We start from the raw sequence: 60,948 nt of genomic DNA on the forward strand, positions 1-60,948 counted from the left end.
TACATTGTTTAAATTATGTAGTCTACAGTTACATTTTTGAGCAGATGGTGAACAAACTGTAGCAGAAGTCTGTGAGCCAGGGGGTTAATCAGGCTGATGTTGTCTCACAGGGATTTTTTAAAGTCTTTGTCTCCAGAGTTTGAAAATGTGTAATAGCATTGCAACAGGGTCAGATGTAGGTCTGTTATCATTCTAACACCCCATGAACACATCACCATATGTCATTATGCAACAATGACTTGCTTACTTATACATTTTAATCATATTCATAGAAAGCTTAGATTCAAAGCTATCAGACAAATTTTAAAAGGTTTAGGTAAACAGAACTTTGACTTGTCATGGACAACATAGCTCTCTGTGTATCTTGCTTGACTAGCTTCCTGAAGCTTCCTAAAAAGTTAGATCCGCAGCCTCCCAGAAAGAAGGTCTTAACAACCGAGGCTCCTGTCAGGTGAATTCCCCTATCATGAGGGGTAGGGATAAAAAAAAGTGGTTTGAACTGTAGACAAGAAGGAATAGGCGTCCATATTTTAGAAGAAAATTGTTTTCATCAGGTGGTATAAAGAGAGGTCCACCCGCCAAGGTCGGAAACGAAGCTGGTCCAAGCCTCCGTGCCATCCAGGAGTGGAATGGCGGCTGAGTGCTGCTGCGCTGCGCTTCCTTGACAGTATAGCCATCTTAACCATTTTCCCCCCTTGTTTTATTTAGTACTTTGTTTAGTGTACTTCGCCGTACCCAAGTCAAATAACCCAAAAACATTGACTTAAGCAAAAACGTTTTTCTACTGAACATACAGAATTATACGTATAAGTGATCGTTTCACCGGGTGAACAATACATATATTTACCTAAAAATTGTTTTACAAGATGTCTTTTACGAATATTTAATTATTGTGATTTTATATTTTGTTTATTATTTTTACTTCTTTCACTTCAAAAAAAGATATTTGTATGTATTTTGCAGCGACCTTGGTAGGGCCGCTACTATATATTTTGTATGTATTTCTATTTTTATTGTGTGTAAAGCACTGTGTCACTACTAGAAAAGTGCTACACAAATATAGTTATATTATTTATTATTAACAACCAGCAGATGTCAGCAATTCACTGCTTCTGCTTTTTGCTAAAACCCATTCGCCAAAATAACGTTACTCGTTTGTCTGTCAATGACTTCCGTAGATCTGTGTTGAGCTTCCTAATTTGTAAATAAGAAAACAGGGTACTGTAAACCGTTTAAATCGTTCTCTATGTATTATGTTCATGCATTTATCGTAGTGTAGATAGGCTACATCGAATGACTTGTAAAGCTTTGTTTTGGCATAGGAATGCTAGCAAGGTATTAACTGCAACACATGCTAGCTAGTTAGTTAGCTACCTGTTAGCTAACAACAAACTCGCCGGCTACCTACATAGCTAGCTAAAGCCACCTAACCCAACCCCGGTTTTAAATGTTAGTCAGCAACACGACATCATCTGTCGCTATATCTTGTTCGGAGAAACACTGCCATACATAACTAGCTACCTACCATATTGAAGATGCAATAACAAACGAACTAGCTGAAGGTCGATCAACATAACATTTAGCTAACTGCTAATTACGGTAACTCGTTTGATTTCACCAATCTGCCACTTTTAAAAAGCTTGTTGTGTGTGATTCCAAGTCAAGCTAACGACGCTGGAGCTGATGTTGTATAATTGTCATTACTGCTTACTTTACCTACTGGAGTGTTTTAACAACGGTTTAACTTCGCATGCGGCAGCATGCACTTGTTTTGTTTATGTGTTACCTGCTGTGTACTACTAGCTTCCACAAGTCATTCAACATAATACGTTTATGGTCTATTAGGTTGACGGTGACCTAATCAATGAAAAATACTGGATACTGATAAAACCGAGATGATCGTTCTTATTCCAACCCTACTAGGACACCTCAGTTAACAGCTCAGTTTGGCGGTAAGTGATGGATAGTGTAGATATAGTGAGAAAACAAAAATGTGACGTGGATAATTATTTCTGACACATTATAACGTATTCCTACAGATCTCTCAAGGGGTAATCCATGCTTTCAGATGAGCTTGACTCCAAACCTGAGGTAAGAACTATTCACTTGCCAGCACTAATACAAGGTGGTCATGTAAATACCCATTAGTGACATAACTGCTTGATTCGCTATGTTTTTTGTAATCTGTTCCCCATTGGCTACTGCAGCTGCTGGTTCAGTTTGTCCAGAACGCGTCCATCCCTCTGGGGCAGGGTCTGGAGGACTCCGAGCCCAAACACACCTGCCTTCCCCTGCTGGCCCCGACAGACCGCTCCCTGTGCACACAGCTGGGCCTGACAGGTCAGACACCTCGCAGCAGACAGCTGTCATCAAAAACAAAGTCTGGAAGTCAGCCTAGACATCCTTCCATATCAGTACCTTATGTTTTCCAGCATATGCATTCAAATAAATCTCACAATAAATAGAAAGGGTTGTTGGACCCGTCAATAATAACAAAATAAAAATAATATTTGAGCTCACTAATTGATTGTTCAGGAAAGGTATATTTGGCATATGTATAGACTTCATGCTGACTGTGAGGAAGATGATAACATTCAATCTGGAAACCTCTGTGGTCCCACTCCCCCTTGCCTTGTACTGATCCTTGTGTACTTTGTGTCTTGGTAAGCCCTTTTCATTATGTGGGTTATGGTGTTGAGTACCCCTCATCGCTCTGTTGACGGAAACACTGCGGCCCACCTGAAACCCCTCCATGAGAGTGTCGGCTAAGTGACAGATGTTTTTCTGCTTCCCAGACACTGGTCTCAGCCATGCGTCAGCCAGGTCTCCGTCCCTGTTGGAGTTCGGGGGTGTAGATCGGAGCCCCATGGTGGTGCACCCCGATTCCCACCCCCCAAGCCCCCCTCCTGTCCTCCATGACCTGCAGCGGTCAGAGAGCACGTCCTATGTCCTCCTCAACCTCGCCAAAGGTACATGCAACCATAGAGAGATGTACAGTGAAGTCTAAAGGTACAGGCAACCATAGAGATGTACAGTGAGTTCTAAAGGTATAGGAAACCATAGAGATGTACAGTGAGGTCTAAAGGTACAGGCAACCATTGAGATGTACAGTGAGGTCTAAAGGTATAGGAAACCATAGAGATGTACAGTGAGGTCTAAAGGTACAGGCAACCATAGAGATGTACAGTGAGGTCTAAAGGTACAGGCAACCATAGAGATGTACAGTGAAGTCCAAAGGTATTTGGACCATTTCAGTAGTTGTTTTGTCTCTATGCTCCAGCATGTTATTATATAATGTCTTTGAGTTTGAAGTGCACACTGTCATCTTCAATTTCAAGGTATTTCCATCCATAATTATACAGTTAAAATAATTGGACACTGACACATGTTTTGTTATTTTGTCTGTTTACCAACATATATTCAAGTTTATGGTTAAGTAATGAATATGGGCTTAAAGTGCAGTCACTCAGCTTTAATTTGAGGGTATTCACATCCAAATTGGAGGAAAGGTTTAGGAATTACAGCTCTTTAATATGTAGTTGACTCAAAAGCTGGTTCATGAACAGGTGTGGGTTATTTCTTTATTTCTTCATCAATTAAGCAGGTAAAAAGTCTGGAGTTGATTCCAGTTGTGGCATTCACATTTGGAAGCTGTTGCTGTGAACCCACAACATGTGGTCAAAGGAGTTCTCAATGCAAGGGAAACAGACCATCCTTAGGCTGCAAAAAGAAAAATCAGTCAGAGTTAGCAGGAACATTAGGAGTGGCTAAATCATCAGTTTGGTACATTCTGAGAAAAAAAAGGAACACACTGGTGAGCTTTGCAACTCAAATAGGCCTGGACGTCCACGGAAAACAACAGTGGTGGGAGATCGTAGGATCCTTTCCATGGTAAAGAAAAACCCCTTCACAACATCCAGCCAAGTAAAGAACACTCTCCAGGAGATAGGCATATCATTATCCAAGTCTACCGTAAAGAGAAGACTTCACGAGAGCAAGTACAGAGGGTTCAACACAAGGTGCAAACCATTCATAAACCTCAAGAATAGAAAGGCCAGGTTAGACTTTGCCATCTCAAAACACCCGCCCAGTTCTGGAACAGAATTCTGAAACTAAGATCAACCTGTACCAGAATGATCGGAAAGAAGTATGGAGAAGGCTTGGAACGGCTCATGATCTGAAGTATACCACATCATCTGTAAAACACAGTGGAGGCAGTGTGATTGCATGGAAATGCATGGCTTCCAATGGCACTGGGTTACTAGTGTTTATTGATGATGTGACAGAAGACAGAAGCAGCCGGATGAATTCTGAAGTGTATAGGGATATATTGTCTCCTCAGATTCAACCAAATTGAGCAAAGTTGATTGGATGATGTGACCCAAAACATTCTGCGAAAGCTACCCAGGAGTTTTTTAAGGCAAAGAAGTGGAATATTCTGCAATGGCTTGATCTCAGTCCGATCGAGCATGCCTTTTACTTGCTGAAGACAACTTGAGGCAGAAAGACCCACAAACTCACAACTGAAGACAGCTGCAGTGAAGCACTGGAAAAAGCATCACAGAGTAAACCCAGCGTTTGGTGATGTCCATGTGTTCCAGACTTCAAGCAGTCATTGCCTGCACAAGATTCTCGACAAAGTATTACAAATTAAAGTTTTTTTAATGATTGTGTTAATTTGTCCAATTACATATGAGCTCCTGAAATAAGGGGACTGTGTATGAAAATGGTTGCTATTCCTAAATGTTTGAAACAATATTTTAGTTAATCCCCTTGAATTAAAGCTGAAAGTCTGCACTTCAATTGCATCTCAGTTGTTTCATTTCAAATCCATTGTGGTGGTGTACAGAGCCAATAATATGAAATTTGTCTGAGTATCCAAATATTTCCGGACGTAACTGTATATCCAATTTTAAATCAAAAACTTCATTTTAGGGAACTGTAAGCGTTTGGATACATTCTTTATGCTGTTTGCTGGCAGGGGGTAGGGACACTGTAAACCTTAACGGAATGGGGTTTTATATTTCAACTAGAAGATATCTCCAAGTGTAACATCAGTGGCACACAAAAAATTATTCCCAAGATGAGTTAGACATTCCCCCCAATAGTTTAGTTTCACTTAAGATTTCAATGTGCTTAAATCAGAGACACAATCTGAATATTTCTGTCTATCAATGATTCCCATCCAAGTTTACAAAGCTTGAGCAATCGTGACCAAATGTTGGTTGAGTGTTTTTCTATTTACTAGTCCCTGTATGTGAATGCAGTAAGTAAACAGTGCAGTTTTTGGTCCCTTATTCCCATCATAGAATGGCTACATCAAACCTCTTGAAGGCTTTTCAGTTGATTTTGGTTGTGTTTTAGATTGTGCATGTTACTTCCAGTGCTAGGGGTTGTTGGTTCAATTCCCAGAGAGGGGCCAGTTTGAAAATGGGTCCACTAAATACTGTTGCTTTGGGTAGGCGCATCTGACTATAATGGATAATCATGTAATTAAAAGTAATCATGAAATAATATTGTATTATGAGTGAGAAATTTACGGAGACATGAGTATCATATCCCCAAGACATGCTAACACCATTACACAGGGGAGGTAAGCGTTCCCTTTCTCACTCATCAGTTACCTCCTCATTTTCTGTATGAATTTAGATGTATTTTTTTAAATGGACGAAAAAACGAATTGCACATGCCTCCACACATTATTTAAATTTCTCAGGCATTTTGTGTTATTGGACGGGAACACAGTTAAAGGTGGCTTTTTGAAAAATGACCAGTTAGTCGGACTCAAACCCAACCTGTGGTTGTTGCAGTGGATTAAACCACAGGACAAGTCCACCAAACCAAGTTTGATGTAGTTATTGCATGCCACCACTGCTTAAATACACACACTGTACATGTTTTTATGTTCGTTCCTGAAAATCCATGGACAATGCACCGAAAGTGCTGTAATTTCTAACCAGTTCCCCCAATATGGATGAAAATAACCTGAAATTAAAGCTGGCAGGGTTTAATCTGGTAATCGTCGTACAACCTCTGAAGTGCTAGAGCACAGAGCCGGGGAAGCCAAGCATTTATCACTGTGCAGTATATAGAATTATCTGTTCTACATCTACACAGACAGCCTGGTTCCTGTATGTCACGGTTGGCAGCCAGATTACAGCGGCAGGCCAATTACTATTGGGAGCAAGAGGTTTTGAAGGGCCGGATAATTAGAACAAATTATTTGTACCCAACATGGTGACCACCGCCTAGCTCTTCTGTAATGTGAATAGATGTGTTTTGAAATGAGTGTCATTACTGTTATTTGCGGTGTGGTGGCAGCTTTGAAACGCCACCAAATGCTCCGTGTTATCTCATCTCCTCCGCGCGCTCAGTTTCTGTCAAGCAAATGACCGCATTTATTCTCTTATGACCTTGTTTTCTCTACTTTGTGGGGCTGAGATAACATGTGGTGAGGACACTTTATCATGCCCTTGTAAACTCTCCCTCTCTTCACCTCTCCCATTCTTCCCGCTGGGTTTCTCATCTCGCTGCCCCCTCCACTCCCTCTAGGCCTGGCAGCCTCCTCGGAGCCCTTAATCTTCTCGGCGGACGGGGCGGAAGAAGAGGACGAGGAGGTGATCTCTTCCGGGGACTGCGGGGTGGATGGCGCTGCTCCCTGGTACCTGCGGGTACAGGAGCTGGCACATGATAGCCTCATCGCGGCCACGCGGGCGCAGCTAGCTAAAGATGCCAAGGCTAGCCTGGACGCTAGGGCTGGGAATGGCCCCAACAGTAATGTCACTACTTTTTTTGATGGGTTTTTATGGTGGTGGGTAATATCAGTTAACCCTCTAGTGACTCCCTCAGGCAGGGAGTCACTATTGACCCGCTCTGGCCTTCGCTGCCCCCCGCATTGACCCAGTTGACTTCCTGGTTGAACAAGTAGTTTAGAAAAAAGCAGAATGACTTGACGTGTCATGACCGTAAACTCTTCAGAGTCATTTGAGAACCAGGGCCGTAAACAGTTGGCTTGGATGAAATTGGTGAAAGGGGAAAACCAATGATACCAGCAAGCAAGTCTATTGGCCAAATGTAAGGCCAGGCTTGACATTTTACTATCCACATAGAACAACACTACAGGAATACTCCTGTTGATGATGTCACATCCCATCCCTGCTGCCTAGGTGACCACCTGTCCAGCTTTCTGTCCGAGGGGCCCAAGAGAGAGCAGCCGGCGAGGGCTAGTCGTCCGCTGTCGTCTAAACAAATCCTCCGCTGCTCATTCGAGGGCTGCTACAGAACGTTCACCTGGCCTGCTCACCTTAAATACCACCTAAAAACACACAGGTACGTGTACACAAGCACAAGCACACACAGCTCTACACACAGGTACCTGTACACAAGCACACACAGCTCTACACACAGGTACCTGTACACAAGCACACACAGCTCTACACACAGGTACATGTACACAAGCACACACAGCTCTACACACAGGTACGTGTACACAAGCACACACAGCTCTACACACAGGTACGTGTACACAAGCACACACAGCCGTTGGTGCAAAGGTCTACGGTGATACTTAGTGTGTGTGTGTGTGTGTGTGTGTGTGTGCGTGTCAGGAACGACCGTACCTTCCGGTGCGGGGCAGAGGGCTGTGGAAAGAGCTTCTTCGTGCTGCAGCGTCTCCAGGTGCACATGAGGACTCACAATGGAGACAAGCCCTTTATCTGCAAAGAGAAGAACTGTGGCAAAAAGTTCACCACCGCGGGGAACCTCAAGAACCACAAACGTACACACACAGGTGAGAACACACACACACACGTTCATTTTGGTCTGCTCTGGATCCTGTAGAACAAGATTGTACTTTTGTGTCTATACATATTGATACTAAATGATCTCTCAGTAACTGAGAGAAAGGGGTTATTCAGATTTCCACTTTGGAGCGTTGGCTGTTCCTCGATGAATTTAGTTACATGAATGAGTTTGTTAAATAAAGTGTAAACGTGTCGTGTTCTCTCCACTCAGACTCGCATTATTTAACACAAAGATCTGTGAACGCCTCAGTGACCGAAATGTGCTAAAGCGTGAAGGTGCTATTGCTTTTTTCAAAGCACTGTAAAGGTGAACTGAATGTCTTCTGAATGTTTCCAGTGTTTTCAGTGCTGAGGGTGTACATGTGCTGGACATCGTTGTGTAGGAGTGAGTGGTATTATGCTCAGCCTGTGAGAAAGGACTGATCAATAGTGTGTGTGTGTGTGTGTGTGTGAGAGAGAAACTCGTTCATCCATGTGTGTGTGTGTTTGTGTTTTCCTGTAGGCGAGAAGCCCTTCTTGTGTGAAGCAGATGGCTGTGGACGGTCTTTCGCCGAGTACTCCAGTCTCCGCAAACACATGCTGGTACACTCAGGTGAGGACAACGCCCACAGAAGACCAACGCCTCCCGCCACCGCTAACCACGTTGCGCTTAAAACACGTCAGCACCTACGCGGTAAAGCGTCAGTCGGTCCGTCGCTTGGGAAACGGCGCCGACGAAACAGCCTGAGAGGTTTCTGCTTTTCAAAGAAGACTGTTCTGACGACTACGGTCGGACGACTTCCGCTCTGGCCTTCGCTGCGAGCGTCATCTCAGCACTACGCTGGAGAGAGACGAGGTTCGGGCCTCAGCCGGTGATTGTCTGGGTCTCTTTGTGTTCCAGGAGAGAAGCCACACCAGTGCCGGATCTGTGGGAAGATGTTCTCTCAGAGTGGCAGCAGGAACGTCCACATGAGGAAGAGGCACGGAGAGGAAGCTCTGGGGAACGAGGCCAGGGAAACGGGTAAAGAACACACTCCACACGCTTGTTAAAATGTACCGTGTAAGAAGGACTTGAAACGCCTGTGTGCGTGCGCGTGGACGCCTTCAAGGGTAGATAACGCCTTGATCTCGTGAGGTTGCCCGTGGCGGCTGACACAGCGCCGTACCTCGCCGGCCTCTCTCCGCTTATCTAGGGCTGCCATTTGAACACGGACAGGACGGCGAAATAATCGGCACCGCACGTTGGCACTGATAACCCAATACACACACACAGAAACCAGTTCGGCGGTCGACTAGGAATGTGCTAGCTTTTCCGTTTCTTCCAACCCAGATGTAACCCATAATTCAGGCACTGAGGTGTGGGTGGAACCAGCCCTGTTGTCTTCCGTCCATGTTCCGTATGCGACTCATTTGTAGTGAACGGTGTGTGTACCGTGTGTGTGATCGACAGGTGAGGCTCTGACACAAAGCAGTCTGCTGGAGGCCGATGGGTCGCCCGGCGACAACATGGTCACCATGGCGGCGGGGGTGGAGCCCATGAACATCCACCATGCCATGCTGCAGGCCCAAGGTATGACACTCACAGCGCACGTCGTACAACCTCTGTCCTACTCACACACTCAAATCCCCCCAGTCTTTAAACAGTTAAGTGCTCTTAGGGTCTCTTTCTGTTAGGGTCTTCTAATGTCTTGGCATGTTTCCATTGATATATCACTGCCACACCAATTTGGAGCATTTGACCGGATGTCATGTCAGCCTTGAGAAAGCCCTTCGATGCTGAAAACGACGCACTCGTTTGGTGTGACTCGCTGATGCTTTCGGGTGTCTGAATGAAAGTGTCACGGGAGAATGTCGAAACGCTAGTGGCGTGGGAGGAATGTTTTAACCTTTCTCTGTGACTTTTCAAAGTAAACAAGCCTTTAAGCAGACTGACAAACACTGTCCAAGCATCCCGGTACGCTGCGCATCAGTGTCAATTAAAGCATTTTGTGAGAAAATGAGCCTACACTTTCACAGAAAAGTTAAACTGCTGCTCATTATTTTTTGAATAAATAAGATCGATTCGGCCTCTAGCCCTTGAAGAAATTAAATGGGTAATGTCCTGCTTGACAATATTCTAGGAAAATATCTGTTGTCTTCTAAGCATTCTAGCATCTGTTAAGCCCATCACGTTTGTCTGAATGACTGACTGATTAATCGTGATATCACTACGGTTACGATAAGGCCTGCATGCTGCATTCTGCTGACAAAACAATATTGATGCATGCTGCCGTGCAGTCCCCTTACCAACAGCCAAACCGTCTGTTCTAAATGCATGTGCACATGTACTGCTGCAGCATGGATTCAAACTCTCCCCCTGCACTTTCTGCAGTCTCTACCTTTCCCCACTTTCCTTTCAAATAAAGCCGCATTAAAAAAAAAAGTCCAAAGCAAGTCCAAAGAAATTCAACACTACTGTTGTTTGCTCCTTGGGGTTAAAGGCCAGGTGTTTTGTAAAGGCACTTGGTGACATCTGCTGATGTAAAAAGGGCTTTATAAATACATTTGATTGAAATTTGAAATACCCACCAGTTTGGGGAAATGCGGCGCATGCAAAACATTTATCAGCTGGCTCACACCTTTGATAAATGAGGCCCTGGACTTCAGTGAAATCAAGGGTTTTGTCCAAAAGCCACAGGGGAACATATTTCCAGGCTAACTATGGCCATGTTAGGTTTTTAATTAGACCCCAGTGCCTTCCCTCCTTTTTAACCCATCTCTCTGTTCCTTTCCTCTGTCTAGGTTCTGCAGACACCGTGGTTGTTCTGTCTCAACCCCATGACCTAGTCACCATGACAACGGCAAGCCACACATACACAGAGGACGTAGTGGCTCTGTTGTAGTCAGTCTGACGTTTTCAGCAGTCAGTCGTCCACATCTCAGGCATTTGAGAGGCTGGTCTCTCTGTACATAGATGCATCCTTCACTTTGGGCCCTGTAGAAATCTGTAATTAGCTACTGAGGGCTTTATTTTGAGTAAAACACATTATTAAATGTTCTAGAACTTGTACAAACAGCTTTTTCAGTAGTTTATAAATATAAAGAATTATCAGGTGACTTTCCAAAGAAACAGACAGGTATACAAATTAGTTTTATTAACAATGTACAGGAAGTGTATAAAGACCTGGATTTGTGGTTGTGAAGCAACATACTAAATGAATTGTGTAAACTTGCCTGCGAGCAAATTAAGCTCAATTGCACCCCTCTTTCTTTTGTAAAACAATATTAAGGCTATATTGCTCTCAGCTTAACTCCACAATTGAATCAAGTCAACCGATAACGTATCTGAAAACAACAAAAGATGTGCTCCACAGAAATGTGCTCTGTCCCTGATCATTAATGGCAGTTCGATGCTGCATGTGGAGCATTGTGTGGAACTGAACACAGTGTTATTGCAAAGCACACCCCTGACACGCATACCAGTTTTTCTGTTATTAAAATAAAGAGCTGATTCCCATGGTTCATATCAGACCTGAAATTAAAAAGACTTCAATAATATCCATCTTTACATAGTATTTGCAGTAACACAACTAAGTTGAGTTTCAGTCAGCCCCCAGGGCTTTAATAGTGACATACCGTAAAACTTCAATTAATAGTATGGGTGTTTTTTTCTTGCTTCAATTACTGAACAGAACCGGTGCTCATTACAGACACGCTTCATTTCCTTAAAGTAGCGGTTTTAAAACTGGGGTACAAAGGCCAGGGGTTCAGAACATTACAGAACGTTTTCACACTACTATTAGATAACTGCAGAACCCCGCTGGTTTCCAACTGAATGTAACATTGTTTAAGTCTGGGACACTAATTTGAAAGTTACATTTAGAGTGGCCACTAGGAGCAGTATTGAGTGCTTTTAGATTTAAATAGACTGTCCGTTTGGTAGGGTGTTTTGGTTGGAGATGGGCGGTAAAGCCACAGACTTTGCCTCCAAAGGTTGTGAGTTCGAATCCATACTGTAAAACGTGGGATGTTTTTGCATTCTAACCTATTAGGTCACAAGTGGATTCCAACTCTAAAGCATTGGAGCCAGGGTCTGTGGCTCTCGCATTCAACCACCATCAATGACCAAACGGACAGTTATTTAAATCTAAAATCATTCACTAATGCCCCTAGCGGCCATTCTAAATGTAACAAGAATTAGTGTCACAGACCTACGTAAACCATATTACATCTATCCTCAAAGGTTAAGTTTGAAAACATGCTCTAATACATTAAAACAACTCTTGAAATTTGTAACATTACAAGTTTTGCAATGTAACATATTGGGTTACGAGTGGATTCAAACTCAAAACCACTAGAGCCAGTGTCTGTGGCTGTACTGCCCAACCACCATCACTGGCCAACACTACCAAAGCGACAGTCTATTTAAATCCAGGAGCACTCCAGTGGCCATTCTACGTGTAACATCATACCAAATGGTCTCACAGACCTACGAATACTATTTCACGTAAATCTATCTACACGAGACCACGTTGACAGAACATACTTTTGGTGAAATCTTGATCAAACTGCCTAACCGCCCCAAATAAAAAGAATGTTTTCTTCAATATGCAAATAGCACCTAAGGTAGTCAAGGCCTTATTACAGACAGACACATGCTCTGAGGCCCCAACCTCCAGGGGCCCCAACCCAATTATTATTATTACAGACGGCAGGTGGGCAGGCCCCCAACTAAAACATACTTCAGTGCCAAAAAACGTCAGACAGCTCTGTTCAATTAGCATACGAAACATGGCACAAGCCATGGCAAAGTGTGTAGAAGGAAATGTGCTTTTAAAGTGCAACACTTTCTCTCAGCCTGATTACTGAATGTGTAGAACAGCAGGAGCACCACTGACAGTCATTGTGTGGCTTGCCAGCTGCATGCAGCTCTTAGAGGCTTAATTGCCAGGCTTGCAAATGTAGAATTCCTTTTAGGTTACCCGCCCTGGGGCTTTTAATATTTTTGGGTCCATGACATGGAAATGTTTTTAAAAATTCAGTTTTAATGCACGTAATGTTCATTGAATGAAATGTTAAATAAACGGTTAGAAAGACTACCACACAGTTTACAGTGTGAGAAACAGAATAAGAACAAATCCATTACTAAGTGGACTGCCTATCATATATTTGGCGTTTTCCTTCTCGTATCCGACATGGTGTAGCCGACCATGTCAAACCAAAATGCTGTCTCATGCATGGCATCAATATTCTCTTTTTCCTCAGTCTTTACGGTACTCACTTTACTTGACGGTGAATTTAGGCTGGGTGTGTTTGCTGAAACGTGTACCAATGCCCAGCTATTAAAAGGGTATTTGAAAATCTGCATATAATTGAAGTTTTACGGTATATACTATTAGCAGCCAGTCAAAACAGGCCAACAGGAGACCTACAGAACTAGCCCTTGACTGATAGTATGAGTCATAATCCCCATAACACCTTGCAGAAAAACTCAAGAAGCAATTCTTTTTGTGCTATTAAACCATTCATTTCTTACATAGGGGACTTTTAGATCCATTTCAAATAGGGTCTGTGTTTTGTGTAGGCTTACTCCACTTCAGGGTTTTGATAACTGTAAGTATCTGTAAAACAAGGTTACTTTTCAATATTGGCTAAATATGAGCAAAGATATTTTGTGGTAGAGTTAATTGAAGCAAATATGTAAACAAATGTCACCTTGTCCTGATGCGATTTACACAGTTATTAAAACACAGACTGAAACTCCTTGTGGGATAAATGAATGGGGAAATGCAAAGAACCAATAAAACATTTTGCCACTAGGTTTTATGGGGAATATGACGAGTCGTTTGTTTTAGTCTATTTAGTTTGTTGTAACTTTTCAAACAGTAAGGCAAAGATGCATGTTTTACAAATTAGGGTCAAAAGGCATATTTTGAAGATATTACAGTCCACTCAGGCACAAAGGCAGTTCAGTTTAAAACAACAAGGATCCCTCAGTCCATCTCTTGTTGAGTCACCATCTGAACCAGTGGTTTTCCCTGCTGCCCATCCAAGCCAGCGTCCTCGTCTCTCAGTGGATCTTTAGGTTATGGAAGTGGTTGAACGTGGCACCCAAAGCCCAGCTCGTCTCTACGTTGTTCACTTTCTTAGTCAGCTTGAGAAGGGAGACAAACACACCAAATCACTCAACATGCCTTTTTGTATTTATTTAAATAAATGAAAAAGCCTAACTCATCCTGTGTATTGGTTTTTTTTGTCGCTACCATTGAAAATTGTGGTTTCACTTGCCGAAAGGACTATTCCTATGCATCAGTTTCACTGTCTTACCTGCAGTACAGTATTCTCCTTGAAGCCGAAGCCGTCTTTGAGCAGACATGTTATGTAGGTCATGTCCATACACAGGAAGGGGCTGACGCTCCGGTACTTAGACATCTTGTTACACACTGGAATGAGAAACCGGGAAATCAGTTTCCAAATCAGGGCAGCGAAAAGGAACAGAGGAGACAAGACTCTTTGAAGCCATTAGGAATTCGCATGCACGTCGAGCGGTAAGTCTGTGATATGGGAGTAATGCATTGCCACGCACGCTGTGTGTAAAGCGCGCAGCACTGAGCGGCAAGTCTTTGGCGCTACAGGGTAAAGATAAATCCTCTTGCTATGCGCATCGTGACTCGGGCTTATCTCGTTCTCACCCTCTTTAGCGCTCTTCTTAAAGTCCCTGACCTCCAGCGTTCCTCCTTGGGTCCCATCTGTAAGAGAGGAGCGTCGTAGGGGTCATTAGCCTTTCCATCAGATATGCTGTCATCCCGCCATCATTCATTATGAGAGCGCGGGGCTAGGCATTGCATCATACTAATAATTAGGGCCTGCAACCTTCCTTGCTCGCTGAGGAAGCAAAGCGCACGGACATGGCCACACGTAGAACTGTTCACACCTCTGAGTCAGGCAGTCAACTCCGTGAGTCATGGTTGGCTGTCCAGAGGGCAAAGGAATGAATCTCATTCTAGGTGTCGGTAATTAGACTAATTGTTTGCGTGTTCTCGCTGAGGAGTCCACAGCTCGGTTTAAGTGGGATGAATAATACAGAGCTCATGTCCTCACCGATGAGGCCTGCGTCCACAGCTCGGTCATAGTAGTAGGAGAAGGCGTAGAAAATGCTGGTGTCTTTCAACTCGTATGGCTGGTGAATTACTCCCTTCACCACCTTCAACATCTCCTGGTAACACAGCTTGTATCCCGCGTAACCTGGGATGGGGGCAGAGACGGATACTGTTAAGACAAGATTTTATCATTGCATTTCTGTTAAACGTCTTGCATGCATTTGGGACAGACTCCTTAAGAGACAAGTCAGACACCCGATTCCCCTGGTGAGCCTGCCCTGGGAAACCATAACAGCCAGTGCAGGGGAACCCTGAGAGGTGTCAGGTTCAGCATGCTATGTGAGGTTGTTGAGTCAAATAATTTCTATACTTTCAGTAGGCTGACATACCATCCACAATCCCACTGACTTTGTAGGTGAGTCCTCCAAAGCTCCAATCATCTTTGAACTTCTTGGGCAGGCAGGAGCTTCTGAACACTCTCCACTCCAATCCTAGTCAGTTAAGCAAACAAAGAAAGTACAGAGGTCTATGAAGGATGGCATAGTTCGGTGCCCTCTACAATTATTGGCGTCCTTGGTAAAGATGAGTGCAAAAAAAAAAGGATATGAAATCATTGTTTATCAGCTTGATCTTACACTCAGTATGTAAGAAATCTAAACTTTAGGCAAAACTGGTCAAAGAGAAAGAAATTGAATTCTCAAGAAACACGTTTTTTCTTACATTTCCCAAGGGTGCCAATAACTGAGGGCACAGTATGTGTTCTAATACCAACAGTATGGTCTTGTCTAACTGCTGATCTGTCACAGAGGTTCATCTGTACCTTCGGCTCCCAGGGCACCCAGGGCTGCTAGCCTAGCTGCCATCAGTCCATATCCCAAGTAGCTGTTGATCGAATCAATGGTCATTTGAATGCTTTCATAAACAACTGACAGGTATGATGATCAATGGTTAAGGCAGACTGTTAGGTACTTGAGGAGTCAGTGGATGTAGATTGCTCACCTGTGAGTGTACAGTTCATACGTTGAGTTGAATAGGTCAAATCTGGCAATGTAGTCAGCAGGTGAACTTTGAATGGTTTTCTGCACAGGTAAAAGACTTGCTTTAAGCAACTTAGTTATACTGAAATGTAGCAACAGGTGACATTAAAGGAAAAACCGGAATAAAAGGATGGAGGGACATAATGAATGCAGATGCTTCCATACACTGCATGACACAATTAATCAGTTAACATTCTTTCATGCTCTGGCATGTATACAAATTCTGAGCATGCCCAGTTGACCTCAATTTTGGATCAAGTTGCAAAGATGACTTTGAAAGAGGTTTTATTACTGTGCCTCTTCCAGGATGAAATAAGCCCCAACCACAAGGCACGAGGCATCACTGAATGGTTTGATGAGTATGAAAATCGGGTGAATCATATGCTATTGTCTTCGCAGTCAACCGATCTTAACCCAGTCGATTTTGGACCAACATGTTAGACAGCGCTCTCCACCATGATCAAAACACCAAATGAGGTAAAAGCTTGGTGTTCCATGCCCCCAGTAGCATTCCAGAGAATTATAGAATCTATTCCATGGTCAATTGAAGCTGTTCTGATGGCTCAAAATGGCCCAACACCTTACTGAGACACTTTGTTGGTTTTCCCTTAAATTGGTCACACGTCTGTATATATAAGCAATAAGGCATTAGGAGGTTTAATATTCGGCCAATACACCCCAGCTAAGAGTTGTTATTAGGCACAACAGAGAGTGCCTGGATATAGCTGTTAGTGGCAGTATACTGACCATATACCACAAACCCCAACTGGGCATTACTTTTATTAGAAATCAATACCTTAATTTGTACAGCAAATTTGACAAAGCCATGGTGCAATGTTATATACTGGATAAATATAAAACTAGACAAAATGGAAACAACATTTTAACTGAATCCAATAGAAACTAACCTTGGATTTAGGTAGAAAGGTGATTTGAGTCGATCCTCCCCCTAGATCCAGAATCCCCACTGTCTTCCCGGATTCAGCATGCAGATGACCTAAAAAAAATAAGCTTTACATTTTAACCAACTTTATCGACAAGTTTCCTCAGAAGATGGTGAGATATAAATCTGTCACACACTTGAGATGTTATCTTCAAAAGGCTGATTTGGTACAGCCCAGGTTCTGTATCTAGAGGTGTGAAACACGCTGTGGGGATCTGATAAAGATCACAGGAGTCCCTTTGAGGAATAAAAACCTCCTCAGTATTGACCCTGGCTGTACAAATTGAAATTGAGGTTATCTTCTCTTGAACCAGGGTTTTGGGAAATATCAGTGACATTTCAGCTCTCACCAAGTCGTGTACAACAATTGAAACTATGTCTCGATAATAGAATAGTCTAAATCGAGACAGTATGACTATGAAAATAATGCATGTACAATGACAAGAAAGTTACTAGCCTCACCTGTCAAAAAGTTCACAGTTACCCATGCCAAGATTCCTGCAAGAACAAAATAGAGTAAATTATAGCATGGTGATCTGACAGTCCAGTTTAGTGCAGTTAACTCATCACTTGTTAGTTAAGACATTACCCGCCAGAGGGCTATGATTTATGAGACACGGTCGAAACGCTGACAAATCCATTCCAGGATCACACCACACAAACAATATCCAGTCCCCACATAATTACACCCTTATGAGGAGTAACCAGTGCAGCCTCTGACAACAGCAAACCCCCTTTTTACACAGTGTCATCATAACAGACCAGGGTCATTTTCAGACGTTTAGTAAACACCTTCAGGTAACAATCACCAGGAAGTAGACAGCGCAGAGCCAGCCGTAGGCAGGGCACGGTGACTGCTGCCACCAGGAGAAGAGCACCGCTGAAGCCAGCCACCACAGAGCTGATGAATGGGCTTTGACTGGAGGTAGACTATGAGTTGCGGGTAGACGCAACGTTTACCTTCACTTGTGCCATTCATTATGCTGACGCTGTCGTCTGGGACGTAGAAGGGAGATTCATCAAACACGTCCTGGACCTGAGCGGTGTAGGAAGACGGAGTGAATGCGACGTCAACGCCTTCGGCAATGACCAACACCAGTCCCTAACTGCCTAGACGTTAGCCAAAGCATCTACATTCAGGTCATTTGGCAGACGCTCTTATCCCAAGCGACTTACAGCACTGAGGGTGGATGTTGTATATAATGGTGCCCTACCTCTTCCAGGAGAGCCTTGGCTTTCTCTGGGGGCAACAGCCGGAGACCTGCTGTGGCTTTCAGGACGAGCGGGGTTCTCTTCCACTCCAGCCGAGGAACTGTATTCTTAGCTACCTTCAGAAGCTCACTCACTGTGTAGCCACCCTGGGCAGAGGAGGTGATTGTGGTGATACAAAGATGATCATACTGGACATTGTAGGAACTATACTTCATTAAATCAATTTAAAGCATATATACATTACCAGTCAGAAGTTTGGATACACCAACTCATTCAAGGGTATTTCTTTAGTTGTACTATTTTCCACATTGTAGAATAATATTGAAGACATCAAAACAATGAAATAATGAATGCAGAGTGTGCGCAAAGTGTGTCTACACTATGAAATATATTTTGATCAGTTTAACACTTTTTTTTTGGTTACTACATGATTCCATGTGCTATTTCATAGTTTTGATGTCTTCACAATTATTCTACAATGTAGAAAATAGTACAACTAAAGAAATACCCTTGAATGAGTAGGTGTGTCCAAACATTTGACTGACATAGATAGATATATATATATATATATTTCTGCATCAACAATTCCAATTGCTGCTGTAGTCACCATTTCAGGCATGTCTGCATATGCTGATAGACCAGGCTTGATGGAATGGAACACCTCATTATCCAACACTGGTAATTCCTCTGTCAGACAAAAGACACAAGTGAACCTTCCACTAACAGAAAAAGATATCCACTAGGAGCAATAAATGAAAGGCTCTATTAAATCAGTGTCACAGAAGTTCAGCATTACAGACCGACTGACATTTAAAGGCAATGTCCTCATGCCAGAGACCATCTTCACAGTAAATGCTGCACGCGTGGGATGTTTTATAAAACCCACAGCGTATCGTTTATGGACGTCAACTCATACACTAATTCCTTTTACTCCTTTAATGTGTTTCCGATGTAATATCACAGCATTGCACCGAGTAGGCTTAAATGTACTGTATGGGAGAATCTAAAAACCTCTCTCCCCAGTAGTGGGTTAACATTACTCACCAGGGTTTTTCTGTATGAAGGTGTAGACATGGATGCGTGTTCCAGTGCTGCCGGCATCAAACATGACCCCGTAGAAGATGTGGCTGGAGTTGGCTGGCCGGGTGAGGCAGGGGAGGAGGTTACCCAGGCTGGCTGAGAAATCCACTGCTGTAGCCCTGTGCTGAGCATGAGTAACCCCTGCCAGAGCCAAGACAACCAGAACCAGAGACAGGAACATCGCAGGAAGTAGAGGAACCTGGAGAGACATCTTATGGGGGAAGGAAAGGGAGATTAACTTCCCTCTGATTTTTACAGCGCCTGAAGGAATAGGGTTGACCTGAAGGACAGATAGTGTCTACCTAGATAATAGACTGGACAGTGGGGGAAGAGCAAGCTAGATAAATTAAACTTCTAAGTTCTGACCTAACTGGATAGAAGACACAAGAGCCAACTACAGTAAAAGCAACAACCAACAGCACCCAAGGCATTAAGTTATGTGCCCTTCAACCACACCCTAACTAGCCGTTCACCAATAAGAAGGCAGCCTTCGGAAGGGTGAAGTTTAAATGTCTGGGGATTAAACATAATTATGACTTTGTGGAAACTAGTGACGAAACCTTGACACTGTTGGTATTCCTCTATGTATAATAGTCCCCCTACTTAAACTGTTACTAAAAACAAACTACAATACAGGTAAAATATCAGTGTCAAATACTGATGAGACTAGTGTGAGAAATTGAAATGCTCTCTCTCTACCTACCTTGTTTGAACATCTTGAAAAAGAATCTGGCCTTAATATTAAATGTACTCTTAAATCTACTCAGTACAGCCACTGGCCACCCAGTCCTCTAAGATTTTTCCAATGTTCCCGATTTCTGTCTGTAAAGTGCTGTGACAACTTAACAGCTGATGTAAAAAAATAAATGGCTTTACAAATATACATACTTTTAAAGATATATTTTTAGACATGTATTTTACGCTTCAAATGTCAGGAAAGTGGTAAAAAGTAAGAGATTTTGTTGAAAGAACAGTAGGTCGGACTCGAATCCACGCCGCACGAGCACCTCAGCGCATGAGGCAGCGGCTTAACCACCTAATGACAGTGATTTATTCACCTTGTTGAAATATTGGCAGTAATATAAAGACAGCCCACTGCTGACAACTTTATGCTGTAGTACTGCAGGTGTAACCACACAGGTTCTCTCTCAAGGTCTGGAAGATAAAAAGTTCTTCATTGATATGTTAAACAGCAAGGCTGTTTGAAGGCTATGTCAAAAGTACTAAAACGTCCATTATAGATGTTACCTTTGTAGTAGCGAGATGCAGTGTACATGCTGAGATACAAACAGAAAATTAAATGTCCACAAAAGTTGATATTTTAACTAATTTCACAAGCTGAAAAATGCTGAGTGTTGTGCGACTTACCAATTGACAGCTATAGCTGGTGAGTAATGTTATAACTACTGTAACGTGTTACTGTATCTACTGCTAACCGGTGACGACTTCCAAAGGACCAACACAAGTATTGTGAATATAAAGAAAGAATCAAATTTCTTCTTGGGCAACACAAGTGGTCACATCGCAAAAAAGACATATCTAGTTAGCTAACGTTTTAATTATGTCGGTTCTCTAACAGCTACAAATAGCTCGCTAACAGCTTGTTTGTTAGCTAGGTTAGCTTTTACAACTGCTCAAAGACAGATGGAGGTCTTGCGTCATCAATGTTATGGTCCTGCTGCATGCACATGACTCAAAGAAAAACATATAATCTCATGGAGATTATTACATTGTTTTTTTATTCATTAGGGAAACCTTGCTGACAATGTAAATAGACACCATGAAAGTTAATCCTTTGCCCGCAAGACCAATTTTCAAGATGTTCAATGCAGTCAAGAAAAACCCACTAGTAATTATCTGTGCCAGCACAGCATAAGCATCTTTTTGTTGTTGGGAATTTGCAACAAAGTAGCCTATGATGGTCTGTCTGTCAAAACAGAGCAATCTCTTAGGCAGCAAAAAGCAAAATACCAGTCGTAATGCATTCACGGTTTATGGTTGCCTGTGGGTGAGATTTCCATTTCCACGTTTTCCATTCCTAGTATGAAACTGCCACACCATTTTTTTTGTTTGTTTGTTTCGCACCCTAAACAACCACCAAACAGCATATGTATGATTGTTAGGAAGATTACTGAACTCTGATCTGGAAACTGCGCTTGATGAATTGAACAACACTGCAAAAGATGTTGCCAAAAGGAACAATACAATTTAATTTTTTTTAGATATTGGCTTGAAATAAATGCAATAATCTGCCAATGTAACAAGACACGATATTCAAGGCATATTTTCTAAAAAGCGGTATATTCTAGCTCTAGAAAAATTTACCTTATTTTAAGGATGGTTTGATTTTTAACCTGAAAACAAGTTAAATATACTTGATAAGACAGATTGTTCTGCAGTGAAGTTCTGCAGCTAAATATGCTTTCATAAATATAAATGGAAATCTGAGTCCTATTGTCCTAAATGTTTATAAAACAAACATTTACAGCCATATCTAACACGGATCGCGGTACAATTTCTCAATAACAAGCATTTCTTGAAACAATGTTGTCGCTTAAAGAAAGGTAAACAAGACAATAAGTATGAGGCATTTTGCAAAACAGTAAATGCGTTCAAGATGTAGCCGCTTCAAAACTAAGCTAAAATTACATTATAAAGCATAACTGTCAACAAAAACAAAACTTAATCTGAATTGACAAAAAGAGAACAGATAGCGTCCAATTAAAAGATTACCTTCCAGTAACTAAATCATAATTAAAAGTGACTGGATTTGGGTGTTTACTGTAAATGTTCCTGAATCAAAAATTATACTGAAAATAAGCAGTGGACAGAAATGCTCACATATTACTAGATCTGCCAAAAGCTGTCCCAATATTTTAGCTTTTTTTAGGCTCATGGCCTGCTACTGAAGAAGCTAATTACAATTTTGTGAAGTCATTTTAGCAAGTTGGTATATTCTGGACAAGTATCTAAGCATGAAACTAATGTTGTTTTGCTTTGGGAACATTTAACCTCAACAGATCCCTGTCTCTTTACTTCAAATTCCACTCCCTATACTCAGTGAAAATCTTTGGCAAGGAGTGGAATGTTTAACATTTAACCGCAGTTCCAAAAGAATATTGTACACAAATAAGAAAAAGGAACGGCAAAGCCTCAGCACTTTTTAGAGCATTAGATTGTACATTACAAAATGCTAAATCAACCAGTCACATCTTATTCTGTGGGATACACAACATACAGTAAATATAAAAAGTCTACACACCCCTTGTTAAAATGCCAGGTTTTTGTGATGTAAAAGAATGAGAAAAACAAACTCAAAGATTTCAGTTTGTTTTTCAATTGAATTGTCACATTAAAAGGTGGAAAAAGTTCTGACATGATTTATCTTTGTCTCATTCTTTTACATCACAAGAACCTGGCATTTTAACAGGGGTGTGTAGACATTTTATATCCACTGTACGTATAAGAACTTCAGTGAAAACAGCTAGCTAAACTTCTCAAAGGACTCGCAAATACCAGCATTTACAAACTCAACAACATACAATTTCCCCAGATTTATGCACAAGAGAAATCTAAAAAACTATAGTTACAGTAATAGTGGTCAATGATGAAGGCATATGATTAGCAGTTTTCAATGGAAATCTTTATTTCATGTAAAACAGGATGCATCTCTGCTCAACACCAAGACAAATAGAATTATTTCAAGCATACAAATACTAACAGACCACTGTGCACAAAATGTTTGTAGAAATAATAATTTGACCCAAGTGTCATTCACAGTATCTGTTCCACAGGTTGGGGATATTACTAACCAGGATGAGTGTAGGACTGGTGTGACGCTGCTTCCAGATTAATTCATGGTCAGTGTGCCACGGTTTCCCATAGCTAAAATCCCAGGGAAGTAAACTGACCTTTGCATTTTGGCCACAAAGACCTTCCAATTCCATGGAGTCCTGCATTCTCATGCAACTCTTCAAGGCTGCATGAGGCTAGTGTTTTTAAACTTTTGCTACATTATGTTGTTAATAAAAATCTGCCAGAAAACAGGAAGCACTTTAACGGGATCAAACCTCAAAATAAATACAGTAAATTCTGTATAAAACCTGTCTGAAACCCATGGACACTAATCCTTTGTGAATGTTAAGGCCTGTCAGTAAGTACTATGTAGAACATTGTGCCAGGGAGAGATCACCACATTTAGTCATACATTCTGTTTAGCGGCCCATGGTTGGCATGGTAACAGCTGGGCTTTTCGTTGTGGCGTCCTCAGCCTTCCACTGCGAAGTAATGGTCTTGATCTGGGTGTAGAACTGGATGCCCTGTACAGCCGGGGAAAAGAGACCATCAACCACATAAATGTATATTCTGTAAAGCTGACCTTGACATCATTAGAGATCCACATGGTGAGAGAATGTATTTAAAATATTTTTTATTTCTTTAAGGCTCTTTACAGTTTTTCTACCCAATTACGTGATATACAATTTGTGATTAAGGCCCTGCTTCATAACAGTAACTCCCAGTGGATGCATGTTTCAACTTCTTCCAGAGCACATCTAATGCCGTTCTGGTTCATATCATCATCACCCCCCCCCCGCCAAATGGTACTGGCCGACTGCACCACAGAGGGCAAATCAGCGAGCAGGATTTGAACCCTGGTCTCGCAATGACTTGAACTCTGTTCCATTCAGGGGCCCATCTCTCGCTGGTGATCTGAGCTTACCTGTTTGCCATAGAAGTTCATGTCTCCCCTGAAAGAACCCCTGGAGCCGGTGAAGGAGAACATGGGCAGGGGGACGGGGATGGGCACGTTCACTCCAATCTAAAAGACGCACGGACGCGAGACAATGACAATGTCTTCAATGACCTTCAACAACAATGTACTTACAACTGCAAAGAAACAGGACTGTGAATAGAGGTCATCACAAATGACTCTCATTGTTCTGTGGCTCACCTGTCCCACCTCCACCTCATGTGTGTATTTGCGGGCGGTGGCTCCGTTCGTGGTGAAGATGGCGGTACCGTTTCCGTATGGGTTGTCGTTGACCAGGGAGATAGCTTTGTCCAGTGTGTCTGCCTCTAGAACCACTAGCACCGGTCCGAAGATCTCCTCCTTGTAGCATTTCATCTCCGGCTGGGGAGGGAAGGAAATGCATGAGCTCCCTGTCATTACCAACAAAGGATATATCAAGAACTGATTTGGGTGGGCCTTCAGCCCAGCCAACTGAGCTGAAGGAGGCGTTTCTACAGTGGAAATCCAACAGTGTTAAGTGACATGACAATGCATACAGATGGGAATACAACTACAAATCGAGTGAGTCGTGCGCTGCACTCACAGCAGGGGATAATTAACATCAGAAACAAATTACACAGGTTCATCACCATGCCATTCCTTACTGCCGCAGTAAACTACAGCTGAACACGCATCTTCAACAAGCAGACCAAATTTACGGCTCCTCCGGTGTTATTTGAACCCGGCTGTTTGTGTTGTCATGGACGCTGGTGGGTGGTGTTAAATACAGGACATTGATGGAAGTGGTACAGCTAATGACAGAGTTGTTCAGAAAAGCTTTCAAGGACCTTTGTTGGTATCGGTCTCCTGTCTAGTGGATCTGGGCACCTGAAAACACAGCTCCAGTTGTTGCCGGCTTACAATTGCTGGTTTGGACTGCATTTCTTTTTCCCATCACGATCTGCTGGTTCACATCCATCAGGTTTTTAAAATGGTCCCACCAAGGATTTACCCTCCGGTTTTAGTTCCGCACCTCTAACTTCTAGGCTACATGCCTGCAGGTCTTTTGGTTACAGCACACTATGCACTAAAGAAAATTCACCCATTTTTACACAAGGCCTTATTGTCACTCTTTGTGCTTGCAGTTGATTCTGCAAACCGTTTGTTTTTCCAATAAGGCTCAATAAACCGATGATATCATAAGTTGAATAAACCTACTGTCTTATATGAATTGATAGATGTTGATTATGGAGCGCAAAGACATCCTTCAGAATGGGATTCTGATACAAAATTAGCTGTCTAGAGTGTTTGGGAGGAATTTTTTAAAACCTTTTAATGCAAAACTGGTTAAAGGCAAATGCTGACTCTGCAAAGTGTGACAATCAATTTCCTCAGTAACAAAGCAAAATAAAAAATATAAAACCTTGAAATTGACTACAGGCAAAAAAGAGAAGAAGCAGAAAGTCCACATGAAAAGAAACAGGAGAAATTGGATCAGGAAATGTTCAGTGTTTCGGCTCTTTTTAACCACACCTACAACACTTTTCAGACGCTAATCCCCAATGCCTTGGCAAAATCTTTCATCAGTGCAAACTGTGAGCTTCCACCGCACAAAATATCAAACAGAATGAAATTTCAATGTACCATTTGTAGTTCTGTAACATGAAACGTGGTCAAGGGCATTGGGTAAATAATTAACACGCTTCAAAAAAGTCCCTATTCATACCTTAGGATGCTGTTAGGTTAAGGTCTGGGTGCTGCACAGGTCACATATGAACTGAATCTGGATTTTTCAGACCTTTTTCCACAGCCCAATTCTCCAGTGTTAGAGATCATATTAAAAATCATTTAAAAACATTAAACCATTACTTTACCCGATACAGTGCCTAAGAACACATTCTCATTTTCAGTAACAACCTGAAGATTAGTAAGAATGAATTGTCTTGCTCTAACAAACTACTGGCTATCTCTTCTGGTCTTCAGACAGCAGTTTGAGCGGTCTTCAGTAATATCAGGCCTTTCTAAACAACACTGTTGTACTGCGTCATTTGCCCGTTCCTGGCCCAGAAAGCTCCCTCGCTCTCAGGCAGATGCCCCTCCCTGCCAGCGCTACCATATGTTAGCCACCATCTTTGCTACACCCTGGGGTCAGAGGTGAGCGACCAACAGTGCCTCAGCAGCACAGTGCCAACCACACCACCTTGCCCTCAGGTAGATTACCCAGAAATCATGTGGCCTCATCTGAAGTGTTGGCTTTTCATACCTAATAAATACACTGTGTTCAGTGGCCAGTGTAATCTAAGATATTTAAGGTGCTTTATTAGACCGGAAGGGCGTTCAAAGGCAGTATACTGACTTTACATTCCCCCTGGAGGCAGCAGCTTAGACTACTGAAACACCCTCGACCACAACATTTGTTTTGACCATCTGGATGTCCACTGATGGACATGCATGTAGTGGGAGTCATTATTAATGTGTAGCTGTAATGAAAATGTTGCCATCTTCACAGCACTGGGTTTCTTCTTGGCTACCAAATATGCTGAAAAGGGGCTTATGGCCGGTTGACTATGAAAACACATTTTAGAATTTTCATCAAATATTACAGCGTTTTCATAACTGACAATCAATGTCACAAATTCTTAGCCCACAACACAAGGATCACAAAATAAATTCTTTAAAGGGGCAATATGTAAGATTTTTACTACTTGCATAAATGACCGACAGTAGATATCTGCAGTTAATGTTAAGTTAAAGTTTCAAATTATATTTTCCCAAAAAACTGGTCACAAAAAAAAAAGATGGTAAATTGCCGCATGTTATACAGTTTATGGAAGCCTACCACTGCATGGCTACATTTGAGTAGCAATATTTTTTGTATTTTCTGGGTGGCAAAAGCAATTTCAGAAGCTTAACAGCACAATCTGTGCAAGGTAGGGACTTGTAATCTAGATCATTGGCCTCAAATTTGATAATGATAATAAATGGCTCTGCAGGTAATTTGAATAAATTCATTGTTCATTAGCTGTTTTATTACGTTAATGACGGGGCTTTCATATGCTAGCTCGTCTTGCAGAATGACAGTGGTTGTTTATCAGCCACAAGACCATCCAGGTCAGTTACATGGACTGTGTCCTTACCGTGACGTTGCTAAGGATGGTGGGCCCGACAAAGTTGCCGTTCTCATATCCTTTGACATGGACATTGCGTCCATCCAGCAGCAATGTGGCTCCCTCGTCCACGCCACTCTGGATCAACATCTCAACGCGGGCCCTGGACTCCGGGGAGATTAGGGGACCCACATCAGCCCCCGGCTGGTCGCCTGGTAACCAGGGACGACAGAACACACGATTACTACTCAGAGAATTGTAACCGTTAGCTTTGATAGATGAATGGTATGTGGCCTGGTGCTGGAAGTCATATATTGGATTCACAGTTTGAAACGTTTGATTAATGGATGATTTCCAAATGGGAAAACATTTTTGTTTTGTGTTTTGCCAAGGTAAAAACCTGGCAAGTCATAAATCACCAAATTCCATAAATCATAGGGTGCTTTAGGAAAATATTTTATAGTACCAGCATTGACGCGCAAGGCTTTGGAGCGTTCAACCAGCTCTGGGAGCCAATCGCGCGCCTCGCCTACGAGAATGGCGGTTGAGAGAGCCATACAGCGTTGTCCTGCTGCACCGAAGGCTGCGCCCACCAGCTGGTTCAGCGTGTTCTCCTTGTTGGCATCAGGCATCACCACTCCGTGGTTTTTGGCACCCTACCAGGCAGGACACACAGGTTGATAGGCTGACTGAAATATGCGATAGGAAGGTGTGAACACATACCTAAGAAACAAGAAACTTGTCTGGTTCAGTCTTAATAATGTAGTGGGAATATTCATCTCTGCAGTATGGTTAGGAGAACTAAACTATTTGAGGCAGCAATAATTGACTTAATGCATGAGGGATTATTTAATTTAATCCACAATTGACCCTATTCATAGTGGCGGTTGTTTTTCATCAATACCATGTTGGACTGCACCCTCTTGCCGTTCTTGGATCCTCTCTCATAGATGTATTCTCCCGCCTGGTTGGAGCCCACAAAGCTGATGGCCTTGATGGCTGGGTGGTCACAGATAAAATTCACGGCTATGGAAAGAGGACAAAGGTCATGTCATTCCTCTCATCATTCCATCAACTTCTGCACATACAGTCATAAGTCAGTATCTTTTTGTGTGGCCTACCTTAAAATGCAAAATTGATGCAATTTGCTTTGGTAGATTGTCGCAAGCTGTCATGTGGTACATTTTCCCAAACTGCTCGCAGGATTTGCCAGAACTCGTTCTTTGTGACTGCTTTTTATTCTTTTCCCTGCCCTAGAAACATTCCCAGTTTCTTCAAATTTCTGAGAGGTTAAAACCACATCTCACAAGAGCTTTTAGAAAATAGTGCATTGTTTGTATTTTGTTACTGTATTCACATTTTCTTCTATTTATTTTCCTATTATTTATTGTGCTTTTACAAGCAAATTAACACTTACTGCCTGGATTGATAGTTTTAAATATAATTTTGGTGGCTTAATACATTTGCCCAGTACATTATTATGCAAATGGTTTACTAACAGAATGTCTGAGGTTCTGTGTATTGTTGTAAACCCTGCACTTTAACTCATTGTTAGCAAAGCCTGGTTTTACTTCTGGGAAACAACAGACAGAGAGACAGACAGAGACGGACGGACAGACAGAGACGGACGGACAGACAGAGACTGACACAATTCAATGGCACGTTTCATAAACAGCGATAACACACACCTGCGTGCTGTCCGTGGATGATGTTCAGGGTCCCATCGGGAATCCCGGCGTCCTGCAGCAGCTTGGCCAGCAGCATGGTGCACCCCGGAACGCGCTCCGAGGGCTTCATCAGGTACGTGTTTCCACACACCATACCCAACGGGAACATCCACAAAGGGATCATGGCGGGGAAGTTGAAGGGGGCTATGCCGGCGCACACGCCAATGGGCAGGCGGTAGGTGTAGGTGTCCATGTCCTTGGTGATGGAGGGCAGGGTCTCCCCCAGCATCAGGGAGGTAATGCTGCAGGCGTGCTCCGTCACCTCTAGAATGAGGACACAAGCACAGTCAGTGGGGTAGGAAGCCAGACAGCAGTGGGTCAGACGATGTACATAGCAGAGGAAAAGAACAGTATTGGTGAAAGACATCCAAGTAATATAAAAAAACAAAGGCCGCCCCTCTACACAAAGCAGTCCTCATTATTTCCACACATGCCTAATTGACTGTTGGCTCATCCTATCAGAGCTTTTGATGAATGCCTCCTGATTTCCACCAATCAGCAGGCTTTAAAGGACAATTGCACCCCGCCCGCTGCTGTCCGTACTGTCGCAAAGAGAGGACACTTGGCTGGTGACCAAGTTGATGGCTTACATCAGGGACATTGTGTGCAACCAAGACATATTTTGGGGTCTTCTGTTTTCAATGCTGCAAAATGATTGATAGTCATTAATAGTACTTTTATTTCCAAAATGTCTGACTTTATTTTATTAGCGGTAGTGGTGTCCTCTTTCGTATATCTTATAAGTTTATATATGTTTTATCTAGGCAATATCAGCAGCATGGAAAATGTGTATGTGCCGTAATTGTGTAAAATGCTCTTTTCAGGATTTATTGCAGTAGATGCAAGTTTAGAAATTTGTATTTTATGGCCTGCAGTGTTCATGCTGGATACCACTGGATCTTATAAGCTTGTACTAATTCTCAGCCATAGGGAGTTTCTAGAACCATCTAGCAGTCTGACAGAAATTAAGGCCAAGAGGGCAATAGTTCTTACCTGTCTAAGTAATTGGTTCTCTCTCTTTCCAGCAATATGTTTATACAAATGTTGTGGTTGATGTGAATATCATCAGTGATTAAAAAAAGACACTTTTCAGGAAAATGAACAAGAGTATCACTATTATTATGTCAGAGTCATGAACATTTTTATATTAAAAATATTTTTCCTAGCCACTGAAAATCAACACTACTGTTGTTTGCTCCTTGGGGTTTAAGGCCGGGTGTCTCTGTAAAGCACTTTGTGACAACTGCTGTTGTAAAAAGGGCTTTATAAATACATTTGATTGATTGATTGGTCATCTGCTTTCAACTTCTGTAAAATGGGCAAAAGTATTTTACAATGGTTTTATCAGACAGCATTACTGTGTACAGACATATTAGTACGTAAATGTCTGTGTAGGTACAATGCTATTCCATTCTCCTTTCTGTGGGGAGATTCCTATTCCAGAGTTTACAAAATGATCTATTTGTTAGTGCAATCCAGAACCATACATTCCTTCCTATAGAAGTAGATTAGTGAGTGTGTGTGTGTAATACGGTCTGGTGACAACAAAGACCTGGACTGAAAAGCACCCCCACTGTTCTAGTCAGAGAACTGTTAGTGGGTTAGACCAAAGTAAAGCCTGCTGAAGTGTACTGTGGGTAGGGGCATTCACAGAAGACCACCCAGTAGGTGAGGGCATTCACAGAAGACCACCCAGTAGGTGAGGGCATTCACTGAAGACCACCCAGTAGGTGAGGGCATTCACTGAAGACCACCCAGTAGGTGAGGGCATTCACTGAAGACCACCCAGTAGGTGAGGGCATTCACTGAAGACCACTCAGTAGGTGAGGGCATTCACTGAAGACCACTCAGTAGGTGAGGGCATTCACTGAAGACCACCCAGTAGGTGAGGGCATTCACAGAAGACCACTCAGTAGGTGAGGGCATTCACTGAAGACCACCCAGTAGGTGAGGGCATTCACTGAAGACCACCCAGTAGGTGAGGGCATTCACTGAAGACCACTCAGTAGGTGAGGGCATTCACTGAAGACCACTCAGTAGGTGAGGGCATTCACTGAAGACCACCCAGTAGGTGAGGGCATTCACAGAAGACCACTCAGTAGGAGAGGGCATTAGCAGCAGACCTCTCGGACTGTTTTAGCTTGCCATTTTCTTGTGTGAGCTGGTCAAATAGGTGTGGTAAGAGGAGATGGATGTCTGAGAAATACAGAGATTTCAACCCCCCCCCCCCCCTTTTGTTTTGTTATATATAAGGAGGGGGGGGGGGTTGAAATCTCTGTATTTCTCAGACATCCATCTATATATAACAAAACAAAAAAACATTCCCTCCTTGCCTACTGAATAAAACATTAGGGATGCTCTATAAAAACATTGGTTGATATGCATAGCCAATATTCATATAACTGTGTGCCAAAACCAATTTTGTAATTTCTGTATCTGTGTAGGCTGGCATAACCAAAAAAAAAAAATAGCACAATGAATAGAAAAATAAAATTAATACACATTCTCTTTTGGTAATTGCAAATTATACAATGCCTAGATATAAATGTAGTAACTACAAGTATTCAACTTTATCAACAAAACTGCAACAGAGAATAAATAATAAAAATAAAACAACCGGACATATGAATCTAGCAAAAAAAGAAAATAAATTACTAGAGCAGATTGGACGCCTATTAAGACGAAAGCACAATAGGTCCGAAATAATCTGCCATTTTAAAGCAATCCGCCTGATACAGATTACTACATTTGTTGCATATACCGATATTGACTCATCCATATAAAACAGTTCTACTCACGCAGTCCTCTGAAGACGTCACCCTCTGCATCAGCCAGAGTCTTGCCCTGCTCCAGGGTGATTAGCCTGGCCAGCTCTTTCTGCAAACACAGATGGAAATAAATACAATTCACCAATCATGTTGGATTTAATGCTTTATAACCCAGGTGGAGCTAAGAACCATATTTGCAGCTTATTCTTTGGATCACAATTCACAGTTCAAATTGCATTAAAAGGTGACTTTAAAAAAATATATAGTGTGAACCAATCATTTGCACGCCTGTTTTCAGACCAGGGGATTTTCTTACAATGTTGTCTTTGATGAGCTGCTGGTATCGAAGAAATATTTGCTGACGTGTGAGGATGGAGGTCTCAGACCAGGAGGCGAAGGTCCTGGAGCAGGATTCTACGGCAGCCAACATCTCTGTCTGGGTGGCTTTGGGCACGCGACCCACCACCTCGTTAGTGGCCTGTGAAGAGGAAAAAGTACCCCTGAAAATCCCCTTTCTGAGGTAAACCTCATGACAATCCATGGTAGTGCCTCTACCTGAATTACACCTTACATAAGAACGGTCAGGACAGAGAATTCTCCAGGCTGACTACATTTAATTTGACAGAGAACAGAGTTGTAGGGCAATTCTACAGCTAGCTCCTTCATATATTCAATCTGTTACGAGGACATTACATAACTGTTTTTTAGCATTACATCCACATATCTAGACTGCAATTACAATGAAATGAATTGTGGTCTTCTAGGCATCTCTTTCTCTGTATTGAACAGCAGTACATTGTGGCCTTGCCAAAAGCAAGACAACAGCAAGTTTTCCTGAAGCAGAGGTTGACAGCCCCCCTTCCGGCCTGAGTTATAGTAAATGTGAGTGCATAAACATGTCAATGTTAAATTGAACTGGCTGAAGAAAAGGCTCCCATTTCTAAATATTGCAAATCATACAGATTAAATATGACACATTCAAGAGATTGTCATTCTCCAGTTTCGGACCAGCTTCTACAAAGCTATTAGTAGATATATACACAATCTTGTGATTTGTGTGCCTGTGTACATCTGCACTAAAGCAGCAATACTTACAGGGTTGTGAATGTCAAGCCATTCGGAGGTGTTGGACTCCACAAACTTGCCATCAATAAACAGCTTGGTAGTGGGCTTTAAGAAGACAGGAAAAGACAAACTTATAATAAATATGCAATCACAATATCTATGCGTAACTACATTGCATGAGCATAAATTCCAAAACAAGTCTTACCCAATTTTATAGTTATGAGTTATATATATATATAAACACATACATATACACACACACTACACACACACACACTACACACACACACACTACACACACTACACACACTACACACACTACACACACTACACACACACACACACACACACACACACACACACACACACACACACACACACACACACACACACACACACACACACACACACACACACACACGCTTATCCATCTAGTTACATTATTTAATTATTGCGTGTCAACTCACCACTGATGACGAATAACACCTGCGACCCATTTGAAGGGGTGCCTGTATGAGTGAGAGAATACACGAGTAATTTAACGTATTTCGCCAAGACTCAACCCCTAAACTTTTGCACGCAAGTTAGCAGTAGCTAGCCAACTATGCTACTGTGGCATTGTAGGTATATAGGCAGTTGACCTTGTTAAGTCATCTTACCAGTAAATCATTCATTCATCGAATGCACAAAGGAGCTATACTGCAATCATACATGTAAAATACGAGTAATTATTAAGTGCATGCTTCGACTTTTAAGTGTATGAATAAACTAGCTAGCTAGCTAGTTACCAAGCCATGTTATAATATCTGTTAGCAAGTTATCTATCTAGCCACTCAAGTTGAAAAACAAACTAAACAATGCGTATACCTTGTGGCTCCACAACGATCTTGCTAGAATCCCGGCCATGGTTTAAAGCGTCTGTTTGCTTTTTGCCCAGAATACACACTCACCAGCCAGATGAACGGACACCTCTGGACATAAATATAAACTAATGAAGGTTATCTAACAAACAAAAACACATTAACGACACGTTTTACCTGATCTTTCAATAAGTGAGTTAGAGTGGGTCACATTAATTAGTGCAACATATGCTTTATCAATCTGTGAAATGGACCAGGCAAAAAATCCCGTTGGATCCAACCTGGGAGGGACAACAGCTTACAAGAGAACCAATCCGTTTGGGGAAACGAAAACACGCCCCAAAAAGTATGAGGCGGATTGGTTAACTTCTCATGATGAAGGTACGTCACATGACCAGTCGCCCCTTACATTGAGGGAGTTCGATAAACGTGATCGGGAACCGCGGTGCAACGCGCTGTGATCTGTGGCAGAAGTGGGGAGGGAGTTGGTTATGTTGATGATACGAAAAAACTACGTCGCGTACTCGATTCGATTAGAATCTGCGCTGACCGTTCATTTCAACTATGATGCATCATTCAGAAACATAAATATGTCATAAATAACATATTTGAAATGTTAAAACAAAATATATTTGTGGAGGCATGTGTGTCTGTATTAAGCGTTCGTTTATGTTTTTTATACGAAAACACTGGTTGCTATTACTGACTCCACCGGCTTAACCTACGTCACTCTGGTTTTGAGCCAATCTCGCGGTCGGTGGAAGCGGGATTCTAGCAGACCCAGAACACAGTCGGGTTTCAATACAAATGCCCTCACTTTTCACCCAGTACAAACTCATCCGTTCTTATATTAACCCAGTGGTCTCATTGGGCAAATCGGGACAGATAACCGAATCCTGTAATTACAATTAAGAACCGCCCCAGCTATTTTACATGTCTTTCATTGATTCAAAATCGAGTCCATCATTCTACATTTACAAAAGTTATTTTGACAATTTTAATATTGACCTTGATCTGAGATAAACTGACAAATGCAAAAATGACGTGTTAAAATGTCACTGATTACCTAACTCGTTAGACAGTTATACTCTGAAATGTCTGCGCGCAAAGGAATCTGACACACTATAACACTGTGACTGAGCCGTATTTTGACAGGTGACAGTTTCTATGGTAACAGACACACATGCAAGATGGCGTTCCTTCAATGGAGTTGCCAAGACGTGGCAAAATGGATAGGATCCTTAGGATATCCACATTATACAGTGAGTGAGCAATAATAGTTTTTTGAGTTCCAACTTAGTAACTAAGTTACTCATTTCTTTACAATGTCAGGTAACTTTTCACATTTTTGCTAGCCTAACATTACAGTTACTTGAACAAAATGTGTCCTGGACAAAAGCAGTCCCAGTCTTTGCTGATAGAGAGACTAAGTAACGAAAGGCTATTCAAGAACTCTGTCTTTATCCACCCAGGCCTGTTTCACTGAGAACCTCATCACAGGTAAAAAGCTGATCTATGTAAATTGTCGCTATCTGCCAAGATTAGGAATCACAGACTTTGAGGATATGAAGGTAAGGAGATGGAGCTGAGAAGCTTTCATATTATTCTATGCCTGCATTTGACCCTCATTTGCATTTCAAGAGTGATTTTGAATGAAAAAGTCTGAATGGAAAGTAGAAATAGGCAAGACTCCAGTAATCTCTGCAGTAAAGGAGAAATTAACTTTTTTTACTTAATGTTGGATCGTTCCTCACCTTAAAGCAAATCTGTGGGCCAAGAGAAACTGTAATCCATTATTCAGTGTTCTTTAAACAGCCATTACAAACTCCAGCTAACTCTAGCCTCCACTACCTAAACATGACTGGATGAAATCAGTGCATGTGATTTTAGGGTCACTGAGCATGATCCTAAAATTAACTCTATGTGGTATGATGTTATTAGTAAAAAAAATCAAATAAATAAATATATATATATATATATATATATATATATATATATATATATATATATATATATACATTTGATTATATCTTTTCATGTGACAACACTGAAGAAATGACACTTTGCTACAATGTAAACTAGTGAGTGTACAGCTTGTATAACAGTGTACATTTGTTGTCCCCTCAAAATAACTCAACACACAGCCATTAATGTCTAAACCGCTGGCAACACAAGTGAGTACACCCCTAAGTGAAAATGTCCAAATTGGGCCCAATTAGCCATTTTCCCGCCCCAGTGTCAAAGTGACTGGTTAGTGTTACAAGGTCTCAGGTATGAATGGGGAGCAGGTGTTAAATTTGGTGTTATCGCTCTCACACTCCCTCATACTGGTCACTGGAAGTTCAACATGGCACCTCATGGCAAATAACTCTCTGAGGCTGTGAAAAAAAGAATTGTTGCTCTACATAAAGATGGCCTAGGCTATAAGAAAATTGCCAAGGACCTGAAACTGAGCTGCAGCATGGTGGCCAAGACCATACAGCGGTTTAACAGGACAGGTTTCAATCAGAACAGGCCGACCAAAGAAGTTGAGTGCACATGCTCAGCGTCATATCCAGAGGTTGTATTTGGGAAATAGACGTATGAGTGCTGCCAGCATTGCTGCAGAGGTTGCAGAGGGGGGTCAGCCTGTCAGTGCTAAGACCATGCGCCGCACACTGCATCAAATTGGTCTGCATGGCTGTTGTTACTGGAACCATGTCCTGTGGTCTGTTGAGACCAAGCTAAACGTATTTGGTTCAGATGGTGTCAAGCGTGTGTGGTGGCAACCAGGTGAGGAGTACAAAGACAAGTGTGTCTTGCCTACAGTCAAACATGGTGGTGGGAGTGTCATGGTTTGGGGGTGTGTGAGTGCTGCCGGCACTGGGGAGCTACAGTTCATTGAGGGAACCATGAATGCCAACATGTCCTGTGACATACTGAAGCAGAGCATGATCCCCTCCCTTCAGAGATTGGGTCGCAGTGCAGTATTCCAACATGATAAAGACCCCAAACACACCTCCAAGATGACGACTGCCTTGCTAAAGAAGCTGAGGGTAAAGGTGATGGACTGGCCAAGCATGTCTCCAGACCCAAACCCTTTTGAGCATCTGTGGGGCATCCTCAAATGGAAGGTGGAGGAGCGCAAGGTCTCTAACATCCACCAGCTTTGTGATGTCATCATGGAGGAGTGGAGGATATATGTACAGTTCATTGAGTTCCCTCAATGAACTGTAGCTCCCCAGTGCCGGCAGCACTCACGCAGCCCCAGACCATGACACTCCCACCACCATGTTTGACTGTAGGCAAGACACACTTGTCTTTGTATGTATATATGTATGTATATATGTATAAACAGTATCTCAGAATATATATATATATAACACCACACACATGTCCTGATTACTTCCAAAAGTTTACTGAAGTTTTTGATGTTTGCTAAAGAAAACTGAATCATGGAATACAGTAATTCTTTGTTCTATATTTTTCTTCCAGGGTGTGTAAACAATTGAACAACAAATAGCAAAAAAAGTGATATTCTCCTTTACCGCACTGTAATATCATGGGAGTGCCAACATGAATGTGTGTAGGACTGTTCAAACCCAAATAAGAAAACAATGGGCAATCTTCCCATCGCAGTGGAAGGCTAATTACTCAAGACGGGGCGCACAACATGACACTGTAGATCATACACAGCCAAATCCAGACAATCAGATGCAGCACCCGCATAATTAATTCCACAAGCTAACTCACCAAGGTAGCAGACAAACTGGACCAAGGATTATGTTTTTAGTATTCATGGTCATTCTAAACCTATCATTAATGCTTGTGAGGTTTATGGGTTATCACGAAATATCAAGCACCACTACATCCCTGTAATAAGTAGGGGGGAACTCACTGCACAGTGACCATACAGACGGATGACAAATAAAAGGAAAAACCTGAATAAATGAGTGGAGGAACATAACAAATCCAGATACTTACATACAGGTGTACTGCATGATACAATTAAGCAGCTGACATGCTATCATGCTTTGTGGTATGTACAGTGGGGAGAACAAGTGTTTGATACACTGCGGATTCTGCAGGTTTTCCTACTTACAAAGCATGTAGAGGTCTGTAATTTTTATCATAGGTACACTTCAACTGTGAAAGACGGAATCTAAAACAAAAATTCAGAAAATCACATTGTATGATTTTTTTTAAGATTATTTGCTTTTTATTGCATGTCATAAGTATTTGGTCACTTACGAACCTGTAAGAATTCTGGTTAGTTTTTCTTTAAGAAGCCCTTCTGTTCTCCACTCATTACCTGTATTAACTGCACCTGTTTGAACTTGTTACCTGAATAAAAGACACCTGTCCACACACTCAATCAAACAGATTCCAACCTCTCCACAATGGCCAAGACCAGAGAGCTGTGTAAGGACATCAGGGATAAAATTGTAGACCTGCACAAGGCTGGGATGGGCTACAAGACAATAGGCAAGCAGTTTGGTGAGAAGGCAACAACTGTTGGCACAATTATTAGAAAATGGAAGAAGTTCAAGATGACGGTCAATCTCCCTCGGTCTGGGGCTCCATGTAAGATCTCACCTTGTGGGGCATCAATGATCATCAGGAAGGTGAAGCATCAGCCCAGAACTACACGGCAGGACCTGGTCAATAACCTGAAGAGAGCTGGGACCACAGTCTCAAAGAAAACCATTAGTAACACCCTACGCCGTCATGGATTAAATTCCTGCAGCGCACGCAAGGTCCCCCTGCTCAAGCCAGCGCATGTCCAGGCTCGTCTGAAGTTTGCCAATGACCATCTGGATGATCCAGAGGAGGAATGGGAGAATGTCATGTAGTCTGATGAGACAAAAATAGAGCTTTTTGGTCTAAACTCCACTCGCCGTGTTTGGAGGAAGAAGAAGGATGAGTACAACCCCAAGAACACCATCCCAACCGTGAAGCATGGAGGTGGAAACATCATTCTTTGGGGATGCTTTTCTGCAAAGGGACAAGACGACTGCACCGTATTGAGGGGAGGATGGATGGGGCCATGTATCTCGAGATCTTGGCCAACAACCTCCTTCCCTCAGTAAGAGCATTGAAGATGGGTCGTGGCTGGGTCTTCCAGCATGACAATGACCGAAACACACAGCCAGGGCAACTAAGGAGTGGCTCCGTAAGAAGCCTCTCAAGGTCCTGGAGTGACCTAGCCAGTCTCCAAACCTGATCCCAATAGAAAATCTTTGGAGGGAGCTGAAAGTCCCGAAACCTGAAGGATCTGGAGATGGTCTGTATGGAGGAGTGGGCCAAAATCCCTGCTGCAGTGTGTGCAAACCTGGTCAAGAACTACAGGAAACGTATGATCTCTGTAATTGCAAACAAAGGTTTCTGTACCAAATATTAAGTTATGCTTTTCTAATGTAACTAATACTTATGTCATGCAATAAAATGCAAATTAATTACTTAAAAATTATTTAGATTCTGTCACCCACAGTTGAAGAGTACCTATGATAAAAATTACCGATTTCTACATGCTTTGTAAGTGGGAAAACCTGCAAAATCTGCAGTGTATCAAATACTTGTTCTCCCCACTGTACATAAAAGTTACTCACGCTATTTCAGGGCGGCATGTCTATTTTAAAGTAATGTACACTTTCAGAATTTCTACAACGTACCGTACTGAAAGTAACACCTTTGTAGCCTTTGGCGTGGTTCAGCTCCTCCTCTTTGTGTCTCGCCCCCTTTAGGCCATCTCTGGCCATGTCTGTGAGCTGCTGGGGATCTCAGAGCCACTGTGGAGCCGTAGCATCGCAGACCCTCTCAGAGACAGCATGGGCCTGTTTCTGGAGAAGAAGAGCCGGACGGGGGACTGGGCCGACTCCCTCACCTACGAACAGTTCCTCAGTGACAGGACACAGTGAATGGAATCTGGCTGCAGATTTTTTTGTTTTAAACCTGAAAGAATTTACTTCTGGTCAGTGTGTTGTTTGTAAGAATCAGATTCACCTTTATTTTGGAGGTGGCAAGGTGGCATCTGACTAGTGTCCTAAAGGTCTCTGGTTCTAAACCCAGGGGAATGCTATGTCATTTTGTCCCTCAGCAAGAAAGTTACTTGCTCCTGCGCTCCCTTGTAAATATCTAACTGGCTGTTGCTAAAAATAAGAATTGCTTCCTAATCAACTTGCTGAATAAAACTATTTTACTTTGCTAGCTATAGACCAAAAAAACAGCGGTGGCGGTATAGTTTTGCCCTGGAGTCGTGTGGGTCCTTTATGGAGGGTATACGGCCAATGACGGCTCATCTTCACAGACCGGACGACGCATTGCTGTTTGCCCTTGGAGTGCTTCAGTTGTGAAGGATGAGGCAATAATGTTCCAGCCAATTACAGATGTTGATTTGGACATTGACTGTCAAGGCAACGTTTTGCCAGGCGCTTTGTGATTCAATTTGTGTTCTGGGGTGTGCATTTGGTTTTTCAGATTATTGCATTTGTTGTAACGTAATGATTGAGGGGTAACAGCTGGTGCGGCACAGGGCTTGAAACTGTGACCCAGTAGTTACCACTCTATTACATGTGCCAATAGGACCCAGACCTCCTGACGTAGCATGCATAAAAACTGATTAATATCCTAAACCAAGGACCCAAGGCTATTTCCACTTATTGAGTATACCGGTTTAATTGAATGAAATGCTCCATTGGTCCAAAAACAAGTGGGACACAGTAGCCTTGTTCTGAAGTCCTTTATTGATTAGGTAATGCAAGGTACAACCACAGGATGTTGTTTTCTGAATTCAGAAGAATTTATTAGACTGGTAAGGCTCCTGGAATTACCAGATATTCCATCATTCCAACACCTTGGGCTCAAGCTCTTCCTATTGATCTGAACCATGCTTTAACACAGTGGCTGATTGAGGATTTATCCATAATGGAGTGTGTAGTGTAATGCTGTCTTTTTTTTTAAGTGCTATCGTATGAGACAAGAGCCTTCTTTGGGTTGAGGAAGAAAACATGAGTGTGATGGTGTTAAGAGAATGGTGTCAGAGAACACACCTGTTCAATGCTTTGTGAATGGTCAGGAGACATTCCACTATTCATGACACGTCACGAGACTGCATTGGCATGTTGAGCAATTGAAAGCACACACTTTTGCTAAGGTGGCTAAGGCAAGTCTTTAGCTCCAGAGCAGGGTTTGTGATTCATCGAACCACCCATGTTACATGTATAGAAGCAATAGCTTTTGGCTATCCCTGTGCTTTAGGTCAGAGGCAGGGCAGAGAGTACCTAGCCAGTTATAGCCTTGCCATACATCCTTGTTAGGCACTGGAATGATGGGGCCCTGTTGAAAGTCAGGTTGGTACCTATAGCTACCAGCCCAACTCCTAAAATATAGTCAAATTAGCATTTAGTATGAGATTACTTATATTTTGAGTCTGTTTATCACCAAAGATGCTTAATTGAATATCGGCTTCAGCGTTGCCAAGCTGAAGCAGGTTGATATCATGCACCATTACACCAATCAAACTCTTTGCATGTCACTGCATCAAACCACTGAGCTTAATTGGTTTAGGGCTTGCTCATAAATCTGTTAATCTTGTAATCATTTTTAATGATAAAGGAATAAGATGGTTAATATTTCCATATAGCCTACAAGGGACAATGCATTGTCAAATGTGCAATTGAGTTCTGACTAAATTAATTAATTATGAGGCTTAAACTGCAGCTGGAAGATTGTGCTTGCTGGGAGGCCTGGCATCTGTCTGTCTGTTTGTGGATAAATGCACAAATGGCCCCTAGTGCTAGGGGCGCCCTCGATTACCATTCCAAGCACAGCACCTCTTGTCACCCGCGAAATGGAGCCGGCTCTGTGACGGGAAAAGGTTGACAGTAGGCTAAGTCCACGACTTGTGTGACGCCCCGACCAGAGAACAGAGTGTTTCTGACGGGGTGTCAGTCTGGATTAAGTCGCTTTGAGACCGCAAATCACCGGCGGAGTTGCTGAGAAAAAGCGATGTGAACATCTGGCTGCTGTAACGCGATCCGAATTCAGCACCAGCAGCCAGTAGACAGCGCCGTATAGATAGCTGCCTGTCGCTACAAAGGCGTTTTCCCTGCTAAACGGTGCATGCAGGCGGAATGCGCAGAGGCAATCCTCTCTGTAGCTGGAAAGCTGCAGCCTCAAAGCGATAGCGGGACCCCATTCGCCCGCAGTTTTTTTATAAGCATACACTGCATTTTCCACGAAGATATACAGGAACGGAAAAAACCTTTGGAATGTTGATTTGTCTGCTGGTCATGGATTTTTTTGAAGGGCATCAGTGCTTACGAAGGCCATTGTCATAGACCATCGTAGGATCCAGCGCACATTTTTTTGGGACACCTGAGTGCCACCAGACAGAATCTGTCAAAATGCTTTTGCACTCATAACTGCATTTGGGAAGAATTGACTCGGTATTATCCTATATCGAACATATCGTGCTGATGTTTCGTGGTTAAGGTAAACTTTAAGCTATATTTTATTGCCTTCATTATATTAAATGTTATGTATCACATTGCTGTTGAACTCTTGGGGAATCGCCTCTGAAGAAATTGCATGGGAGCAGCGGTTTGGTTTTAATGCAATTAGCTCCAAAACTAATTTCCTCTCTCACGGCGGGGTATCTGAAAAAGTGAGAAATCTTAAGATAGCTGTTATATGAGCCTAGATGGTTTACAGCTAACCGCAAGGTCAAAAATTCCCTCAAGATGTAAAGAAAAGCGGGTAGATTACACGTTATTTATAGAACCTGCTTGCTTGCCTTCTTAGCTTTTTTCAGGTGAAACTGAGAATCATGTATTGTGCCAAAGCAATATAGTCTTGTGCACAACACAGATGGTGGATCACATCAGATTAGATCACGATGTGAAATGACTACTCGTGTATGTAAATTATATGTGGTCCTTCAGTCCAATAAAGATAACTTGGAGTACTAAGAGAGAAAGAAATATTACCCTGGTAAAAAGCCACAAATTGCACTTACTGAAATGAAAATTAGGTAGGCTATCGGTCATAGCTTGTTTATGTTGTCGTAGGCTCCTAAAAGAAAATAGGCTAGATTAATTAAAGTAGCCGAATAAACGACTAGCTATGACAGAATAGTCAAATTCAAACACAGATGTATGCAGATACCGATTTCTGAATTATGAACACGTCGCTCTAACGACTTATATAGACTGTGTTTCTTATTTTTATGTTGGGGTGTTGGATAGCATCAATCTTATAATTCATCTGTGCCTGAGGCATCATTGTAACTGCCACACAGCTAGCATCCTGTATGCCTGAATTTACGCTCCTGTTTGCAGACTGCTGTGAGGCTAACTCTCAATGATCACAACATTCAATATCACCGATGAAAAGTATTCATCATCACATGGCGGTTTCACTGAAGTCAATGCTTATGTGTTTCCGAAACATGATTAATATGCGTCTATAAAGAGAGAGATGTCTTTAGAAAGTAATATAGTGCGAACCACCAACACCACCACACGCAGGGAGCCGTGGCTTGGGCTACAGCAGAGTGATCACATCGACCTAATTTACATTGGTTACCTCACAGTAGTTCTGCTAAACGCAAAGCATATTCAGCAGGGAAGGGAGAAAAGAAAACAGTCGGAATATTGATTATTCAGCCCATAGGATTAAATATATTTGCCAGGGGAAACAATCCATTCCCTCTTAAAGGTGAAAAACAACAGATGCATTTATGGATCTTTTAGCTAATGCGAATAACAAGGCTCAGAGCAAAATGAAGATTCTAAAAACTAAAAGGCAATTCTATTTATACAGGGAGGCCTGTTCACTTAGCATTCTAAGATTCCCCCCTTCATTTCTGAAATAGAACCAATGCCACACCAGACCGACCTCAGTCCTTTGGGATCATATCAACTAGAAAACGTAACTGGCAGCTCATTACATTAAGGATTTAGCCCACTTTAGCTACCTTTCTCATATCCGTGGGAAGAAAATGGAAGGTATGAAGCAATTTTTTATGCGTCTGTGTAGGTCTGGCAGTGTGCGTGTCAGGGGGAGGGAGGGAGAAAGAGAGGTAGAGAGAGCGAGAGAGCCATAAGATCTGTTTGATTCAGTCACCCCATTCATTTAACCACCTTCAATGTAATCAACTTGTGCCTCCATCTTTCTGAGCTAATTCAAGAATGATCACAGTGGCGAATAAATCGCCAGATGTTATTTATAGACAACAGACGCGGTAAACGTCAGTACCATACTGACTCAACGTGGTAAGCCTAGTAGGTTATCTGAGAATTAACCTTCAGATAGGCTACATACCATCCAAAAGTGACATTTTTGTGTTGCCATGGTATCAAGGATGTCACACAAGAGCTAACACGTCTCGTTGACTGTGTAGTTTGCAGACACACTGATGTAAATTGGTATTCCGACAAACGCACTCCCTATCTCGCGCGCACACTCGCCCCCCCTCCCTCTTTCTCACTCAAGCACAACGCACGCACAGGCTGACATCGTGTTCAGGACCTAAACCATTTAATCCCGTCTTGACAGTTTAAGTAATCTTTTTAATCAAACACTAACTAATGTCATGTGGTGAAGAATTCCCTCCAGGTCAACCAATCAGAAAGTGTTTACATCAGCGTGAGCGTATTTGGAATGCTATCATGGAGCTAATGGGTTTCATTCTCACAACATATCAGCTTCATTCCACAGCCTCGTGTGATGAAGCACTGGGCTGTCAATGAACAATGCAGTTTTTAGCTTTGTCTCTGCAGTGTCTAGGAGACAACGGTGTCATTATGCACAAGGTCTATTTGTAAGCACACCAAGCAGATCTAACCTCATTCATGTTCTCTGCTCTGTCTAACCTCATTCATGTTTTCTCTCTCACACCCCCCCATCCATCTATCGCTTGCTCTCTCTCACACCTGTGATACCAGCCCATCTCCCTCTCTCTCTCACAGCCGTGATACCAGCCCATCTCCCTCTCTCTCTCACAGCCGTGATACCAGCCAATCTCCCTCTCTCTCTCACAGCCGTGATACCAGCCCATCTCCCTCTCTCTCTCACACCCGTGATACCAGCCCATCTCCCTCTCTCACACCCGTGATACCAGCCCATCTCCCTCTCTCACACCCGTGATACCAGCCCATCTCCCTCTCTCACATCCATGATACCAGCCCATCTCCCTCTCTCTCACACCCATGATACCAGCCAATCTCCCTCTCTCCCTCACACCCATGATACCAGCCAAACTCCCTCTCTCCCTCACACCCGTGATACCAGCCCATCTCCCTCCCTCACACCCGTGATACCAGCCAGTCTCCCTCTCTCTCACACCTGTGATACCAGCCAATCTCCCTCACTCTCTCACAACTGTGATACCAGCCAGTCTCCCTCTCTCTCACACCCGTGATACCAGCCAATCTCCCTCACTCTCTCACAACTGTGATACCAGCCAATCTCCCACTCTCTCACACCTGTGACACCAGCCAGTCTCCCTCTCTCTCTCACAGCTGTGATACCAGCCAATCTCCCACACTCTCACACCTGTGATACCAGCCAAACTCCCTCACTCTCTCACAGCCGTGATACCAGCCAATCTCCCACACTCTCACACCCATGACACCAGCCAGTCTCCCTCTCTCTCACACCCGTGATACCAGCCAGTCTCCCACACTCTCACACCCGTAATACCAGCCAGTCTCCCTCTCTCCCTCACACCCGTGATACCAGCCAGTCTTCCTCTCTCCCTCACACCCGTGATACCAGCCAGTCTTCCTCTCTCCCTCACACCCGTGATACCAGCCAGTCTCCCTCTCTCTCTCACACCCGTGATACCAGCCAGTCTCCCTCTCTCCCTCACACCCGTGATACCAGCCCGTCTCTCTCACCACCTCTCTCTCCCTCACACACCCAGGGTTCCAGCCCAATAGCAGATGATGCAATAGACAGAGGCTTTCTATGAGCCCCAGCATACGTTAGACCATCTGAAAACAGATCCCTCATGACCCGACTAGACCAGCCGCCTGCCTGCTGCAGGAGGGTGTGTGTGTGCGTGTGTGAGAGAGAGAGATGCTGCATAAGGCTTTTCTGGGCAATCTTTGCCCCAGGGAAAGCATAGATATCTTACCTAGAACAGTATGCTGCTGCTCTTGAGTGTCTCTGTATAGCCGGAGGTTTATGTTTAGCAAGCTGCTTTCTACAGTATTAGGAACCATCCACTATCTGCTATGTGTGCCTCTGTGTTCTCTAAGGGTTGACATTCCAAGCCTCTGGGGACATTGAGTAAATCATTGATTAAATAATTGATTGATTATCTAGTTATTTGTTCATCTAGTGGATGGCCGTGACCAGCTATGAAAATTGCTGTGTTGAAACCCCAGCGTAATTAAGTACAAATTAGCGAGACAGGCGCAGACGTTTGCTTCCTGCTGCTTGCCATGTCTCGGCGATGGGCTGTCCTGTTGTCCTCACAAAACGAATTTCGCAGGGATTACCGTCGCAACCGTTCTCTTCACGTTTGGTTGGGTTTGAGTTCACAGGCAAAAAAAGCCCTGTCTCTACGGAGTGAATCAATATCGCGTCTCCAGTGCCATTTGAGTGTGGAAGTAGCTGGTCCTCTACGCCTCATTGCACATCCAGAGGCCGTGCCATTCAGAGCACAGAAGGCTGGTCGGTGTACACACACGCTCGCGTGAGCGCATACTAACTCACTGTCTGTCTCTCAAACGCTCACACCTACACACACGCAAACCCACCTATACACACAAACGGCTAACACATGTACACGCACGGGGAAGAAAACCGCCTGAGCGGTCTGCTGTGAATGCCCTCACCCGCTATCCACTTAAGCTGACCATTTTGGTTTGACCCACTACAGGCTTGTCCGACTAGAACAGTGGATACAATGGATGTTTGTTTGCCTTTATTTATCTTCTTCAACTCCACATAGTATTGACACACACGCGCGCGCGCACACACACACAGAATCTAGAAGTGATCTTTGTGGTACTATAGCAAAAATATACACAAACGTCAACAGTGATAATGCAGCTATGAAAATTGACTTCTACATAGTCTAGATAGTGTAAGATTACATGTACAGTACACATATTCACACATTACTTTTAAAGATAAGATGTCAACATCTCAGCTGGAAAGAGAGGGTAATTACCGCTGTCAGTTACGATTTAAGACCCTCTTTCTCCAGCCAGCTAGAGATTTTATCTGATAGGCCATAAATCCAGTGCACATGCGGGAGTGCACCAGGCTATCTAGAATCTTCTACTAAAACTTGTTTAGCTGAAACAAAATACACATTTGTACTGTAATAGTGGCATGGAAATAAGAGCTTTCTTATAATGATGAATGCAACCATTCAAGAAATACAGTAGTTGGCAACTCTATAGTGTGCTGATATGATACAGTACAAAACAAAGGTGAGCACTGCTTTCTGCCAACAACAGCAGGCGAGTAAGGTTACAGACATAACAAGATAACTAACCAAGCAAGTTGCAAGTAGCAGTCATCAAATATCTAAACCAGGGCTGCCCAACCCTGTTCCTGGAGATCTAATGTCCTGTAGGTTTTCTCTCTAACACACCTGACTCTAATAATTAGCTGGATGAAAAGCTTAACCGTGTTAGTCACAACTTGTGTTGAAGAGAAAACCTCCAGGACAGTAGATCTCCAGGAACTGGGTTGGGCAGCCCTGATCTAAACCATATCAACCCCCAAACGTGTTTCAACTACACCACCGTTCCAAAGTCTGGGGTCACTTAAAAATGTCCCTATTTTCCATGAAAACATACATGAAATTAGTTTGATTAGGAAATATCAAAAATGAATAGGAAATGTAATAGGTTAGAAATAATCATTTTTAATTGTCCTTCAGACCTTTCTTGTGTCAAAGAATCATTCATTTGCAGAAATTACAGCCTTATAGACCTTGGGCATTCTAGTTGTCAGTTTGTTGAGGTGATCTGAAGAGATTTCACCACATGCTTCCTGAAGCGCCTCCCACAAGTTGGATTGGCTTGACAGGCACTACTACTTATGGTCAAGCTGCTCCCACAACAGCTCAGTAGGGTTGAGGTGTAGTGAATGTGCAGACCACTCCATTATAGACAGAATGCCAGCTGTCTGCTTCTTTCCCTAAATAGTTCTTGCATAGTTTGGAGCTGTACTTTGGGTCATTGTCCTGTTGTAGGAGGAAATTGGCTCTAATCAAGCATTATCCACTGGGTATGGCATGGAGTTCCAAAACAGAGTGATAGATCCCTTCGAGATCCTTTTTATCCTCTAGAAATCTCCCACTTTACATTGCCTCCACCATGCTTGACAGATGGCGTCAAGCACTCCTCCAGTGTCTTTTCATTTGGTCTGCAGCTCACCAATGTTCTTCGTGTTTTGAATACCTCAAATTTAGATTTGTCTGTCCATAACACTTTTTTCCGGTCTTCCTCTGCCCAGTGTCTGTGTTCTTTCGCCCATCTTAACCTTTTCTTTTTATTGGCAAGTCTGAGTTAAGGCTTTTTCTTTGCAACTCTGCTTAGAAGACCAGCAAACCTCGGAGTCGCCTCTTCACTGCTGACACTGAGACTGTTTTTTTGTGGGTTCTATTCAATGAAACTGCCAGTTGAGGACCTGTTTCTCAAACTAGAGAAAGTTATGAGCTTGTAACCGAACCCAAAATTGCTGATGCCTAAGATATTGAAGTAGTCTAAAGAAAGCCAGTTTTATTGCTTCCTTTTATCAGGACAACAGTTTTCAGCTGTGCTAACATAATTGCAAAAGGGTTATCTGATGATCAATTAGCCTTTTAAAATGATAATCTTGGATTAGCAAACACAGCATGCCATTGGAACACAGGACTGATGGTTGCTGATAATGGTCTTCTGTACGCCTATGTAGATACTCCATTAAGAATCTGCCATTTCCAGCTATAATAGTCATTTACAACATTAACAGTGTCTACACTGTATTTCTGATCAATTTGATGTTACTTTAATGCACAGAAAATTGGCTTTTCTTTCGAAAACAAGGACATTTCTTAGTGACCCCAACCTTTTGAACAGTAGTGTATGTTTTATTTAAAATAACCAAACAAAGACACTATTACCAATGTAGAAAGAATGGGTGCTTATATATTGAACATTTGTATGGCACAATTCACGCATAGAAGCAATTACTTGCTTTACAAAGGAAAAAAACCAAAATGTATATACCATCATCCAAAAAGTCCCCTCCCCACCCACCATCCTCCAACCAACTATATACCCTTACCCCCTATATCATTTAGTTGAGGAAACCTCAGTCTTTTTCCAAAGGAAAACTATAAGAGACTATAATTTGCAGATGCAGGTTAAACACATCGAGAAAACTGAAAAGTTTGCCATCCACAATTTGTATGCTCATCACTCACCTCCTTTGTCTCACAGGCTATTGCATTTTACTCCTGTCACAATAACCATGCGAAAGCAGGCTTAGTTGGAGTTACCATGTTATTCTATGCATGTGACTTCACTGAGTATTTGTCATCGTGGGATTTTAGTAAATCGAAACGCTATGAAGCATGGCTCAAGATGGACCGGGATGACGTCAGTGAACACATCCATTACATCCAGTCTAGCCTGAGCCAGCCACTTTATAAAACAACAGAGAAGCTTACAATCTATTAGCCTACCACAATAAATGCAATGTGCCTTCAATTAGCTATGTAGCTACTGAAGCAACAATGTTATTTTAACACAATTAAATCATTTTTAGGAAGATGTAAGTGCCCTATTCTACCCTAGTCAGTGCAGTTTCTATCAATTCAAGTCAGCCATGCTGTATGTTCATCTGTCCCACAAGTACGGTATAACGTACGACATGGTGCCTGGGTGTACTGGACACGTGGGAAAAAGTGTTAGGAGTGTTTTCTCTTTTTTTTTTGGAAGTCTAAGCCGACTGAGCCAATGCCTATTGCCCTGGGAATTTTTCACATCGTTCTTATTGGCCAATGAAGACTCGCAGATTGTTCCACCAGACCTTCTGTGCATTTCGGCAGAAGTGTCTGGGAAGGAGATTACTCGATGACTAAATACTCTGAGCTACAGTGGGCAGAGCCAGAGTCCAGCTCCATTCCAGCTGATTTGCTTAAAAGAAGGGTATTTTCTAAACACACACACACACACACTAATAGCAATGTTTCCTCAGTTTGGGTCACGAGTCGTTTGCCATATTTAAGAAGTTCAATAACAGGCCTATTGAACAATTATACCACAGTCCATTTGTCATCGACTTTACTTCAGACCACTTTGTTACGACCACCCCTCCCCTTTCACTAGCACCAGCCCCCAGAGCCATGGAACGCCGTTTGGGTCTTTGTGTGTCAATAAAAACACACCTGTCTTGTTAAATAACACTACTTGATGCCTGAATTAAGACTGCTGTTCATTCAGCTCTTGAGTATTACTAAACGTTACTTAGTTTTTTGACATATACATTCTTTTTTATGTATTGGTTACACTCATTTATAATGCATAGCGTGCCTTCGGAAAGTATTCAGACCCCTTCACTGTTTTTGTTGTGTTATAGACTTTTATAATTGATTAAATATATATATGTTTGCCATCAATCTACATCTAATTTCCCATAATGCAAAAACATGTTTTCGAAAGTTGCGCCAATTCAATGACATTAAACACCAGAAATATCTCACGTACATAAGTATTTAGATCCATAAGTATTCAATCCAAATTGAGCTCAGGTGTATCCTGTGTCCTTTGATCATCCTTGAGCTGTCTCTAGAACTTGATTTACTATCCTAACAGTAAGACATGATGTTGGGAGCACCAGGCTATGGGGATTATTCTTGGCAACAGGGACTGGGAGACTGGTCAGGATGGAGGGAATGAGAAACAGAGAAAAATACAGAGAGGTCCTGGAAGAAAACCTGATCCAGAGCACACAGGACTTCAGACCATGGCAAAGATTCATGTTGTAGCATGACAATAATATGAAGCACACAGCAAATACAACACTGGAGTGGCTTCTAGACAAAGCTGTGAAAGTCCTGTGATAGTGGACCAGCCAAAGGACGGACTTAAACCCCATTGAACATCTGTGGGAAGACCTGAAGATCACAGTTTCCCCTATCTTCCCATATAGTCTGACAAAGCCTGAAAGAATCTACAAGGAAAAATCGGGAAAACTGCCCAAATCCAGGTGTTTAAATCTAGTAAAGGCATACCCAAAAATACATTAAACTCTATTCGCTGCAAAGGTCTGAATACTTACGTACACACAATATTAGTTTTTTATTCGACACACATTTCTAAAAATATGTTTTCTTTTCTGTTATTGTGGTGTATTGTGTGTAGATTGATGGCAAAAAGGAATACTTTTTCCTAAGGCACCTTATGTAACACTGATTAATTGGTACATATGGTATTATACCAATAGAGTTCTGTGTTACCTTCCACTGCATCAGGAATGGAACTAACTGATGGATGAAAATGATTCCTCCCCTAAAAAACACATCAATACGATATCATCTGTTTAGTAAAGACTGCTGGCCAGGAAAAATATAGCTTATGGATGCAAACAATACCATCCCCAACAAAAACAAATCAGCAAAACGACAATCTGTTTCAGTCAGATAACTAGTCCTGTCACCATTTCAATTCTCCTAATTTGTAAGATTTTTTCGTTGTTGTTCCAGTTTGGACCTGGTCCATTCTGTATGAGGCTAGTAAGCTGCTATAATGAGATTTGTTTGCTTTTGTTTGGCAACAGGGCTAGTTGGCTAGGTTTAGTTCGTTATCTTTCTGAAGTTATTTTCATTCTCGACTGTTTTAATAGAACAAGTGAATTTAATCACATGAAGCAATATCATTATGAAAAATAGCAGAGACTGCAGTAGCTGATTACTGTTTTCAGGACAGTTGATAACGTTTTTTTAACATGTTCATTTTGACATGCCAAGACTCAAACAGCTTTCTCAGGCAGGGTCAACACATTTCCATGAATGTTACTCAGTAGTGGTAAAACGCCCGGTAAAACTGAGCCATAAATCTCTCCTCTAAGTTGGTTCTTAACTCCAAGCCCGGGGACCTGGAGACATGTCTGGTGTTCTCCACTACCTGGTGTCGTAGTTCTAAATCACTCCCTGATTAGAGAGCTACAATGACATCCATCGGTACTTTGGGTCCCCAGGCATGGAGTGGAGAACCGCTGCTCTAAGGAGAGAGGGACTCTGATGTCAGCTACTGTAGTGGCTCTCGTTGGAATGTCTGATCAGGGACACAGTATGTGTCCTGCTCTGCTCTCTAAAATTATATCAATGGGTTCCCGGTTTTATTATCTGTCACACACTAGGCGACCTCCATTTTCCTTTATTTTCCAGCCAGCCGTGTGTCTTACATCTATCAGCTGACAGGTGTCGTCGCCATGTTGCCACCAGGCCTCAATCTCTGTTAATGTTGCAACATGACGTTCCCCCACACAGAAGTCCTGTCACTTAACTTCAAACCGCAGAATTCTTCATTCCCTGACATATTCAGAGAACTTTGAGAAATTGTTCATATTTTCTCAAACTTCTCTGATGGTTAAGGTTATTGTTTTTTTTTCCCCTCGCAGATTTTTTCAGAAGCTGCGGGTGGAGAAGACCCTTTGAAGGGACACATAGATTCCAGGCTTTTATCTGCTGAAACAGCATTTTAACAGACACATTAGGATATTCAAGTCATAGAGGAATACTCTGAAATATTACCAGAACCACAAACACCAACAATGATAAAACAGCTATAGGGTTCTGTACCTAAAGGTTAGAATTTGGGTTGTACCACACTTGTGGAATCTTTACAGTATCTGTTGGTTGCCTTCCCCTTCCTTTTGGCCAAGAGCCACAAGACATGAATTGTACCTTTACATGTACGCATTCAAAATGAGTAATTGAATCCATTATGAGTAGTATTTCATGTATTGTTAAGCAACTTTCTCTGCACTCTAGCCACCCTATCCCAACTACTTATAACTAGACTATACCTGCAGAGGCCTTCTCTACTTCTCTCCGTAATCTTGAGCATTATGAAGTGATATATCAGGATTCATCAAATGTACCCATCCTCATCCCTTGTCTCAGCTGTGTCATAACTAAGAGCAGCAGCAGAGGCCAGTGAGAGGAAATCAATAGCTAACGACGGCGCATCTCGAATGAAGCCAGTGGAGAGCACAGTGGGTTTGGCAGTCGGTTGATCCACTCTCTTTGGCTTCATTTGATCCACGAAGACATCTGTCTAATTTTGCAGAGTGACTGGACCGCCAGACTCAACCTTCATCCCCCCCATACAGGGATAAAAGGGCCTCAGGATGATGATTTCAAAAACACAAGCATCAGCACAGCATAGCGGAGGGGAAAGAGTAGCTGTGTTATAAACAGACATACTTTTTTGAGGGTCTTTAAACTTTTCAAATCTGAAGGCATACAATATTTGACACAAGAGAAAAGCTTATCAGTTCAGGACAAACATCAGCTGGTGATGAATTGTATTTTGTGTATTGTTAGTGTCCTTCACTTCCTTATGTCATGGTAATTAGTCACACCTAGAGGCAAAATTAACATTTAAGAAGAAAATAGAATGCTGTAGTCTTCCAGGGAGAAATTCTTTACATACCGTGGGTCAGGTACAGGTTAGAAAAACAATTATTTAAAAGACTACCTGATCGAAATTCCAAGAGCGTCACTGACTTTGGGACTGTTTTTGTCTGGGTACTTGACTGTTTTGTTCTGTTTTGTCTGGACCCCAGAAAGAGTAACTCCAGATAAAGTTACATCTAATAGAAATACCAATAAACACTTCCTATTCTATTTATCTGATATGTACTTTGTTGTTTTGTGTGGGTGTATATGATTGCTTTGTTGGGTGATTCGAGTGGACTTCGATAATATTTTCTCTCTGCAGTCTCTACTTCAGCATACCCTCCCGACCTAGCAGGAGGAAAAAACATGTGAAACCAGTTCAGAAATTAATATAATTTCTGTTGTGATCCATTTAGGGGCAAAACTTCCGTGGATCAGTGTCGTCGTAAAAGTCTGTTTAGCTTAGTTCCACTACTTGTACATGCGTAATTGCCAGAGATTAACTTTAATAGAATATTAAAATGCTTTATCTCTCTTGTCTGGCCAGGTGGTTGACTCTGACTGGAAAGCCTGATGGAGACCCTGCTAGTTTACCTGATGGTCCTTGGCATGGCTGTTAAAGCCCACAAAGTTCAGGTGTGCCCAAAACGCTGTGTCTGCCAGATGCTCAACCCCAACCTGGCGACTCTTTGTGACAAGAAGGGCCTTCTCTTCGTCCCGCCCAACATCGACCGGCACACTGTGGAGATGCGACTGGGCGACAACTTTGTCACAGGCATCAAGCGGCGGGACTTTGCCAACATGACCAAACTGCAGGACCTGACGTTATCTCGCAACACCATTGGTTCCATTTCACCTCATGCTTTTAAAGACCTGGAGAACCTCAGGGCCTTGCACCTGGACAGCAACCGTCTGACGAGTCTCACCAATGACACCTTCAGCGGGATGTCCAAACTTCACCATCTTATTCTTAACAACAACCAGCTGATTAATATCCACACAGGGGCTTTCAATGATCTCACAGCTCTAGAAGAGTTAGATCTGTCCTACAACAACTTAGAAAGCGCGCCGTGGGTAGCTATTCAGAGAATGACCAGTCTCCACACCCTGGGCTTAGACCACAACATGCTAAGCTATATCCCTGAAGGAACCTTCTCCAGCCTGCAGAAGCTCAAACGGCTTGACGTCACCTCCAATAAGCTCCAGAAGCTTCCGCCAGACCCGGTGTTCCAGCGGGCTGGGGTTCTGGCCACGTCAGGGAGCATGGGACCGTCGTCATTTGCCTTGAGTTTTGGTGGGAACCCACTGAGGTGTAACTGTGAGCTGCTGTGGCTCCGCAGGCTGAGGAGAGAAGACGACCTGGAGACGTGTGCGGCTCCGCAGCACCTGGCTGGAAGATACTTCTGGACCGTGTCAGAGGAAGAGTTCCTCTGTGAGCCGCCTCTCATCACCAGACACTCTCAGGTAAGGCTTAACCCGGTGTTAACGGTTATTGCGAAAACTCCTTTCAGCATTCAATGCCATGATTCAGTAATCCCAGTGATATCATTAACCCTTTCGTCATCTACGTCCCTCTAGGAGCTGCGAGCGTTGGAGGGTCAGAGTGTGGCTCTGCGCTGTAAGGCCAGAGGTGACCCCGACCCCATAATCCACTGGATTGCCCCAGACGGCAGGCTCATGTCCAACTCTTCCCGGGCAACAGTGCACAGTGACGGGACCCTGGACATCCTCATCACCACTGTGAAGGACTCTGGTGGGTGTCTGTTGTGGAAGACTATGTTGTTTTTGTGCTCTGTATTTTCAATAGCCACTGAAGCAAGCTTTTCACATAATTTCTCTAAATGAAAATGATCCCATGGTGAGCTCTGTCTCTTCCTCAAGGCAAATCAAATGTTGACAGTTCTCCATTGCTCCATCAGGCTCCTTCACCTGTGTTGCCTCAAACCCGGCTGGGGAGGCCCAACAAACTGTGGACCTGGTGATCGCCAAACTTCCGCACATCAACAACGGTAGTTTGGAAAAGGAACCAGATCCAGGTTCTTCTGACATTGCGACGGTAACGAGGACGGGTGGTAGTGTAGAGGGCTTGGTGCCACTGGGAAACACGAAGCCAAGCCAGGAGAAGAAGGTGGAGATTGCTGACATCACGTCTACCTCTGCTCTGGTCAAGTTCAACTTCCAGAGGAGCATACCAGGCATCCGAATGTTTCAGATACAATACAATGGAACCTATGATGACTCTCTGGTTTACAGGTGAGGCTTGGCTTATAGAGGGGCTGTTTTGTAGCCTGGCTGAGATCTGACGCTTTGATGTTGTCAACAAGAGGTGTTGATAATAAAGGGGATGCCCACAGCTGGTTTGATTTACCAATTTCAAATTGAAAGAATCATAATCAATGTTTTACTCAAGAACCCCACCACGAAACCAAACTGTCATGCTTACTTCCAAAATCTCTGGCATAGCAAATTGATGAGGAAAGTAGCGGAGTTGCGCATGAAAGCCAGTAAATAAGAACAAATGAAATTTGCTGAGCAAATATTATATTAACAACAGGCTCCTGTCCAGACCATAGTCACAGCTCTCCCTGCGTTGTGATTCATATAGGTCAGCGTCAGCCAGGTTAGCGGTTTTCTGGATTTGTTGATGATTGATATTAATGCCTCATTTCCACTGTTAAAACCATGTGAGATTAATAGTCTGTTGAGAGTATTAAACCAAATGAGAACGAACCAAAAACTTTATTAACCTTCTGTTTTGCTAGTTTCTAGCAACGTTTATGTTGTTGAAATTTATTTAAATGTCAGATGTGCAAATTCCCATTACTAGATATAGATCCAGACTCCTCTGACATGCATTTAGTTTGAGGTTCGATATCCAACTGTTGAGTTGGATATCCATCTACATTGAGTAAAATTCAACCACAGACCTCTTTAAAACCCATCCAATGGGTTTTAAAGTGGCAAGGACAGAGGGCAAAATGTGCATGCTATTGACAATAGGCCCACATCTTAGTGCAACATAAAATTGCTTTACAAAGGACAAAAATAAGTTAAGGTAACTGGTTATGTTTTTTCATTATTCAAGTAAACATTTGACCTCATCACCTCCATTCGACCAATGGACATCCACCTCTGATCCGAAATGCGGGTCAATGTCTAACAATACGCTATTTCTCTGAGAATTCTCTTAATTTACTGAAATGTTTTTTCTTACCTGACCAAGACAACCCACAAGTAATCTTGGTTAACCCAGAACTAATGTAACGTGATTGGGTAAATGCTCAATTAAGTTCATATGTGTCAGAACTGGTTGGTTCATAACCGATCTATGGTACTATTTAGGTTTATATATTCCGTACACTAGAGATTGGTCCAAAGGCTGTAGTTTCCTATAAAAAGCTGAGAAACTAAGAAAGGAGATGGGCAGACCCATGTACAATTGAGATTCTATTGAGCCAATGTTCCTGTTAGGAAAAACTTACTCTGTGATGCGTTATGTGTGTACAACACAACTTGTTGAGAAAATCAAAATAATTATTGAATTATTATTCCATCTCACTCATCTGGCTTCCGCTACCAAGGCACCGGGCTTCCTATCTCCTCAGGTGGTGGAACTGATGGCCTTATGCGTCCGATGTATGTGTCGGTTGGGCTGTCTGGCTCGGAGTCCATCCATGTGTCTACACTGTGCACGACGGGTACAGCCATGATATTCTGACACCAGTGTAATGGAACAGTCAGCGTGGCTCACGCCCTTCACCTTCTGGCACGCCGTTGGGCTGAGGAAATATACAAGCTCCTGAACCAGGGTCGTCACAATACCTAATCAACAGAACCAAAAACAGATGTTGGCGGTGAGCTGCAGGGCGAAGACGAGATGAAAGAACGAGCAGAATGTTACAAAGAGCTTCAGAAGATCTTTCGGGCTAGGCTACTTTCAGGCCCCTGAGAAAAAAAAGTCTACACAACACTCTTTCATCTGGCAACCCTTTTACGACATATTTGGAGTTTGTGCTGTGATGTGATCATTTATCACACACACAACTGTATTCAGAGAGTCAACAAATATTGTGTGTACATTGAGTTTAGTGGCTAAGGTCCATTTGGGAATGCAAAATCCACTACTCTGGTCTTTCAAGCACACAGCACCGTGGCCCCACCACAGAGCCATTAGATCTATTGTGACTTTCTCTTCAGAGAGAAGGGTGTGCACGCAATCTTTCATCTCTCACGCTTCCGACTTCTCAGTGGGTGTGTTTGTGTCTCACGGGGTTTGGGTAAAAATAAACAAGAATTTCCGCTCCCACAATTTGGACAATAAAGTATTCTTTTTCATCTTTCACCCCTTTCAATACACATCATTAGCAACATTCTCTCTTTCTCAGAGCCATTGGAATCACTGCGACTCTGTTTAAAGGTCCAACCGGGACGCAGCTGTTAATAACGTTCTTTCATCTCTTACCACGTTCAGGCAATAGCTTTCACAATCTCATTTATAATTGGTCTAGCACGCGTTCACCTCTTCCATCCCACACTAACTACGTTTTCTCTTTATGTTTTCAGAATGATCCCTCCGAGCAGCAAAAGTATTCTGGTGAACAACCTGGCAGCCGGCACTCAGTATGACCTGTGCGTGTTGGCCATCTATGATGACCTAGGGACTTCTCTGACCGCCACGCGGGTGGTGGGGTGTGTCCGCTTCACAACTGAGCCGCAGTACCTCCGCTGCCACTTCATGCAGTCCCAGTTCCTGGGAGGGACCATCGTGGTCATCATCGGGGGGATCATTGTGGCGTCTGTCTTAGCCTTCATCATCTTCCTTATCGTGAGGTACCGAGTGTGTAGCCAAGGTGATGACGATAAGGTAGGGATGTTGAGTATTGCACTTTTTACCTTCGAGGGGGCCTACTGCCTCTGTACTGTTTCTGTTTCTGATGAATGTTGAGGTCATATCTCCCCGGGGAATAATATACACTTGTTCTTTTATAAGGCTTTGGAGATGGGCGAGATCCGGTCTCTGAGCAGTGATGGTCAGCTGCAGGTCTGCGGTGTCCCCAAAGCCCTGTCCAAGTCTATGTCCAGGCCGCTCCTCCGGCCAGAGAAACCAGAAAAGGAGGACAAGGAGTGTCTGAAAGTGGCCATTCCTCCTCCCGAGCCGGTCAAGCAGCAGCGACCCACAGCCCCGACCACCGTCACCTCAACCAAGCCCTCCATCCCCGACTGTACCGTCTCCACCTCTGCTGCCAGCCACCGCTGGCACCCTGCCTCCCCTGGCACCCTGAGGCAGAAACGGGCCGGCATAGCCGCCAGCGGTGGTCCAAAACCCGGAGAGGCCAGACGAGCCGAAGGCCTGACTGATTTGGAGTTGGACAACACAAATGGGAATAACTCGGCAGAAACTAAAATGGCTCCTGCCTTGGCTGTTCCCGCCCTTTCCACAAAATGGACGCCAGTCGTAAGGGGTCCCCGCCCCTCCGGAGCCTCCGCCCGCCATTACATGACAGTGCCAGCAGGGGGTATTAGGATGAACCGGCGGCACTCTCTGAATGTGGACTCATACAAGGAGCGCTGCTATGTCAGCCTGGTACAGCAGCAGCAGCCAAAGCCAGGCAGGAGTTTGCGGTCCAAACGCAGTCTGTCCATGAGCGGAGAACTGCCCCAGCTGGACAGCGCAATGGGAAACATAAGCAGAGGCAGAGACAAGCTTTCCCGATCTGAGTGGCTTCTCGAAAGCACTCTATGATCAGAATTTTACTTGCTTACAGGTTCTTGTTTTACTGGATTGGATTTGTGGCCCATCGTGGAGTAGACATGCCTTGTTCAGAAAGTTACTGACGTCTTGCACTCACAGCACAATGTAAGACGTTTCTGAAGAAAAGGCAGCCAAACAGGGTTTTAAAGGGCAAATGTTTCACATGAAGGGTTTCTACTTTAAAAAGCAAATATCCTCTCAAATTAATCTTTATAGCGACTTTGGATATAACTTAATGTACAAAAAGTGTTAAGTTGTGTAACATACAGTATATGGCAATCCACCCTTAAGTGTTCACATGGTATTGAATGCAGTAAACTTGTTGAAAGTCCAGCCTTATTTAGAGAGGGAGGGAGAGAAAGAGAAGAACATCATATCTGTTTTAACATCGCCTGTTAGTGATTACGATCACTGTGTAAACAACGAACGGACGCACTTCTTGTCATCAGCTTTGCAGAAAAGTTGGTGAAGTCTTAATTAATTTGGTGGTGTTTGGAGGGGTTAGGAATGTTCGACACCCCCAGGCAGATCTACAGAACAAGAATGTAGCCCGAACTGGGTTTGAACCAACACCCTACTTAGTACAGTGCACTCCTTTTTGATCAGGGCTCTGGATGGAAGTAGTGCACTGTAGAGGGGTCAGGTTGACATTTGGAGCGCACAGCCTAGTGACAGAGCTGGATCTGTTCATCAAACCCACCAGACTCACAGCACAATGCAGCATTTATGGCACTCGTTGGCTGAGCCTAATACTGCCCTCTTTCCTTTTTTTTTTTCTTGTTTAGTTTATTTCCCACACGTAATTACACATCAAGACTAATGCTCAAAAGATTCTTGTCACGACCGACACGTCAGTTCAAATGAGCACAGAGAGGATGACAGGAATGAGTCCAACATGTCAGGTGGATGGATGGGGCCCGATAAGGGATGGGCAGTCCATTTTCATGTTTTTTACTATTATTAAGACATCATTTGTCATGTCGGGTCGAGGAACCGTTGTATATTGACTTATTGGTATCGAGCCAACAAAAGCCACCAAACGGTATATGTGAAGTCGGCTCTTGATTTTGCTGTTGTTTCTGTTTGATGTTTACCAGTATAAATAAACCAATGAGGAAAAGGAATCTAATGCAGTTTTAAACTGACTGTATCTGTACAGTTATTGCTTTTGACATCTATTTGCCAGATACCGTACCCACTGTCAGTCCTAAACATAAAATGATGGCAGAAGTAATTTTACATTTTTGCTTCATTTTCCCACAACCAGCTGACACTAGCCGTTCACAAGACCTAAATAATATGCAGAGGGATACCTAGAATGTTATGCTTACAGCAGCCCACAGTTTAGTAGATTGATTCCATCCCAAACTACCTTCAATCACGAATCGCAACACAAATCACTATATATCTTCCTCCAGCAAGCCGGGCAGAAGAATCATCTAATCTGTAGGTTTTTAAGGTTCAGTATTATCTTAAAGCAATTTAATCTCTCCTCCTTTACCCTGACAGACGAAAGAGCCGTAGACCTTTGATAGATCGCTGCCCTCGGCTCCTATGTTTGTTCAAAGGCAATGGGAGGCAGATGATGAAAAGAGGCCATGCTAGTCACCTGGGACTCCCCCCCCCCAACCCCCACCCCCCACCCGACCGCCTGCACATCTACGCTCCAAGTAAAAAAGCCTCTGCCCTCCTGCAATGCATTGAGGATGCCAGACAGGCACTGCAGAAACAGAAAGAAAACCCTCTGCAGAGGTTAAAGACTCCAGCTTCGGTCGTCATTGGATAAGCATTACCATCACAGGCCACGCAGTCACATCAACTAATCTGCAATCCTGGTAATGTTTTCAGATGGCGGCAAGCGGTGTCCATTGCATTTCAATAATCTGATCGGCATTAGGATTCTCTGTTATAGTGGCTCCGAAGCAACGGTTTTGAAGTCGGAAAGATTTATTTTGTGACGGGTCCCATCGCCCAAAATAGAGCCGGACCTTGAGAAAGAGCTCTGGAAATTCTCTGCTAAAATACAGTACAGTGTTAGACAGCAGTGGCTTGTTAAGATGTGCTGCACATATGTCAGACATAAATTAATTAATGTCACCCAAACAGGCCGGGCTGGAGCGAAAGGCCCTTTTATTTATTATTTCTCCCTCATTATGGATGATTAAAATGCGTAGTGAAAGAGCCGAGCCCGGA

General features: G+C 42.9%; 5 protein-coding genes across 10 annotated transcripts; 3 read left to right on the forward strand and 2 right to left on the reverse strand.

Moving 5' to 3' along the window:
• Window positions 1-1,135: 1,135 nt before the first annotated feature.
• znf410 (zinc finger protein 410) lies at window positions 1,136-13,994 on the forward strand. 3 transcript variants are annotated; one of them, XM_010882225.5, is made up of 12 exons: window positions 1,136-1,218; window positions 1,846-1,952; window positions 2,040-2,091; window positions 2,208-2,340; window positions 2,796-2,969; window positions 6,553-6,774; window positions 7,167-7,329; window positions 7,608-7,789; window positions 8,305-8,394; window positions 8,683-8,802; window positions 9,232-9,351; window positions 10,563-13,994. In XM_010882225.5, exons 3-12 carry the CDS (start codon window positions 2,059-2,061, stop codon window positions 10,661-10,663), a joined length of 1,338 nt encoding a protein of 445 aa, XP_010880527.1. In that variant the 5' UTR covers window positions 1,136-1,218; window positions 1,846-1,952; window positions 2,040-2,058; the 3' UTR covers window positions 10,664-13,994. The 3 variants fall into 3 exon arrangements, with proteins under 3 accessions (XP_010880527.1, XP_010880528.1, XP_010880526.1); XM_010882226.5 differs by lacking the exon at window positions 1,136-1,218 and adding an exon at window positions 1,233-1,335 and having other exon boundaries at window positions 10,563-10,673; XM_010882224.5 differs by lacking the exon at window positions 1,136-1,218 and adding an exon at window positions 1,258-1,599 and having other exon boundaries at window positions 10,563-10,673.
• LOC105017536 (ectonucleoside triphosphate diphosphohydrolase 5) lies at window positions 13,823-20,737 on the reverse strand. 4 transcript variants are annotated; one of them, XM_010882223.5, is made up of 14 exons: window positions 20,501-20,737; window positions 19,097-19,343; window positions 18,660-18,739; window positions 18,055-18,198; window positions 17,801-17,876; window positions 17,303-17,338; window positions 16,806-16,894; window positions 15,860-15,939; window positions 15,681-15,742; window positions 15,250-15,351; window positions 14,862-15,005; window positions 14,453-14,509; window positions 14,088-14,203; window positions 13,823-13,914 (listed from the first exon to the last, which is right to left on the reverse strand). In XM_010882223.5, the coding sequence occupies exons 2-14, from the start codon at window positions 19,341-19,343 to the stop codon at window positions 13,831-13,833; spliced, it is 1,317 nt and encodes a 438-aa protein (XP_010880525.1). In that variant the 5' UTR covers window positions 20,501-20,737; the 3' UTR covers window positions 13,823-13,830. The 4 variants fall into 4 exon arrangements, with proteins under 4 accessions (XP_010880525.1, XP_019911942.1, XP_010880522.1 ...); XM_020056383.3 differs by lacking the exon at window positions 20,501-20,737 and adding an exon at window positions 20,191-20,490; XM_010882220.4 differs by lacking the exon at window positions 20,501-20,737 and adding an exon at window positions 19,836-20,168.
• A 2,016-nt stretch (window positions 20,738-22,753) lies between these two features.
• LOC105017535 (methylmalonate-semialdehyde dehydrogenase [acylating], mitochondrial) lies at window positions 22,754-33,615 on the reverse strand. Its single transcript, XM_010882219.5, has 12 exons — window positions 33,396-33,615; window positions 32,996-33,037; window positions 32,559-32,633; window positions 31,780-31,941; window positions 31,494-31,572; window positions 28,657-28,959; window positions 27,873-27,994; window positions 27,435-27,624; window positions 26,999-27,180; window positions 24,084-24,263; window positions 23,853-23,951; window positions 22,754-23,451 (listed from the first exon to the last, which is right to left on the reverse strand). The coding sequence occupies exons 1-12, from the start codon at window positions 33,432-33,434 to the stop codon at window positions 23,347-23,349; spliced, it is 1,578 nt and encodes a 525-aa protein (XP_010880521.2). The 5' UTR covers window positions 33,435-33,615; the 3' UTR covers window positions 22,754-23,346.
• A 21-nt stretch (window positions 33,616-33,636) lies between these two features.
• On the forward strand, window positions 33,637-40,219 carry LOC109616841 (sterile alpha motif domain-containing protein 15). The gene is made up of 4 exons (XM_020055994.2): window positions 33,637-33,769; window positions 34,544-34,650; window positions 34,861-34,959; window positions 39,112-40,219. Exons 1-4 carry the CDS (start codon window positions 33,637-33,639, stop codon window positions 39,283-39,285), a joined length of 513 nt encoding a protein of 170 aa, XP_019911553.1. The 3' UTR covers window positions 39,286-40,219.
• A 613-nt stretch (window positions 40,220-40,832) lies between these two features.
• On the forward strand, window positions 40,833-59,873 carry lrfn5b (leucine rich repeat and fibronectin type III domain containing 5b). The gene is made up of 6 exons (XM_010882218.3): window positions 40,833-41,860; window positions 53,551-54,467; window positions 54,582-54,756; window positions 54,923-55,256; window positions 57,567-57,867; window positions 57,994-59,873. Exons 2-6 carry the CDS (start codon window positions 53,577-53,579, stop codon window positions 58,744-58,746), a joined length of 2,454 nt encoding a protein of 817 aa, XP_010880520.1. The 5' UTR covers window positions 40,833-41,860; window positions 53,551-53,576; the 3' UTR covers window positions 58,747-59,873.
• The last annotated feature ends 1,075 nt before the right edge of the window (window positions 59,874-60,948 follow it).

Source organism: Esox lucius, chromosome 18 (assembly GCF_011004845.1).
Source record: "Esox lucius isolate fEsoLuc1 chromosome 18, fEsoLuc1.pri, whole genome shotgun sequence".
NCBI classification, from domain to species: Eukaryota; Metazoa; Chordata; class Actinopteri; order Esociformes; family Esocidae; genus Esox; species Esox lucius.

Coding starts and splice junctions, on each gene's coding strand:
- znf410 (XM_010882225.5), top strand. CDS start 2,059: ATGCTTTCAGATGAGCTTGACTCCAAACCTGAG. Junction 2,341..2,795: donor CACACAGCTGGGCCTGACAG/GTCAGACACCTC, acceptor TCTGCTTCCCAG/ACACTGGTCTCAGCCATGCG. Junction 6,775..7,166: donor GGCTGGGAATGGCCCCAACA/GTAATGTCACTA, acceptor CCTGCTGCCTAG/GTGACCACCTGTCCAGCTTT.
- LOC105017536 (XM_010882223.5), bottom strand. CDS start 19,343: ATGTCTCTCCAGGTTCCTCTACTTCCTGCGATGTTCCTGTCTCTGGTT. Junction 18,740..19,096: donor CTTCATACAGAAAAACCCTG/GTGAGTAATGTT, acceptor TTTGTCTGACAG/AGGAATTACCAGTGTTGGAT. Junction 15,743..15,859: donor TATGAACTGTACACTCACAG/GTGAGCAATCTA, acceptor TTCGATCAACAG/CTACTTGGGATATGGACTGA.
- LOC105017535 (XM_010882219.5), bottom strand. CDS start 33,434: ATGGCCGGGATTCTAGCAAGATCGTTGTGGAGCCACAAG. Junction 31,942..32,558: donor GGCTTGACATTCACAACCCT/GTAAGTATTGCT, acceptor TCCTCTTCACAG/GCCACTAACGAGGTGGTGGG. Junction 24,264..26,998: donor CCATCCTTAGCAACGTCACG/GTAAGGACACAG, acceptor TTCCCTCCCCAG/CCGGAGATGAAATGCTACAA.
- LOC109616841 (XM_020055994.2), top strand. CDS start 33,637: ATGGACCAGGCAAAAAATCCCGTTGGATCCAACCTGGGAGGGACAACA. Junction 33,770..34,543: donor GTTAACTTCTCATGATGAAG/GTACGTCACATG, acceptor GTATTTTGACAG/GTGACAGTTTCTATGGTAAC. Junction 34,960..39,111: donor CAGACTTTGAGGATATGAAG/GTAAGGAGATGG, acceptor CGCCCCCTTTAG/GCCATCTCTGGCCATGTCTG.
- lrfn5b (XM_010882218.3), top strand. CDS start 53,577: ATGGAGACCCTGCTAGTTTACCTGATGGTCCTTGGCATGGCTGTTAAA. Junction 54,468..54,581: donor TCATCACCAGACACTCTCAG/GTAAGGCTTAAC, acceptor ACGTCCCTCTAG/GAGCTGCGAGCGTTGGAGGG. Junction 57,868..57,993: donor GCCAAGGTGATGACGATAAG/GTAGGGATGTTG, acceptor TTCTTTTATAAG/GCTTTGGAGATGGGCGAGAT.